This window comes from Cynocephalus volans, chromosome 10 (assembly GCF_027409185.1).
Source record: "Cynocephalus volans isolate mCynVol1 chromosome 10, mCynVol1.pri, whole genome shotgun sequence".
NCBI classification, from domain to species: Eukaryota; Metazoa; Chordata; class Mammalia; order Dermoptera; family Cynocephalidae; genus Cynocephalus; species Cynocephalus volans.
In genome coordinates, this window is record NC_084469.1 from 24,119,174 (window position 1) to 24,191,262 (window position 72,089).

The following is a 72,089-nucleotide window of genomic DNA, read 5'->3' on the forward strand; positions in this document are numbered from 1 at the left end:
GCTCCAGACCAGCTCCAACCCGGACAGGCCAGTGAACTCTGCTATCCTGTGGGCTGCTTCTCCAAAGAGGTCTGAACTCCTTCCATGTTTGTCCTTCCTTGGGTATTCTCCCTCAGCCCTAGGGTATCAGGTAAAGTTGCCTTATATCTTATAGTCAGTCTTTTAATGTATTCAGTAATGTTTTATGTTAAACTTCCCCAATGAACCTACAGTGTGGTTTATACCTCCTGATTGGACCCAGATTACTAAGGAGCTCAGGGAAGATGTCAAGATAGAAATTTGGGAGTTATCAGCCCATGGATAGGATGGGAACACTGGAGAGTGAGGGTACATAGAGAAAATAGTTTTTCAAACCACTAAAACACCCTTGAAAATGAACAATCTTTGAGATAGGAAGAGCACCAAGAAAGAATAGCGTCCCAGTTGGTTTAGAGCACAGTGTTGTAACACCAAGGTCAAGGGTTCGAATCCCTGCACCAGCCAGCTGCCAAAATTAAAAAAATAAATAAAAAGAATATCGTCCCAGAAGCCAAGCAAACAATAACTTCCAGGATTAGAGACGGAGAGATTATGTCAAGTGATGCTAATAGGTTGCATAAAATGTGGCTTGAGATTGACCACTGTATTTGACAACAGAGAAGTCACAACAGTTTCTTGAACTGTTGCAGTGGTTCAACAGTGTAGAGAGGAATGGAAGCCCATTTTCAAGAGAGAATAGGGGTGTGTGTGTATGTGTGTGTACGTGTACATGTACCCTTAGCTGTCAGGCTTTCTGTGCATGTACTAGAAAAGGAGAAATTATAATAAATTAGCTGACAGCCCCTATTCTCCCCAAAAATTAAAATTAAAAAGAGATAACATGTATATTTCATAATTTTTATTGTAAATTTTAAATGTTATATAGAATTTTTTCAGTTAAACTTGAAATTTTGAGGTCATTGTAGATTCACATGCAGTTACGAGAAATATTAGAGACCCTTCACCCAATTTCCTTCACCCAATTGTGCCTTCACCCAGTTTCCCCCAGCTCTGACAAAACTGGAATACAATATCGTAACCAGGACATTGACATCAGTACAGTTAAGATAGGGAACGTTTCCTTCACCACACAGACCCCTAACGTTGCTCCTTTTATAGCCATATTCATTTCCCTCCCATGCCCTTAACCACTGGCAACCACAATCTGTTCTCCATTTCTGTAGAGGGTGTGTCATTTCCAGAATGTTATATAATATAGTGGAAGCATACAGAATGTAGCCTTTGGGAACTTTTTTCATTCAGCATCATTCTCTAGAGGTTTATCCCGTGGCACGTATCAATAGTTTGTTCCTGCGGCCCCCACCCGCCCCGCCCCAGTGTTGCTTCTGAGGACAGTTTTTGTTGCTCTCTTTTGTGAGTACATGTTTAGAACTGCTATATCTTCTTAACAGATGAACCATTTTATCATAATGTCCTTCTGTGCTTCTGGTCATTTTCTTTGCTCCAAAGTCTGAATTATTTGATATTAATATAGCCTCTCTTGCTTTCCTTTGGTTAATGTTTCTAATATATATTTTTTTCATCCTTTTACTTTCAACTTATCTATATCATCATATTTGAAGTGATTTTCTTATAGACAGCATATAGCAGGGTTGTGTTTTTTATTTTCATTTGTTTATTTTTTAAATATCAATCTCTTTTAATTGGTCTATTTATATGTTAGGGCTTAAGCTTGCCATTTTACTTTTTGTTTTCTGTTTGTTCTCTCTGTTTTTTATTTCTCTGCTTTCTTTTTCCTGCATTCCTTTGGGTTGCTTAAGCTTTTTTTAGAATTCCATTTGATTTACCAATAGTGTTTTTGAGTTTATTTCTTTGTAGGTTCTTTAGTAGTTGCTATAGGGGTGTGTGTGTGTGTGTGTGTGTGTGTGTGCGTGCGTGTGTGTGTGTGTGTGTGCGCGCGCGCGTCTTAGTCTACTAGTGTTGTCATTTTGCCAGTTCAAGTGAAGTATAGAATCCTTACTTCTCTTTCCCTCCCCCATTTATAACATACTTTTCTTAAATATTTTTTCTACATACATTTAGAACCACACAATGTTATAATTTTCGCTTTGACCATAAAATATATTTTAGAAAACTCAAGAGGAGAGCCTATTGTATTTATCTATATTTTTGCTTATTGTGTTCTTTTTTCCTTCATAATGTTTTAACGTTCCTTCTTTTGTTTCCTTTCTGCTTAAAGAACTTACTTTAGCCATTCTTTTAGGATGAGTCTGCTGGTGATAAATTCTCTTCGTTTTCTTTCATCTGAGAATGTCTTGATTTCCCCTTCATTCCTGAAGGATATTTTTACTGAGTATAGTATGCTGAGTATTCTGGGTCAACGATTCTTTTCTTTCAGTACTTGAAACACCAAAGTCCAGGGTTCCCCGTATTGGCCGGCCACCAGAAAGAAAAGACAGATATTGTGCCTCTTTCTCTGGCTGCCATGGTTTCTGATGAGAAATCCATTATCACTCTAATTGTTTTTCCTTGTAGATAAGGTGTCATTTTTCTTTCATTTCTTTCAAGATTTTTCTTTAGTTTTCTGAAGTTTAATTATGATCTTCATGTGGATTTCTTTGGGGTTATCATTTTGGGTTCCTCAGCTTCTTGAATCTGTAGGTTTCTCTCTTATAAATTATGGGAAGTTCCCAGCCATTATTTCAAGTAATTTTTTCAGCCCTGCCCTCTTTTTTCTTCACCTTTGCAAATTTAAATCTTTTGTTATAGTCCCACAGGTTCCTGAGGCTTTTTTCATTTTTTTTAAGTCTTTTTTTCTCTGTTGATGAGATTGGGTAATTTCTATTGTTCTGTCTCCCACTTTACCAATTCTTTCTTCTGTCACTTCCATTGTATTGTTGAGTCCATCCACTGAGCTTTTTATTTTGCTGTTTATTTGATTATTGTATTTTCAGTTCTAAAATGTCCATTTGAGGGCTGGCAAGTTGGTTAGAGCGCAGCGTCATAACACCAAGGTCAAAGGTTCGGATCCCTGTACTGACCAGCTGCCAAAAAAGAAAAAAAAGAAAAAAAGAATAAAATGTCTCTTTGGCTCCCCCGGCCCCCAAGCCCTGGCAAGCCTGTAATTTTTGGCTCTTTATATCTTCTTTTTCTCTGCTGAGAATTTTTATTTCTTTGGTGAAGTTGTCCATTTTCTCATTTGTTTCTGTTGTGTTTGTCATTGCTCAGCATTTTTATAATGGCTGCTTTAAAATCTTTGTCAGATAATTCTGGGCCGGCCCATGGCTCACTCGGGAGAGTGCAGTGCTGATAACACCAAGGCCACGGGTTCGGATCCCATATAGGGATGTCCGGTTCGCTCACTGGCTGAGTGTGGTGCTGACAACACCAAGTCAAGGGTTAAGATCCCCTTACCGGTCATCTTTAAAAAAAAAAAAAAAAAAAGAGCTCCTCTCTTCTAGCCAATTGAAAACATACAGTAAATTATTGTTATAGATGCATAGCACTAGTGTAGACCACTAGAACTTATTGGACCTATCTAGCTGTGATTTTAAGTCTATTTACCAACCTCTCTCAATTCCCCTTCCTCTCCCCTTCCCAGACTCTAGTAACCACAATTCTATTCTCTACTTCTATAAACTCAACTTTTTTTCTCTTTAGTTCCCACAGATGAGTGAGAACACGCAGTATTTATCTTTCTGTGCCTGACATTTCATTTAACATAATGCCTTCCAGGCTCATCAGTACTGGCCTTCTCTTTCTGTCTCTTATAAGGACCCCTGTGTTGGATTTAGGACCCACCAAGATAATCTAGGATGATCTCATCTCAAGATCCTTAACTTATTTATATCTCAAAGGCCCTTTTTCTAAATAAGGTCACTATTACAGATTCTGGGACATGGATATATCATTTTGTTGGCTACGATTCAACCCAGTATAAGAGTTTGGCTGGAGTAGTGTTTGTTGGCTAAAGGTTTTCTGTCTTGCTAGGCTGCCCCGTTCCTGGTTCTTTGGCTAGAGAGAGCAGGCTTTATTTATTTGTTTGTTTATTTTTGTGGCTGGCTGGTATGGGGAATCGAACACTTGACCTTAGTGTTACAAGGCCCCTCTAACCAACTGAGCTAACTAGAAAGCTGGCTTTTGTTGGGGCTTTTTTTGTCCGTGCCTGTTGGCATTTCAGCCCCAAGTCTGAGATACACAATACAATAAGAAAATACCACTGTGTCAATCCTTAGGTTCTAGGCCCCTAAGCAGTTGGCCATCTTTCAGAGTTTTTTATGTTTGTTTTATACATATTTTCCACGGTTTTCAGTTGTACCTAGCAGAAGGAAAAGGGAAAACTATACTGGTCTAACTTCTCAGAAGCAGTTCTGAAGTTATATAATATATTTTAATATGAAAACTTAAAAAATAGAACAGTAAGTAGAGACAAAATGTAATACAACTTTTATAAGCGATTTCCCTGTAGAATGGAATAGAATAAGCATTTAAGGTCTTCTATTAAATATGGAGGAATTAGTTCAAAATCAAGAAGTGAGATTCCCTTACCAGACAACTGCCCCCCCACAAAAAAGCAAGATTTATTCACTTATTGACAGCAATGAACTATAGCAACAACTATTATTCACAGCAACACACTCATTTAGGTATGTCCTATAGGGGCTCAAAACTACCCACACGCATGCAAATCAGTTAGTGCCAGAATGTGTAGTTTGCTCAGCTCAAATCCAGTGTTGCAACATATGTTTCCCATAGTCTATGTCTTCTTCTTTCTTGAATTATTCCCTTGTTTTAGTGGGGGACTTGCTCTGCTTCATGGGAAAGGGTGCCCAGGAGGTAAATGTTTTGAGAAATAGAGATCTGCAAATGTCTTTATTCTATCTTGCAAACTCATGGATAGTGGCTGGTTAAAAATTCTCGGTTGGAGATTATTTCTCTTCAGAATTTGAATGCATTGCTCCATTGTTTTCTAGCTTCTAGAGCTGAGAAGTCTGATGTCTGTTCTTTTGTTTGTTGTATGTTTTTTCTCTTTGGAAGACTATGGAATCTTCTCTCTGTTCTCCGTCTTTCTAAGTTAGTATGATATCAGCTGCGCAACTCATTTAACTGCTGACCTGCTGGGTATTTTGAATTTGTGATACCTGTTTTAAACCCACTAGATTTATAAATGCCTTGAGGTTTTGTATCTTCTGTAGCAGTTGGTCTCAACCCTGGGTGCACAATAGAATCACCTGGAGAGCTTTTAAAGCTGGCAAAAAATCTGATTTAATTGATCTTAGTGCTTTTTGTTTTGTTTTGTTTCTTTTTTAAGAAACTAAATGATTCTTTTGTGAAGGCAGCCTTGGGAGTAACTGCTGCAAAGTAAATAAAAGTCAATCTCTAGTAATGTTTTTGTAAATCTAAATTTATTCTTTATTCGAAATTATCCTTATTGCTTTTTATGTACTGTCTGTCCTTTTCTAATACGAAAGTGACAGTAGATGGCAGTTTTCCTTGTTTTGTTTGTAAATCTTATGTGACAATAAAAAGTAAAAAATTAAAAATATGTACATTTCTGGTCTGTGAAATCCAAAAGTCGGGAACCTGTTTACTATCCTACACTTCCTGATGTATGGGCATCTGATAAATACTTTAATTGACTAGTAATTTTCTTTGTAAAAGATAAAAACCATATTCAGTAAAACTAATATCTCTAAGAAAAGATTTTATTCCATGAAATTTAATGTTGATTAAAACCAAATTGGTCTTTCTATGTTACTTCTAGGCATTAATAAGGCAAAGTTTGAAAAGTTGTGGTTTTGTAGAATTAGACCATTAATATAACCTCAAGAAAGTTTTCTATGTTTTTAAAATAGCTTATGGAAGAAGGAGAAAGCTTATGCTATTCAGCATGTGATTTTCTTCAGAAGTGGGAGTGGAGGATTGAAGTGGACAAAACCGTTTGGTTTAGGGAAGGGGATAGTGATGCTAACCAAGAGCCAGTGATTGTGCTGGGCTCCTTGTTGAGGGAGGTGTTTTAATTCCATTTTATAGTTGAGGAAACAGTCTAAGTAAGTTCCTGAGTCATGAAGCTGCAAACACAACAAAGTTGGGATTCAAATCCAAACCTAACAACTCCAAAGCCCATTATTCTTCCACCACACTACCCTACGTCCAGTACACCGTGGAACATGACATAAAAACACAAATGAAAGTGTCCCTCTTTAGAATTTGAGATTCACAAGGATGGGAACATTATCTGGCTTATTCATCTTTGTAGCCCATGTCCAGCTAATGCATAGGCCATACCACGTGCTCAGTGTTTATTGAGTAAATAAGGCTCTGTAAGCCTAATTACCAACATGACAACCATGGACTTACCCCTACAAGGCCTCACAGAAGAATCAGCTCCCCATATAGCAAAAGAAATAGGAATAATTTGGAACCCACTCAGAAGAAAATCTTAGTTGGATTAGAGAAGAAAGGATTGATCAGGCCTCTATTACATTCTGGGTATTCCACAGGTGACTCATAAATTTGTGTGAAAGTATAAAAAAAATTTTTATTCTAATACCTGTATAACTTCACCTTTTCTCTGGAGTAACAAGCAGTAACTCTACCAAAAAGGGATATATGTTTATTTAGGGACAGGAGAAGGAAGAGGTAAATGATTGCAATTTTGACCCGTAAGCCCCGGGAGAATCCTCGAAGCAGGACGCGAGTCTTACTCTGCTTGAGATAAGTGCCGGCACGCAGATACTCAACAGAGCAGTGGAAGAATGGCTGCTAGTGGCAGCATGCCATAAGAGCAGGTAGAAGCTATTTGGGTTCTACCCAAATAGAAAAAGGGTGGAGTAGTGACATGGACATGATTCCAGGAGTTGGGGCACCTGCAGGTGGCCCCCCCAGTGAAAGCTTTGCCATGTGGACAGGATGGCCGTCGCATAAAATACAGTAGCATAGGAGATACCAACCCTGTTCTCTAGAACCAGCTTTATAAACTGATTTATCTCAATAGACATTTAAGTAATAGTCTTACTTTTGTCTAAGAATTTACTTGAGTGAATTTTTATCCCTGTGTAAAAATCCACCTTATCCTTGTAGGACGTAGTATGTAGGAATGTAAGATGTTCTAGAGAATGGACTGTAGGCTACCTACTAAGAATAGGAGTGCACGGTGTGCACTTAAGTTCTGGTGTACCCTGGGAATCCACTTGGTTGAAGAGTCTGCATAATGAGACTAGAAAGACCTGAAGTTGAACCAGGGAGGTTTTCACCTTTTCCTCTGTCAGTAGAACCATTAATGATGTCTGCTTTGACAGTGTTTGGTATAATTAATAAAACCTCATGTATTTATTTCCACTTTCTAGGAGCAACATACTATTAGATTACTTTAGTAAACAGAATATAAGCTGAATGTTCTAGAAGCATTTTTGACAGTGAACTTCTCCATTTCACTTAAATAAACACAAATTTACTAAGCTCCTCCTTTGTTCCAAGCTGTGCTAGGCACTTATCCATTCTACCTGGTTCTGAGTGAGAAAGCATCCCTCTTCTCGAACTCCTCCTCTCAAGTTTTTAGATTTAATTTTTAAATATTAGAAATACAAAAAGCATAGTGAAAAGCCTCCTTCCGATCCATCCTTTTCTCCAACTGTCTTCCTTGAAAGCAGTTGTTTCTGTGTGTCCTCAGACATATTCCACAACCCAAATATGGGTATGCATTAAGTTTTCAATTTTTTACAAAAATGGTAGTACAGTATAAACTATTCTGTATCTCTTATATCTTGGCATTTGTTCCACATTGGTTCACAACCCCCCCCCCGTTTTTTTTTTTTTTGGTGGCTGAATATTCACTTATAGGGATATATGATAATTTAACCAGTACCCTGCTGATGACTTTTCTATTTTCAACAGTGGCAAGTTTGTCATTTTATACATGTTCCAGTTTACATGTAGGACAAATTCCTAAATTTGGAATTGTTAGGGCAAAGGTTATGTGCATTGTGATTTTAATAGAAAGCACCAGATCGATTTTTCTAGAGGTTGTACCTATTTATTTTCCTGCCAAAAATGTCCTAAGTGCCTGTTTCCCCATTTCTTGCCAATAGTGTTATTTGCAAACCTCTATTCTTCTCCAGCTGAATCCATCTGTTTTTTTTTTTCATTTTAAACTTTTTATTTTTATTTTTATTTATTTTTATTATTTTTATTTTTTTAAGTTTTATTTTGTCGATATACATTGTGGCTGATTATTTGAATCCATCTGTTTTTAATACACACTTTACTGCTGCTTCTGGTTAACTTGTATCTGTCTCTTCCTCAGTCTACAGTCATGCTCAACCTTCCCATCCACCCACCTCCACATTCCTCTCTCGCTTACCTTTCACATACTCTACATGATAAACTTGTCCAACTCATTTTCCATTTACCAAGCACTCAAACCTGTTTTCTATCACTTAATTCTCTTCTGTGCTTGATTTATTTATTTATTTTTTTGTCTTTTTCGTGACCGGCACTCAGCCAGTGAGCGCACCGGACATTCCTATATAGGATCCGAACCCGCGGCGGGAGCGTCGCCGCGCTCCCAGCGCTGCACTCTCCCGAGTGTGCCACGGGCTCGGCCCCTCTTCTGTGCTTTAGAGAACTCCTGCTTCCCCTTTGAAAATCTTTTGTCTTGGTCACTCTAATAGTTCATTTCATTCCTTTATACTGCAACATCAATAATTCTTGTTGGCACTTTGTGACAAGCAGTGTTCTAGTAGCTGGGATATTTAGCCTGGATTATAGCATCCTAGTGATTCTCACTAGGTGGAGCTTCTACCTCAAGTTTTTCTTATAGCCATGGCTCTCCTAAAACAAACTGAATTTTCTCATATCTCTGCAGTAAATCTCCACATACCTCCTACTGCCTACTCTTAGCATGGCATGTAAAGCCCTCAGTTCATATCACCAAATATCTGAGCAACTACTAAGACCATTAGGCAATACTAAGGTCAGTGAGACTGATTTAGCAGTCGAATGAAAAGGAAGCAAGGACTTAAACAAATGCACATAGAGGACTTTGGAAGCATAGAGGGGACACTCAGCTCAAAGAATACACAGCAACAAGCTATTACCAGAATGTAAAGCAAGAAGTGCTGAATTGTTACCTCTTCTGTCAACTTTCCTCCAACTCTTCTAAGTTAACTTCAACAACTACTGACCTCTTATAGGATGTAGGTATATAATTTTATTATAGAATATAATTTACTTTATCATTGTTCATTTGTATCCCACTCTACAAGCTTTTTGAAGGCCAAGATAAATTTTTTCACTAAAAGGAAAATGGAAAAAATCTACAACGAAAGATGGATAGCTGTTTAGTTAACTAACATTGACATTACTCCCAACTATACACTTAAAAATATTTATGTATCACCATAAACAACATAACATACTAGTTGTAGTTGATGAAAGCAGGATTTCACATTAATTTTTTCCTTAATTTCTTACTAGCTCTGACACATCCATCATTTGAGGGTGGTATTCTTTTTCTGGATCCTTAGTATGCTATCTAAGCCAAAATTTTAATGCACACATTAACAATGCATAACAAAAAACCAAAACAATACAGCTTTTATATTATTGAACTTTATGTACAAAATCATTTGATTTCAAATAAACATTTAATGTAAAAACAAACGTTCTTTTAAACTGAATTTTTTTTTACATCTACTGTACCATTCAAATGCTTTATAATTTTACATGATTTCTCCAAAATCTTTTATCAAGGGTACATATAGAAAAGCATTTTTTTATAAATAGAAACAAAGGGATTTTTTCAGCTTTTATTATAAGATGACATAAAAAGTTTACTCAACAGAAGTAATTTCATTACTATTTGGGGGAGGGAATCACCAACTTTTTGTGCAAACAATGCTAGCCTTCTTTTAAGCATTTAAGAGCATAACTGCTTAAGAAATGACATAAGCAATAATTCTACACCTACATCTCCCCTAAAATAATCTATTTTTTTACATATGTGCACAGCTTTAGCAAATTAAAGCCCGAGAGAAATGCTCGAGATCCACTATCCAGAGGCAAAATCAGATTTTACTGAAACTCATCATTTGGAGAGCTTACCAAATCAAGGAGTCTGTAATGAAAGCTGCAGTTTCCCTCTTTCCTATTTTTTTAAACACAAAAATCAATGACTAAGAACTTAATACTGGATGACAAATCACATCCACATTATTAGTTAAATAGCCTCACAGTTAAACACATCTTAAAGACCAATCAAATCAGTATTTACATTTTATAAATTTCTGAAGACACCATTAGAAAGCTTATATATCCCTTCATTAAACAAAATAGGGAACTGCATCTGATGGTGGTGGAATGAAATTAAAAAATTAAAAATACCTGTATTTACAGCAGCATTGATCCTTTATAAATAAAGAATATGAAAATGCAATCTTTAAGGATAATAAAAAATTGAGGTGATGTTACTCAACCACAGTGCTTGGAGTTGGAATAAAAACCTATTGGTACTTGTTAATGTGCCAGTAGTGAAACCACTTTCTGTTGGAAAAAATCCAACTGCAAATATGTGCACACAACACACATAACACAGGGCAAAATTGCTCAAAATGATTCAAGTCAGCTTATCCGTATTGGATATTCTAATCATGAATTACAAAGACTTCCTTGCAAAGAAAAAAAAAGGCATAACATTTTCTGGTTCATTCTTATAGAACACTTCCTCCCATGAAAGTGGCGTATTAAACCTCTCAAACTCATTCTTCTCTTGGTTTACAATCCTAATGAAAAGATGTGAACAGCTGAATTTTGTGTGATTATCTAATTGAAAGAAAAACCTAAGACAGCAAAATGTTCAAGTTTTAAAAAAATATACTGGGTGAGCAATGCACTAAAATTATCCACATGAAGACAAACAGTAATCTTATGAACCAACATGGCATTTCACTGTCAACAATGTGAAAAATGAACATCTCAAACAGGCATAAGATGAAGAAGTGCTATTTTAAAGTTGTAAAATGAACTTATGTAAGGTAAAATATCTTACATTGTAATTTCACATTCCAAATTGATAAATGATTTCAATATCAAGGATCAAGATTTGATTGCAAATAGTAATGCAACATAATTTCACAAAAATCTTCAATTTTTAAAAAAGGGAATCACATTCCAATTTTCCCTCCCCAGGAAAATGTCTCACAATTACAAAGTAGAAAAAGCCAGTCACAAATGCAAAAACATTGTAATTTAAATATATGAAATAATTTCTAATCAATTCAATATATTTCATAAGACAATTGTTGAAGTTAAAAATACTTTCTCTGAAGTATTGCTTTTCATGCTCAAACTAGATTTAATGACATCAATAAAACTGATACACATGTAACGCTGCATGATGAAGTGAAATAGAACCCTGATACAAATATCCTTGTTGAAATCATTTACTTCATCTAACAGTGCCTGTTTGGAACCTATGATTAAAAACAAAAACAAAAACAAAAAAATCCACAATTCTTCCTAGAGGATGAATTCCCTAGAATGCAATTTCAGTGTTTGTCCGTAACGTGGGGTTAGGTCTTTTCAGAGTTTTTGTTTTTTGCTCTGTTTTGCAACCCCTGAGACACCATCTGTTTCCAAAGCTTTCTCTTTTGAGTTAATTTCACTAAATCCATTTGCTGTCCCATTTTGTTCTTCAGTTATTTCTTCATTTGCAGGGGAAGCAGATTCTCCTTTTTCTAATTTTTGTTGCATTTCACGGAGCTTGGTAACAGCTTTATCTATTGACATTATGCTAATAAGATTAAAGTCATGCATGCTGACTAGATGAAGCATGAAGTTTCGACATAAATTCTTCTTAATTATTTTCTGTCCATAATTTTCTACAAACAGCATACAGGCATGATTCATTTGATTGTCAGCAATAAACCTATTTAATAAAAATAAAAAATTAATAGTGATACAAAGCATTTCTGTCCAGTGCAATAGTGATAACCATTATAGAACAGTTAAGATAATATCCAAGTTCAGAAAATGATGATTTAACAAGTAGTAAAGCTATAGTGAAACCGAGATTCAATCACCTGAATGAGCTTACCATTTTAGAAATTTAAAGAGATTTAATCTGACCAGATCTTAAACAGGTGCCATTAGAACAGATACCATTTCTGTTTTTCCTAATGAAATTACGTAGTCGTAAAAGTATAAAATATCTTCTTTTGCCAGCACCATTTCCATTAACTCTCTCTATACACACTAACAACTCCCCATTATTCTTTCCCTTGATCTTGACATACTTTCCTATTACAGAAGCACTGCTTCTCTACATTTCAGTTCATGGTAAACCTTTGAAAAAATTAAGGTGTCACAAAAAGTGATGGGAAGTGTGGCTGTCCTGGTGGTAAGTGAGTGGGGCACATGTGCTATTAAGAAAATTTGAAAGAATCAAATGAAACCAAATAGGAGAATATCTGATCAGTTACCCACTGAAACTGAGTCCAACACGGAATCTATAAGGTATGCCTCCAATTTTTAAAAATCAAATTAATTTACCCAACTACTTGCCACTTTATAATGTCACTATACAATGAACCCCAAGAGTTGCTACTCTAACAAAATTGGATCAAGGAATTGAAACAAAACTTAATAATTTGACTAAAATTATATTTTGAAACTGGAAAATTATATTTTGAAATCAGGATCACTGGAAAAACAGTCAACCTAACCCCTCCACATATATACTTTATTCATAACTGTTTTAATGACTAGAATAGGAGCAAAACTTTATCTGTAAACGACCAGAGAGTAAATACTTTAGTCTTTGCAAGCCATACGTGATCTTCATTTTTTTTTTTTTTTTGGCGGCTGGCTGGTACAACGATCTGAATCCTTGACCTTGGTGTTAAAACACCACACTTTAATCAACTGAGCAAACCAGCCACTCCATCTTTACTACAACCCATTAAAAATGTAAAGATGGCTGGCTGGTTAGCTCAGTTGGTTACAGCATGGTGCTGATAACACCAAGGTCAAGAGTTCAGATCCCTGTACTGAAAGACTACTCTTAGCTGAAAGGCAGTATAAAAACAGGCTATGGGCCATCCACCCAGATACCTGGACTAGAATTTATACACCAACTCCTCTTCATTCCCCAGGAGTAGAGAAACAAAAATGTCCCCTCCTATTATTTAACTTATCTATAACTGAAAAAAACCTTGAATGTTTGTGCTGTAGAAGAAAGCCTTAAATGAAGATTTGACTAAAAGGATGGTAGAGAAGAAAAATACATGTAATGACAGGAAAATAGCTCACACAGGGAAGGAGGCAGATGTGCAGGAAAAATAATAGTTGAGAACATACTTTTATCCACAAAAGTGTAAGAAATAAGAATTGTTCTATCTTGACTTCTATGAAATAGAAACAAATGAGAAATCAGAAAAGCCACATATTTTATTCTGAATAATTAAGCAATTTTAAAAAATTGTGATAATAATTCTCTGGTAAATAATTCTCAGGATTTTCCAGGCATGTAGTACATGGCATCTTATTTTTGTATTCCTTGGCAATAAAAGAAATAATAACTGGATCATTAAAAAAAAGATATTAATCTATTAATCTAATAAGCTTTTAGAAATTATTCTGCCTGTACATTAAGATACAATATGTAAAAGTTCAATTCAACTGGGGGTAACATTAAAGATAGTTTTTTGTGTAAAAACTGAAAGGAAGAAACCCAAGGCCCTTTAAAAACCTATTGTTAGATGCAGCTAGGAGCTGTCACTTTCCTTATATATTCTCTGAGCATCTCCATTTTTCTTTATGCAATTAAAATACTTTGGACTAGGATAAGATTTGAGACATGTACTTATATCTAAATTAATGGAATTTTAAATAAGATTTTAACATGGGTAGATTTAGAGAATGTGAAGAAGCAAAAAAGAGCATAAAGAATAACAGAATATTTAAATAAATTTAGAAGTACCCTACCCATGCTTCATGACATGGAGATTCCATAGTTTCATCACTTCTTTCTCTCCTTCATTAACGTCAGAAAATTCTTCGATTTGCTAAAAAAAAAAAAGAAAAAAGAAAAAATCTATTAAATACAGAATAAATATAATTGGTATTTCTAAGAAAAAAATTGTGAGAATGTCAAAAACAGAATGTTTTGGAATTAAAAATATTATAACATATTTATACAGCTAAGTGGCCACATTTCTTAAAATCAACTACTATCTAAGCAGTAATTTTAAAGGGGAAATCCTAAATTATACAATAGCTACCTATAAATATATAAATGAAAATATACATGCTGGGAACACCAGGTCAAGGGTTTGGTTCCCTTTACCAGCCGGCCACCAAAAAAAAAAAAAAAAGAAGAAGAAGAAAGAAAGAAAATAATACGTATTTCTTTTACTTGGTAACTTTTTAAATGACACAATTATAAAAACTGTGCATTGCTGGATTCCTTAATTTAGAAAAAATAAGCTTATTTACAGTAAATCAAAAGTCCAGTTTTTATTAAACAATAGTTTTTGAACATTCATTTAATAATAAAATTCTAAGATCATTGTCAATAATGATGATGATGATAATTACTGTAATCGTTTTTTCTCTTAGCCATTCGGGATCTTTTTCATCTTCACTGTCCACTTCCATTTCTTGTGGACGGAGAGGTAAGCATGTATCGCTATGGAAATACAGACGATTGTGGCCACTACTGTATGTTCGTTGTTGTTCTACTTCTCCATCTTCAGATTCAAGAAATTCAGACATGCTTGCTTTTGTTCGTTTTGGCCTAATAAAAAGAAATAAATGTTGATGTAATACGGCATCTACATGTACATCATCTAACTACATGACTATGAGCTGAGATCTGCAATAGTTTGTAATAATACCAATTTTTTACAAAACTAACCACAAAACAATATGTGAGACCCCCCCCCAATTATTTTCTTTCTATATATGATGTGAAGTAAACCTATTATATATCAATTTAAACACCAAAGTTTTAAAGATAAAACTGTCTTTCTGGGTGTGAAAAATAAACCTAGAAAAAAAGAGAAACACGGTTCAAAAGGAGAAAAAGGAAGAAAGTGTTAGGGCACATTAAGAAAGGAATATGCATATAAAATCCTATATGACAAAACTGTGTATTCTAACATATGTACTCGTGAATTCAAAAAGCAGAAAAACCACAACACTGGTTACACCCAACTATCCAAGAGTTCAGCTTTACAAAGATAAAAAATTCCCCTTTGTAACCTGAACCTCAGCAGTCAAATCTGCTGCTGTGAACACACCACTGTGCAGAAAGAGAACCAGTCTCAGGTAATATCTAAGAGGATAGTGTCATGTGGAATATTAAGTGACAGGGAGAGAGTTCTTTATATTTCAAACTACCCCAATAGAGTATATCCCTTTTCTGCAAGTTCCTGCCTGGGTATGCACTCAGAAACTTCCACTGGGAGAATTCTTTAATTCCACTAAGCACCGCAGCAGTAGTGACATTAACAGTTAAAACTCAGGGAAAAAGCTGTAAGGAGGAAGTGAAAAAACCCCTCTAGAAATAGGAGCTGGGGAGGGTTATAAAGCAATATACCACTCAGAGACTTACCTAATACTGAAATAATGATTTCAGTAACTTTGTGTGGTTCCTCTTTGTTTTTCTAACATCACCAATAAAAGAGAATAAACTTTTGTTGTGTGACCTTTTTACCTACCTGCACACAAGAATGTGTGTGATAGGTGTTCTCTTCACTGGTCCATTGCGACTAAAAGCAAATCCAGGTTGGCGATGAATATCCTGAGGATTTCCTGCATAGGAGCCATCATAACACTCATTGATAGAAACATCTATCCTAGCACCTTTTGGATGATACTGTAATAAAAATAGCAAGGTGTTTAGAAAAAGGAAATATTAATTATCCTACCCTAAAGTAACTATACCTCCAATTTAATTATTTGAAAAGTATTTGTGGGTTCTTAATGTTATGAAAACTAAAATAAGCCAGGCATACTAGCATGGTGAACAGGAAGTAGAAGATCTGGAGTCAAAAAGATGTATGCTGAAATCCTGACTGTGCCATTTACTGGCCTGGTGACTTTATACAAATTACTTTTTGCCTAAGCAAGAATAAGAAAACTACCACTTAATTCAAAGAGTTGGTGTGAGAATTATGTGTCAATATAGATATGCTATGCAAATGTTAATTATTCCAAATATATGTAAACTGACTCATTCACTATAATGCATACATATAAGCAATCCATCCAAAGCAAAAAGAAATTTTTTTTGCAGGTGGCTGGTACAGCCCAAATTTTGGTATTTTTACACGAAGTACAGTTTTTGAAAGTCAGGTTATCTTATATTTGATAAATAATATATTGGTAAAAAAAAAAAATGAAAATTTACTTACAACATAATTAAAAATAAATCTGCTATGGCAGAGTTTAAGATGCTTGAGCAAACTATAAAGTTTGCGGCAGTTCAGAGTGCACCAAGGGCAATGTAAGTCATCTCTTGCTTCAGTTTGTTGTCTTGTATTATTGTTATAAAGAAACTGAAAAAAACAAAAACAAAACCCGGCAAATCTCAAGCTTAAACATCTCAAGATATTTTGTCTCAATATCATCACTAAAAATATTTAAAACAATATCTCTGATTTGATTTTCATTTAAATATGTCAAAAGATTTCAGATATAACATAGAAAACAAATGCATTTCATGATTACTTGAAAAATTAGTGTCAGCTATGTTTACCTGATAAAATATTCTTAATTTTTGTCGGTTTTCATTTGAAGTGTCTTTTTCTTTTCTTGCTTGTAGATCTGTAGTCAATGATTCTTTAACAGCTGAAATATATACATTAATATTTAATGAGAATATTTGCTTCTAAAAAGTGAGATTACTCACCAAAATTATTAAACTTTAAAGGTTTCACAGAATTCTACTTGTAATATTTAACATAATTTCTGTTTTCACCTTCAACTGATGATCCTAGGAACAATCCACTTCATCAGCACCCCCAAATCAAATGTTAAGGTATTTACTGGAGGGACTTATATTTCTTTAAAAAAATACCTTCTGTGTCCTAAACCATTATAAAACTAACCCCAAGTAATTATATATGGTAACTATTCTGTTTTATGAACTTTAAGGTCAGAGTGTGGTTTTGATTGGTCTTTGTATTCCCAGTGCCCAACAATAAATAGGCATCCACTAAGTCCTGGTTTATCAGCAATTAAATAGAAAAGTGATTCTATTAAAATCACTCCAAATCCAAAAGATAATTACCATTATTGCTTTTGGTATATCCTTTCAGACTTAAATATTTATTTTTCCTGACATAACTAACCATCCCACATGTACAATTTTGTATAAAACATTTTTTCTTAGTTTCTTTGCAACTCTTTTATGTATTTCACTGGCTGCAGAGTATGTTGATAAGTACCCAGACCACTACTGACTTGGGAAATCTTTCTCCTGACACCAGCCATTTCTTTTATCTCCTTAATCTGACCACTACAGTGACCTGCACACAAGGAATGTACGTGAGCAGTCAATGTCAAAGACAACATCTTAAACCTTTTGCCTCCTTTAAGGTAAAAATACATAGATGTTCTCAAGTCAAGGACAGTTCCTATCAGGCAGATATAAAATGACAGAACACTGAAACTTGGGCCTTAACTCAGCAGAGAGGTTAGGGTATTCCATTTATAAGTGTTTTTCGTCTTAAAAATGTGCAGCCCCATACCAGCCAGCCACAAAAACCAAAACAAAAGAAACAAAACCCCAAAACAGAACAATTTACCACAAAATTTAATCAGTCCATGTTTTGATGATCTTTTTCCAGCTCTAAAATTGTAAAACACTCTGAAGTAATTAATTCAGTTTTACAACATATAAGAAATTTTACATAAATTATAAAACGTATAGTTCCAATTCCCTTTATACTTGCAATTCCAAAATCTGAAAACCAGTCATTTTCTCATTAGTTTGTAAAAGAAACTTACTTAGTGGAAAAACATCCTAACTTGACATGAAGCTATCTACAGACCGCACTTGGAAAGGTTATATAATATATGGCATATATACTATATACCATATCATGCTTCTAAAATATTAAAAGAAAAATTGAAATTCCCAGACATATCTGACACTAAGGTTCTAGATAAAGAATTGTCAACACAAAACTTTACATTTAATATAGAAGAACCCTAATTTATCATGGCTCATAATCTAATAAGCCAAATAATATTTTCCAAAGAATAATTACATGGAGGAAATACAAATGAATTAGTCTAAAACATAAGACCTAATGCTGCAAACCACTATTTTGATAGCAATGTTATCTTACCAATAGTTTGAGTAGGTTTAACTGAACCAGGTTTATTTTCTTGATGGAGACTCTCTGAATTCCTAGTGGCAAGAGGCTTGGCAATAGGAGCTGTAGATTTATCATTGGTCTCTCCTGTCCATCGAAGAGTGAACTGCAACGTAGGTCCCTGAGAAAATGTTTCAAATGGAGGCAGCCTCTAAAAAATAAAAAGCATGAAAAGTGAAAATTTATATAATGAATTTAAAGAAATTGTAGAAATATTAAAAATATTCATGATGATAAGTTAATATGGATTTATTTGACTTAAATCAATAAGTTTTCCTTGAAAACCCAGATACTAACAGAGATGGTCAGGAAAATAAGTAATTGTATAGAACAGTGGACAATGTAGAACTACAGAGCTCTTATCAGCAACAGTAGAATTGTTGCCCAGCAAAGCTAGGTTGTCAGATTTTTCAAAAGAAGTCAGAAATCCAAGTTTTCATGAGAAATCTTCCCATTTTTATGTTAATAACCAGTTCAAAATGTCTTTAAAACAAAACAGTGGTACCCAAAGCCTGTTAGCTTGTAACTTCTGCTCTTAGGTGACCACTTTCATTTTATAAACTGAGCAGCTTTAGGAATTAATAATTTTCCTTGACTTTCCCAGCCTCACTGACAATGACCATTCCTACCTCTTTTCTTTGGTTTTGGGACACTAACTATTCTGGCTCTCTTCCTTCAACTCAAATCACTTATAGGATGACTCTTCTTTTCGTCTCCTTAATTCCTAGCTTACCTGTAGCCATCTGCCCCAATCTGTCACCCATCCTCAAGGATTTACACATTAGACTTATGGTCCCAACTTGGTCCTCCATTCCTGTCTTTACACTTGAACTCTAAACCCTTATCTCCAATTGCCTCTTGTACACTGCCACTTGATGATCTCAATGTCATCTCGAACTAAAACGTTTCAAAACAAATCCATTATTTTTTCTTATAAAAGAAATGTTTCTTCTCAGTTAATAATTACTTTTGTTCCATGCATTATCATTCTACTGGTAGCCACACACTCTCCCTTCAATGATCACAACAAAAACCTAAGTATAGGTCCTTATTGCTTACTACTACAGTATCTCAGCTGCTCTCCCTGCTTCCAATTTTTACTTCCCAATCCAAATACAGACCAAATAATCTTCTGAAAAACTGCTTTCATGCTATTCTCTTTTACAGAAACCTTCAATGGGCTCTAATTTATTTTACTAAATAAAGCCTAAACTCCTATATCTTTATTATAAATAGTCCTCTTAAAACTATAATTTTAGACTAGAATGAGGGAAAGGTGTCATCATATAAATCAGTTTTGACAAAGTAAGTCCATTATCTAAATCTTATAAAAATACTTGTGACGCAAAAAGATACAGATACATTTTTGAAGATGTAAAAAATGTTAAAATATCCTAATTATCCATTAAACTGGCAGTAGTTTATTAAATTATGGAACATTTATTTAAAAGAATACAACAGTGCTTTTAAAAAGAAGTAAATCTGTATGCCCTAGCTTTAAAGGATGTCCATTTTACACCACTGCAAACAATTTGGGGGGGGAGGGGGGAACAACTCATATATATATATATAAATATATATATATAAAATCCTTATTTTCTTATGAATAAACTCAATACACTTTAAGAAATTCAAAACTAAAAGCTTGCTTATAAAAACAATAAATACCTGCAGAAAATTCAAACACTGTGGATAGTATAAAGAAATAATTATTTGAATCCTATCACCTGGAGGTAACCACTATTATTAATTTTAGAAAAAGTGGGATTATATATACTATCATGTATGCCAGTTAGCTCAGCTGGTTAAAGCGCTGTTATACCACCTTAAGGGTTTGGATACCCATACCATCGAGCTGCTAAAAAAATAAACAAACAGACAAACAAAAAAACCCACTATGCATACTATTATGTAAAAATTAAATATGGAAATCTTGTCACACTATCATCCTTTTAAATGGCTATTTTTTCAGATTTAAGTTGTTTCCAATTTTTCACTATTTAAAAAATGCTGAGAAGACCTGTTATCTACATCTTTTTCACAGTTAACCAGTTACTACATCTTGTGACAAAACAGTAGAACTGGAATTAATTGTTAAAGACTATATATATATAGGGCTGACCCTGTGGCTCACTCGGGAGAGTGCGACGCTGGGAGCGCAGCAGCGCTGGGAGCGCCAAGGCTGCGGGTTCGGATCCTATATAGGACTGGCCAGTGCGCTCACTGGCTGAGCGCAGTGCAGGTGACACCAAGCCAAGGGTTACAATCCCCTTACCGGTCCCCCCAAAAAAAAAAAAAAAAAAAAAAAGACTATATATATAATTTTAATTTTATACATATCCCTAGTCTGCCTTCCAGTAAGGTTGCGCCAACTTATTCTTACACCAAAGTATTATTTGAGAGTATGTGTTTTCATATTCTTAACAGTACTAGAAACTGTCAATATTTCTAACCTTTGTCAAGCTAGTAGTCAAAAGTACTTATCTCTGCTTTTGTATGCATGTCTTTAAATATTAATATGGTTGAGTATCTTTTTTAAAAGTTTACTGACCATCTATAATTTGTTCTTTTAAGAAATGCCTGATTGCCATTTACCCATTTTACTTTTTAGATTATCTTTTTCTTATTGATTTATAAAACTCATATACTGATTTATAAGATTCATAATATCAGCATTTTGTACGTCACAAATATTTTTCCCCAGTCTATTTTTTCTGTCGTTAACTTTACATTTTTGAAGTATAGAAATGATTCATTTTAATCAGACAGTTTTTACTGTATGCTTTTTGGCTTTTTTAAAAAATTTTTTAATTGTGATAAAATATACATAACATAAAATTTACCACCTTAACCATTTTTTCTTCTTTTGGCGGCTGGCTGGGAAGGAGATCCAAACCCTTGACCTCAGTGGGGGTCAACACTGCACTCTAACCAACTGAGCTAACCAGCCAGCCCTCTTTTTTGGCTTTGGTATCATACTTAGAAGGGTATTTCTCACCACAAGATTATATTCTCATTCACCTACATTTTTTTCTGAACTTATAGTGTTAAGTTTTGCATTTATGTTTATAAGCCTTCAGGAATCTATTACGTCTAAGTTTATTTCCAGATGGCTAGAGACCAATTCTGTCACAATTAATGAACAGTTTATCTTTCCCACACAGATCTATACCACCACCTTTATCATAAACTATATTCCAAATATACTTGAAACTATTTCAAGACTATGCTACCTACAGTGATCTGCTTGACTATTCCAATGCTTATAATATACAGTTTAAGTTCTTTTAACTTTATAGTATGTTCTACTATCTGGTAAGTAAATGTTCTCAGAATACTTTTCCAAAAATTTCTTTAATATTATTACATACTTATTCTTCAAGATTAACTTGAGACTAACTTTAAGGCCTAAAATATTCCTTCTGAGATTTTGCTTGTGAAGGTACACTGACCTAATGTATTTAGAAATAAATGACATCATTATATTTTGTTAAGTCTGCCTATCCAAGAAGTGTATGTATGCCTATTTATCCTTTAATATCTCTTCAAAGAGTTACTTTAAGTACGCTTCATCTAAGTTCTGCAGATTTCTTCAAAAATTAGTCATCATGTTACCTGCTGTTACTATGAATGGGATGTAAAATAGCAGTTAACATTTATTGAGCACTTATTATATGCCAGGCATGGTGCTAAACATATTTTATTAATTATCTCGTTTAATCCATCAATTCTATGCCTTGTTTTTAGATGAGAAAACTGGGACACAAATATGTAACTTGCCAAACGCCACGTGGCTAGGAGCACAGATTTGAATAAGGCAGTTTGGCTCTAAAAACAATGCCTTACATTAAATACTCTGACTAGATCATTTTACTTGTGTTTTTCAAAGTGTAAAAAATGAAGGACTCTTTACTTCCAACATGAATTTGCACTTGGGAAAGAAAACATCAATCATAAATGGGAGTTCATAACTATAATGTGCTCAACCTTCTAAGTAGTCCATACCTTCCCATCAAGAATAGTCTCCCATGTTGCTCTTTTCTTGCTTATTGGACATTCTTCCATTTCCTGCATGGCTACTTCATATTCCCCATCTAAAAGCTGTAAGCGCCTGTTAGACAAACACATACACTTTAAAGTAACCTCTGTATTAATGTAAGTACACAAATTCTACATCTTTAGATTTATACTAAAAAAGCATTTATTAAATTTATAAACTAGCTTATATACCCAACAAGATTTTAAAATATATCTACACTCCAGTCCTGACAAAAGCAATTTTAGTGATGTGCACTAATAACTATATAGCTAGAAAGTTATTTCTAGTTTACTAGAAATTACTGTAGCTACTCAGATATAACTTCAAACATTTAAAGTATAATATGCCTAAGGTCTCAAAACCTGGTAAATTTTAAACATGAAGTATAAAGCACATGTGCAGGCTCTATACTTTAAAAAATAGGATAACAACAGTGTTGAAATACTTGCCTTGGGGAATTATGCTTGCCACTAAGAATTATGCTTGTTATTTTTAACTTCTGTAAATGTTTCAACTAGAATCCTTTACTGTTATACCTGACCAGTAAACTAATTGATTATAATGACAAATCTGATAACTATAGGATCTTGGGGGCACCTGGCACATATTGGTGCTCAATAAATATTTTGTGGATAAATAAATGAAATACTGGCTGAATCAAAGAATCAATTAAATTATACTCATACATATTAGTTTTAATGTGTGTATACATACATATGTGTGTGTGTAAATGTTTTCCATACATTTAAAAACTGGTAACCACTACTACTCAACACCATTGTTTAACCATGCTCAATATTGTATTTAGCAAGAATCTGGCTTCTCTTCATCAGTCTTAGAGAAATTCTATTAGGTGATAATAGCTAACATTTATTGAGTGCTTACTATGTGCCAGGCACTATTCTAAAGACTTTACATGGTTCATTTAATCTTCTCAACAACTCTACGAACTAGGTGCTATTAGTCCATTTTCAGAAGAGAAAACTGAGGCACAGAGAGGGTAAGTAACTTGCCTTAAGATCAGCAGTAGTAGCCAGATCTAGTAAGTGAATCCAGGCAGTCTCTAAAGTCTGTTCTTTCTGATACCAAATAATTTTGAGACTTAAGAATATTTATCTTTTCTCTATGTTGTACTACTTCAATTTAGTCTACTTCAACAGTATATCCACAAAGCTATTCAACTTTCTATTTGAAAAAGCTAGTTTTATTTATATAAATAAATAATACGTTCATATGCTTCTAAATTAAAAAGGTGCTCCCCTCATGCTTTTATGTGGTTACATAATATTCCATTTTCTGGTTGTACATTTGATAGCTACAATCCAATGTACTCTCCTACCTGTAATGTATGATGAGGCCTTTTTTCCCTTCACAGCCTCATCAACAGTGCATTATCAAGATTTTTGATCTCTGTCAATCTGATAAGTGAAAAAATGACATCTCAGCATACTTTTAATTCAGATGTCTTATCTTTTTGTTTAAGAGCTATATGTATTTTCTTTCTTTTGTAAAGTTTTTATTGTATCCTTTGCCTGCTCTTCTACTGGGCTGTGGTCTTTTCTAATTAGCATGATCTTTTTATATTAGAGGAATGAGACATCTATCTATAATATGAGTTGAAAATAATTTTCCCTTGACTTGTCATTTTTATTTTGACTTTGGTTATAGTGGCTTTTTTGTTTTCTGAAGTTAAAAAATTTTTATTTTGCTTAATATTTCATACTTTTCCTATATGGCTTTTAATTTTGGTTATTTTTTCAGGAGACTTTAACCTTTCCAAAATTTTAAAATAATTTTCACACATCTAACTCTCAGATCTTGGCTTATAAATACTATTACTCTACTAAAAGGAATCAGGACTCCTTGAAGAAATGGCAATTCCAGAAGAGAGGTAGGCAAAGGAGAAAGTAAGCCTGGAATATCTTACTATTCCAGAAAATAAGTTAAAACTTAAAAAAAAAAAAAAAAAAAAAAAAAGTCAGAAGAACCAGGAGCCTGTTTGGAGGTACTCCTCCTAAGCAAAATTGAAACAAATTGAGCATTAAAATGAATGACAAAATAAAGTAAAAACAAATTGAGTAAAAATACTTTGTTAATCCATATTGATTAAAAAAATCAAAATTAAGGCAAGGAATTCTTTTCTTTACAGAAAAATGTCAACCAACAAATGTGGAAGAAATGGTAGAAAATTACCATTTGGCAACTGCCAAAGGAATAGTTTATTCAAGCAAGAATCATCAATGAGTGCTAAAACTATTGGGTGAAAGGCTATTGGAGGAAAAAGGATATTCACCCAGTTTCATGTATTATCACAGAGATTACATGTTGATTAATGAAATAGATAAAGTACTATTACAATGGAGAAATATGGTGAATACCACCAAGTGGCATAATCAAGTCACCAAACCTAGCATGACCTTATATCTGTGACGGGGTGTACAAATAACACATTATCAATTAGTATCCCTGCCAAAAATCTGAGTGTAATCGTGAGGAAATAATCACACAAGTCCAAATTGAGACACATTCTGAATAACTACAGGCCTGTACTTTAAAAAAAAAAAAAAAAAAAGTGGGCCAGGCTGTGGCTCACTTGGGAGAGCGCGGTGCTGACAATACCAAGTCAAGGGTTAAGATCTCCTTACCGGTCATCTTTAAAAAAAAAAAAGAAAAAAAAAAAAGTGTCACAAAAGGCAAACAAAAAAGTGAAGTGGTGCTGGAGAACCATTCCAAATTGAAGGAGACTGGACAGATATGGCAGCTAGCTACAGAACAGGGTAGGGGGTGGCAAACTATAAAAGACATTACTGGCATCAACTGGGGAGATAGCATTGTACTTGCTATAAGCTGATTTTCCTGAGTATGATAGCTGTATTGTGGTTATGCAGGGAAATGTCCTGGTTCTTAGGAAAGAAATGAAGCATTTGGGAATGAGGAATAAAGTAAATTTTCAAATGGTTCAGCACAAAAATAAAATAGTCAAGGGTACTTAAAAGTTTGTGGAAAAATATAATTAAAAAATAATAATACGAATCTTTCCATGAACTTTTTGAAAACCCCTCATACACTCACAAATAAAGCAAATGTGGCAAAATGTTAACTGATAAACCTAGGTGATGGATGTGTGGGTGTTAAATAACTATTATTCTTTCAACTTTTCTATGTTTGGAAATTTTCAAAATAAAAAGTTGTGGAAAAGTTCTCATTTCTTCTTGGTACTTTTTTCATTAGAATAGAAACAGTATTTCTTTCATACAAAGAAAATGTTAACATATATGTGAGGTAGAAAGAATAAAAAACACAATGTACCCCCATGCTGCCTAAAATAGAACATTTAACAGATCAGTGAAGCCCAGCCCTTCCTTATCCTAATCACTTCCCCCACAGGAATGGCCCAGTTACTTTTCTTGGCTCTTTCTCCTATACCTGGCTGATAGGGAACTGTTAAGTACCACCAATCAGCCAGGTGTAAGAAATGGCACGTTACAGGTCTCACCCTCTACTCCTATGAAAAAAGTGTTTGCTTCTAAGACCTTCTTTTACTGATGTTAAAAGTCTTCATTCCCAAACAGAAACTGCAGATGATTATAAACCCAAGTGTTCCTTGCCTCCCTGTGCCAAATGCACATAATACACAATAATGATTAAGCATAATTTTTTTCATTAACTTTAATAAACACATAACCCCAAGATCAGAACAGGGCCTACTTCATTCAGGTCTCTGCTCAAATATTACCTCCTCCCAGAGACTTTCTCTATAAAACAGTGACCATTTATTTTCTTTATTTTTCTAAATAGCACTCAGCCATATTAATACATATTTTTGGGGAGTGGTCTGTTTCTTCCACTAGAAGCTCCCTGAAAGCAAGGACATTGCTAGGCAGTGTCCACTGCCCAGAATGGTGTCTGGTAAAGAGTAGACACTCAGAAAATACTTGCTGAGTAATCTAAAGTGAGCCATTCAAGTAGTTCCTAATCTGTATTTATTGCTTTCTATGTGATAAAGAGAAAAATTCAGCATTTCTGAGTTTGTTTTTTCATTAATAAGAATAAAGAGAAACAAAGACAAAGAAATAATATTACCACTATATTCTGCTTCACAATGAAAACATTTCTAGAACATTATGGGAGCCTCACTTGTCCATCAACATTACCTGTTTTTATCAAATACTGTCATTTGCGCAACAAATGTCTTTTCCCCGTCTTCACGATTTCGTTTTCTTCTGGCTGGAAGTTCTTCATTGACATCTGAATTTAACAAACATTTCTCATAAATCAAATATTCAAACAAAAATGTGTTATTTATGATATACTGTCCCTAACATAAAACATGCTACATTTATCCTGAATGTTACAAATTAAAGTTGCAATATACTATGTATCACACCTTTTCCAATTTTGTGTGTTTTTTTTAAATATATATATATATATATTTTTTTTTTTGTCGTTTTTTCGTGACCAGCACTCAGCCAGTGAGTGCACTGGTCAGTCCTATATAGGATCCGAACCGGCGGCGGGAGCGTTGCTGCGCTCCCAGCGCCGCACTCTCCCGAGTGCGCCACGGGGTCGGCCCCCAATTTTGTGTTTTTGCCACATGTATACATCCTTACTTTCTGACATTCATTGACATTAATTAACCCCACATCTTTGCAAATGCTAATTTGTTTGGAATGATCTTCTTTGGTAGGCAAACTCCCACTCACTCATGGTTACTTTCCAAGAACTTTAGAGGATATTTCAAAATTCAAAGATTATTTCTTTCAAGGTACTTCTCCACTGAACTTCACATATAACTCTATTATACCACCCATCATTTTGCTGCAATTATTTATTTCCTGTATCTCCCTACACTAATTTGTGAGGCTTTGGAGGATAGGACTGGATGTTTTAATCATCCTTGTGTCCCAGCACCTATATGCTGGTTGAATGACTACTTCAAAGATAAAATCAGAATTGCTAGAAGAATAGAGCAATGTGTTGAAGGATACATGATAAGTGTAATAAAATGTTCCTTGTTGAATCTAAGTGGTGAGTAGACAGGAGCTCACCATAAAATTCACTGTTTTTTGTTTGAAAATTTTCACAAAACGTTGGGGTGGGGGTGGGAGATGAATTCCTTTTTTGCTACAGAATTAACTTAAAGTACCAGTCTTTCAAACCTTGGAAAGGCAAGGTTTAAAATAACTCAAAAAGAGTTATACACAATAATGTGAAGGTATTCCTATGAAGGAATACTGGTTATTATTTCCCTTGGCGACCTTAATCTCCAGCGATAAAATCTAGTAAAATTATTGAAATAAAAATTACCAATATTTTCATTGGTTTCTCCATTAATCATTCCATTAAACTCTCTTCTTCCCGGACGAGTCACTCTAAATAGCAATGAGTAAGACTTCACCATATGGCTGTTACTAGGTTCAAATTCATTACTGGAAACTGCAAGGGACGGGAAATTTCCAGGTTTTGTTTGATTGAGGTCAGGATTCAAAGGCACCTGCTTTTTACCTGTGGGAACTTGCCTTATTGGACAACTTACATCCTGCAAAGGTAAAGATTATTACATTATTTGTACATATGCAATGATAAGAATTACAATAAAACTTCTAATCACTACTATAGAAGACACTGTATAGGCCATGATTACCAAATGGCATGTTAAAATTCTAACCACAGTTCTGAAAACTGTGAAGCAAAGATGAAAATTTGTACCAACTATATTCCAAATTATTAAAGCAACCAAGGATTTCTGCAATATAATGAAAACAATGATACAGCAATATCCAATGTTTAGCTATGGTCATCTGAAATAGTTTTATATTAGAAATATGGAATTAAAACCATGATTAAAATGTTAAACTCAAGCAACTTCATCATTTCCCCTCAATTTTCTATTTTTATGTAACAATAATTGATGAGACCATTAGAAATGAAAAAAGATGACCACAATAACCCCATGGTTGACAACATTATGAAACAATAAATCCATATATTTAAATGTTATTTAATAAATGTGATATTGATCATCTTCTGAGTAATGCTTTATTATCACATAACTAGTTATGCTAAAAGAGCATAGTAGAAAAGTTGGAAGATACAGAAGACCTTTATGGCAAAAGAATACAGTACGTATCTTATGGTAGCTTCATTTATTTAGAAAAATGAAACACATGCTTATGGTCTAAAAATAATTCTACTCTACAAAAGAGAGTAAAATGAGAAATGTAAATCTTGCCCATTCCGCAGGTCGTACACTCCAGAGACGACTAAAACTAGCAGTTGGCTGTGTATAATCCTTCCAAGAAATTGTTTATATATGTTTTTTGTTTTTAAACACAAAAAGGATCATACTAATGTTCACATTTTTTTCTAAGTAATGTATCTTGAAGAATTTCATATCACTACTTATTATATGTGGGAGTTACATGGGAGTGAAGAGTGACATTTTCTAACTTTACATAAACTTTTTAATATAATGTTACACTGCTGCCTCTTATCGTCTAGTCCACACTCCCTACCACTGCGCTAGCAGTTTTCAAGCCCCCTTATCATCTTAACTATGATCTTGGAAGATCAGCAATCGAAACTGTGGCTATACGGGTCAGTTCCTACTCTCTAAAAAGACTCAAAGGCTTGAGGCTACTAAAAGCACATCTATCGGCTTTGGAGAGTTGCCCAGGAAATTTAACCATCACAAGACTTGTTCATATGGGAAAGTAAACTCATCTTATGAATAAAAATTGGAAGCAATGTATTAATAAATTAATGGCTGATAATGATGACAAGAGAATTTCTTTGCCTGAGAGCAGTGTTACAAGAGATAATCCTGTGGGAAAAACTCTTCATCTAAAATTTCAACGGGTACAAATAGCTAAGGAATAGGCTAAGAAACTGAAATGGTAGTTAAGCAACTAAATACAGCTTCTTCTTTCATTTTCAGATAAAGTTTTAGACAGACACTTAGACTGCAAAAAACAAAGATATGGGAGGTTGGCAAAAGAGGTTATCAGTTTTACAATTCATCCATCAACATATTTCTTAAGCTTTTAAAGCTTAAAATTTGGCTTTCAAATAAAATATATATGCATGAACATGTCCAATTAAAAAATTATTCCACTTAATCTACCAATATCATTTTATATATTACCTTTCTTTTTTTGTGGCAAACTTTCACAAGCAAGACTTCCAGGGTAACAGAATTTTGTTCATTTTCTGAGTTTTGTGATGGCTTATCTAAATAGAAAATCAATACCTTAAAATCTATTTTTAAGAAAAATATAAACAAAGTATTCACTTTCCAAAGAAGTCTAGGAATTTCAAATAAAGACTTCCTATAAAGAAGACTTTTCAAAAGTTTACTCATTCTTTTTCCCCCAAATCAGTTCCAAACTTGCAGCAAACTCTTTAAAAGCCTTTATGTATAGTCATTTAAGTAAAACTTTAGTAAGACAACTATAATTACCTTTCTATATACTGCGATTTTCTCTTCATTCAAATAAGATGACTCAATTATTTTAATTTATACTTAAAAAATATTTAGATTACTTCTGATTTCAAGATTTAACATTTATGATAATAAAAGAATATAACAAACTGCTGGTCAAAAGTAATTTTAACAAATACAGTTGAAGCTTCTTGGTAGAAAGCACAAATGAAATAGTTCAGGAGAGAGAACCACACAAAATAAGCATCTTTAAGTTTTCCCCCTTCTCCTGAAATCTATTAGAAAAATGAGTTAATTTAAAATACAATTAAATTGAATTAGTAACTATTACACGTTTCATTTTGAATGCACAGAGACATTAAACTAAAGTTCTTCTTTTTTTTTTTTGGTCTTTTTTGTGACCGGTACTCAGCCAGTGAGTGCACCAGCCATTCCTATATAGGATCCGAACCTGAGGCGGGAGCGTCACCGCGCTCCCAGCGCTGCACTCTCTCGAGTGCGCCACGGGCCTGGCCCTAAACTAAAGTTCTTGATTTGACCAAGAGAGAACAAATCAATTTGATCTATTTTTTTGACGCTTTCCCTGGAATTTCTTTAAAGCCTAAATGGGATAGCAAAAATTAATATATTATTTACTGGCTAGGAGAATCCCTTGGCTTACAAAGTTTAGGGATTTTAATTTCGAATACTAGAGTCTATATTCTCTATATCAATTAACTAACAAAGGCTTTGCAAATTAAGGTTCCAGAGTATTCCTCCATAATTTAACTTCCATTAAGGGCATTTTTTTTTTTTTTTGGTGGCTGCCGAGTACAGGGATCCGAATCAGTGACCTTACTGTTACTAGCACTACACTTTCCCAAGTGAACTAACTGGCCAGCCTATTTACTTGTCTTTAAAATCCCGAAGATGTTAATAGTTCAAAAATGAATACTTAATCATTAATTCATCATTAAACTTCAATAATATATAGAGCTATTTTAATAGATGAATCCATAGACATATACAAAAACAAAATAATTTTTGTCCTAAGGTTCTGGATGAGACTTTTTAAAAAATTTTTGGTGGCTGGTTGGTACAGGGATCTGAACCCTTGCCTTGGCTGGACAATACTTTTCCTACTTAAAAACATTCTTATGCGAGGTGTGTTCATAAACACATTTAAATCAGTCTGTTTGGAAGCTGTATCCAGGATAAAAACATTTTAATACAGCAAAAAATAATCCAATGTCTAAGATGCAATAACAAAAGTCCTCTTAGAACAATACTCACCATGAAAATAGTACCTTAATAATCTTTATGTATTTATTCTAAGCAGTCTTAAGTAGTAATTGCTACACAAAAGTCTTCAGTTAAAAACAAAAGAAAAAATAATCAGATTTTAGGGATCCTGACGTTGGTTTTCTATCCTAGATTTTAAAAACTATTTTTCTTAAAAAACAAAAAACAAAAAACTACGAATATATCTTGAATGGACAAGAGAGGGATATATCTGCTTTCTTCCCAACTTCCACTAATTTCAAAGTTATAAATGTAAATTATTTTCTGGAAATAGAATTATCAAGAGTTTACTTTCTCATTTACTTAAACAACATCAAGAAAAAATTTTAGAAAGTGATTTCAAGCAATTTTTGAACTCTATGTATTTTGTCATGTAGACAGAAAGTTTGATCAGATGATTTTCCAAAGATTTTTTCCAAATAATTTAGGAGAAAAAAAACATAGAAATGCTACTCAGCTTACTTCTATATTAAAACTTGACCATACCTAAGGCAAAAAGTGTAAGTTACATTAGTTGCGATTACAGATACAATCAGATTTCAAACTTCTTACATAAAATACCTGACCAGTTATCAAACTGTCCTAATATAACCATTTTATTATTAAACTTTCTTACTAAACAATACCAAGGATAAGCAACCTGGCATGTTTCTAATAAAGGTTTTATTCTGTTGCATGATACTTAAAGGATAGATACACAAATTAAAAACAGATAAGTTGACAGGCATTTTATCCATTTTTAAAACAACTGTTGACTGTTCCCATCATGCTTTCAGTTTTTACTAAGGTAACATAAAGTATATAATTTCCTCTGTATAATATCTATCTAACACAGTGACATATCCCATTGGTAGTAGCAGTTATTTTAGTTGTTTTACTTCTTTTTTTTTTTTTTAAACATGATACAATAACATCAACCCAAAATGTTTATGTGGAAAGAATTCTACTTAGGAGACTCAACACCTATTCCAATTCTAAAGCAATTTATTAAAATTTTCATCATCGGCCTTTATAATTTAAAGTTCAAAAAACATCAGAATCAACATCTATTCCATTAAATATAATTTTATAAATTTACATCCAAAAACCCCACTTTTTTTTTACATTCACAAAGGCATTTTGCTATTAAAATGCCAATATATTTACTCTTAAATACATACCATTTTTGTGGAAGAAACCAGTAAATGTAAGCTGTAAATGAGCTGACAAGCTAAACAAAACAAACAAAAAATTTTATCACTTTAATGCTCTGTAATAAAATAGCCTAGACTTTAAAATATAACATTGAAATCAAAGCTACTTTAGCTAATTTATAATATTTAATTTTCTCATTCTTAACTGCTATTCAGGGCCATGAATCCATGCTTCCTTTCTGTTAAGTATGAATCCAAAATAGTGTGTCTACATATTTAAACAAAACAACATTCCCAGCTATTGTAACTAAAAAAAACAACAAACAAAAAAACCCCATGACTCACAAAAATAAAAGCAAAAACACAAAAACCACCAGAGAGGAAAAAAAACAGATCACCTGAATGAGATCAGATAATTTACTGTGCTTTAGTGTCCTACCTATAACATGGTAGCAGGTTTCCCTTCCCACATCTCCAAAGGAAATTTTGATAAGGATAGCTGAATCCTTGCAAAAATATTTGCATATTTTAAAGCTATGGAAATTCAACCTTCTGAACAAATGATGCAGAACCATTATAGTATAATTCAATCAAGAGTAAAATACACATTACAAATCTGCTACAGATCTGTAATTTACTGGTTCAACATGTCATTTTCACTTCTAGTTTTAGAAGCTATGGAAAAGGAAATGGGAGATTAAATTAGTAATCCTTTAATTTTAAAAATATCTATTAACAATAGAAAAACTATTGGAATGGGATAGAATAAACAGAAACAACTGGCTTTTGTACTACCTTTATACTGCAAAAGAACAATCTATTTGTTGATTAGGAGCCATTCATAATTTTCCAGATTATAGTTTCTGTAGTGTGATATAGACAGACACCAGATTTTGCAGGGCTTATAGACAACAGATGGTGGGAAAGGGAAGCAGTACTGATCCCTCACTCAAGAAATTTACTAGGGGGAAGAAAAAAAAGTAAATCGTAGTTACTGGGCAATAAGGATTGGAAAAGGTGTTGTATTTTTTTAAAATGATGGTAACAATCTAAGCATTTTTATAATCAGAGTTACAGAAAGACATTGAGGTCAGAGAGCATTAAGGAGCAAATAATGAGTAGAAATGATGACATATTATAAAGAGGTTAGCCTTGTAAATATGACCAGGACTACTCTTTTTCGAAGATAGAGAAATAAAAGGCAAGTGAGTGAGATATTTCAATGAAGGTGTGGGGATACCTCTATCTTCTTAGTGAAGTAAGCCACAAAACTGCTAAAAAACTACAGGGTGGGAGTTTCTATGGGCATTTCCAGAGTACTAAGGAAAGTATGCTAGAATATCAGTAGAGGACAAAATGACTATGGAAAAGTAGAAGTATAAGAGTCCAAGCAAAGTTAGAAAGCACAAATATGAGGGGAAAAACTAAGAAAAACGGTAACTTAAACGTGAACAAAAATGGTATATAACAAGATCCTTTAAAACAGATAATTCTTATATTACATAAACATTTTTACATTATTCACTTTCTGACATGAATCAGATACTCTTAAAAACACATGGGGAGGAGAAGCATTGTTGATAAAGGGAGAGTTCTTTAACTTCGTTGTGGTGATCACCACTTGACTGTGACAAAATTCAGAATTATATACAAAAAGAACGAATGTGACTACACAGAAACCGTATCTCAGAGCAAGAAAAAAAGAAAAAGCTCATGGGGAGATCGACTGTAGAGGAACACAAAGGAATTATTTGAGGTGATGGATATGTTCTATACTTTGAATGTGGCAATGGTTATACAGTGTATACATTTTCAAAACTCAAACCATATACTTAAGATAGGTACATTTTATTGATGTTAATTATACTCAAGTTGATTTTTATTTTGTTATTATTAAGATTAGTCAAGCGCCGAGAAGGAGGGGAAGAGAACAAGCAGTTCAATCCGCAACTGAACAATCAATTGAGAGAACTCGCTATCTTCATACCAGCCTCAAGCTGATTTTTAAAAAGCATAGCCATCTACAAAATCTACGTGCATTTTACTAAAAAAATAGTTAGCATTTTCCTATAAAAAGTTCCATAAATATCACCTTACAAAGCAGAATTAGCTAAACTCCAAAACATAACTGAAACACACAGAAGAATATTAGTTGCTTCAATTAAACCTACTAGTTAATTTTATTAAAACACCATTTTTTATCTCTCATCTCTTTATGCAAATTTTTTAATGAGTCCCCAACTACCAAATATTTTATCTAACTGTCTATAATATGGCTCCCATTTCTTGTCAATTCCACTAAAGCCTTATATAGAAAAATAGAACAGAATGATAAAACAGAGACAGAAAATGCAAGTTTGAATTCTAGCTCCAGCTATTAGCTGTGACCTGAAATCCATAAAATGTGGACCTCATCTCTCTCAAGATTGTGAGGTTTGCATAAAATAAGTATCCAGCATAGTACTCTTCTTTTCTACAAAGACCTCAACCCTCACAGAATTTAATGATCACTTCTTTCCTTTATAAGCACTTGTATTTACCCCTTTTTTCCATTACTGTTTTCATATACATTCTATTTCAAAAATCTTTTTATTATATTGGTGTCTCTAGCACCTGGCAGTGTCTTACAGAAAGGCACTTAATAAATGCTTCTCATAAAGATAATGTCCTCCGAAAGCAACAAGCTTTTTAAGGTCAGGGATCATGGCCAATTACATTGTAGAACTAATAGTATTATTTACATTGTTTTTCTGGGAAATGTGATTCTAAGTTCTAACATGCAATGTCAGAAATATCTTGCATTTATCTACCCCAGAAAATATTTTAAATCAGTGTTATGCAAAATGTGGTCTGCAAACTAAGGCCATTAGAGAAACTTATCATTCCACAACAACATAAGAAATTGAGAATAAGACTTTAAAAACTTTTATAGAAATACAACATTGCCATAACCTCCAAGCATGTGATCAGTGTATTTTATAGAAGCATCAATTTACAAAAGACTTGAAATTAAAAACAAACAAGGAAGTCCTTCACCACAGATGGTTTGAGACACTGTTTTAAATGGCAGTTATATGTTACATGGAATAGCCTGCATATTCAGCCATCACTATAACACTTTCTTTGAGAAAAAGAATTCCACACTTCACTAACCAATTTTTTTTAAAAAGATGGGAATGTGGTCTGCTATGCATGATTCCCCCTCCCCCACTTAAAAGTAAACACCCTGATATGTACCTAGAATAAAGTGTAACAATGATCTTTTCTATAGGTGGTTTCTTCCAAGCAAAAAAGGAAAAAAAGGAAAAAGGAAGGGAAAGAAAACTTCCCTCTCTTATGACTACAGTGTCCACATCTTAATTAATGAGGTTGTACCAGAGGAAAAGAAAGAAAAGAAACAAGTAAGGTTGGTCAGGCCTGTTTGGTTTTAGGCTACAAAGGATCTAGTTTAGATGACCAGGACAAGACATATGGATTTGGTTCATCTGTGTAATATGTTTCCTGTCAGTATATTTTCAGGAAGTAACCAACACGGTAACAAGAAACGAGATGGAGAACTTGAAATTTTGGGATGCTAGATTCCAAGCACAAACATCCGACAGTTCTGAAGCAGTCTGGAGAATGAGGTTAAGTAAATTTGTAAGGGACTACTGTTTTGAAACAAGATTCATATAGAAACCTCAAATTTTAATAACAGCTAGATTCCACAGAGGGACCAAAGTTTTTATGCTGAAAGAGACCAAGATTGCCTCTAATTTATACATGTAATCTGATAGTGGCAGTCACAAGGCTTTCATTTCTAGGGTCATGGATATATTACCTCAAAACAGGACAAGTCTGTTAAGCTACTTGGCATCTACATTGTTAGATGTTAGCTACTCAGCTTTTCTTATATTTTATTCTATGATATATGAAACTGAGAAATTGATGACAACATCAAACTCGTTTTTTCTGGAATCCAGGATCTCAAAATACAGGGCTTTGGCACATGAGCATTTTACAGTGAACATTCTGTGGTGAGAAGACAAAGTTGAATGGGGTACAGTGTGTTTGTGTCTATTATACATAAAAGGATCATCTTCTAGAAGTACTGTAGAAAAAAGCATAAAAGGATTAAAACAAACCCAAAGATTATACAAAAAACATTAAAAAAAATTTGTTCTTAAACACCAGATTTTAAGAATCAGATATGCTCAATGGCAAGTGATGAGGCACTTCAGGAGCAAATATGTAAAAAGAAATTTATGGCCAAGGTTCTGAAAAAAGAACTAAAACAAGAGTGAAAAGATGACAATTTGAAAACAACTTTGAACCTTATAGTTAAGACAGGAATGTTTTAAAAGAGAGAAAAAGGAAGACGTAAGATCTTATTAATGGTGGGAAAGACATACAACCAACTTAGCAAGCAGCAGCTTAAAGACTTAAAAATGCAGCTAAATCTACAAAATGGAAGAACAGGGAAAACCCATTAATGCAATAATTCTATTTAAAATTATTTAATGATTTTCTTAGGATTAAGACCAACATCCTTAAACAGCCCACAAGACCCTGCATCATCTGGCCATGGCCATCTGCTCAAGCCTGCTCTCATACGACTCCCCCTGCTCTCTCCAGTGGGCTACCTTGGCCTCAAATGCTGTATGCATAATATTCTTTTTATCTAAACCACATATCTGCTTATCCTCCTTCTCCATTTTACTCCTACATTCATCTTTAAAATTTCTTCTTATTTCTACAGAGAAGGCTTCCCTGACCATCATTATGCCCATATCTAACATCTCAAATGAGAACTGGTTCTGCTGCTTTATACATTCATAGTTTCCCTATACTTTTCTTTCCTAGCTCTTATTTTATAATACTTATTATATGATATGTCTTTCCCCCATAAACACCTAAGCCCTATAAAGACAGTCTTCATCTGTTTTGCTCATCATTATACTTCCTAGGATTTAGTATAGTACCTAGATACAGCACACTAAGGAAATGGGAATCCCCCACATCCCCCTACAAACATAGATCCAGACTTTGCTGTTGTACAAAAAGATGCTTAGAAATGGACATGTTTGGAAAAGGAAGACTACTAATTCAAAAGCTTAGATTTTTAACAAAAACATAAAAAGCGATAAAAGACACTTTTTTGCCTTACCAACCAAGTAAAAACACAGGCTTGAAAATATTCCTAATAAAAGTTCTAGTTAAAAAAAAAAAGAAAGAAAGAAAAAAGAGTTTTGAGGGCATTTCTTCAACTACTAACAGTGGACCAGGAATGGAAGAAGAATAAGGAGAAAAGAAAGGAGACATTTGCTTTTCATTTTGCCCCAGGAAACACTTTTGGAAGCAACTACATCGTGGAAATATTTTCATTTTACTCTGTGGAGATGAACTTAGAAGTCAAGAGTTATGACTACAGGACTGGCTGGTTAGCTCAGTTGGTTAGAGTGCAGTGTTGTAACACCAGGTTCAAGGGTTCAGATCCCCATACCGGCCAGGTGCCAAAAAAAAGCAAACAACAAAAAAAGAATTATGACTACAGAAGTCCAAAACTAGTATGACTGACAGCATAAGAAACCTCTGGGATCCTGCTAGGATGGACAACTACAGGAAGGCAAGAGATTTATTCTAATAAGCCACAGTGTTTGGTCAAAATCCATAATAAATTCAAAACTGGAATATCAGAGACAAGGGCTGCAGAGGATACAAGGCATTACATCAGACATTCTAAAAAGAAAATAAAGATATTTTAAATATATATAACCACACCAAAAAACAAGGAGAGACATCAGAAAAAACTTGGGAACTAGTGATGTGACTTATGATGAGTTTCTAAAATTTGCTAATTGCTTTGGAGTTTTCAGAAGCCACTCTGCAAGAAAGGAAACGACCTGCATACATGGTAGACTTTATTATTGAGTTTTAAGGTTACAAATAAAAATTCTGGACTATTGTCAAGAATTGAATCATACCTCAGAGAAGTAAAAACCATGAAATGTCCCATGTTTTTCCTTTTTCTATCAGCTCCTTCTACTAACAAGTCACTACAAATGTCATAATTAGTTCAGGCATTTGACTGATAACTTTTGGGCTGCAGTACTATGTGCTTTCTGTGTTTCTTGATATTCCCCTTGAACTTTGGAGGAATGAAATGTATTGGACTTGGGAGTAAAGATATTACAACTGTGGAAGTGCTAAAAGAACATAAAGATCAAAGCCAGCTGCCAAAGGCGGGGGGGGGAGAATATAAATCTCATTGGAAGACCCCCAGTCTACAGCTGTTGAATAGCTCCAGGATCCAATCAAACTGAATGAGAGCCCTATGTCTGAGATGGTACAAAGTGATATTTTTGTATATGATTTAAAATTTTAACTTCTTTAATTTTAACTAATGTCATGGAACAACAAAGATTTGTTTTGTTCCCTTTTAAAAAAGAATTTGACAACAGATTTTACAAGCCACGTTTTACAGTACTGGCATTATACTGATGTCTAGGGTACTTTTTACAACTCTGTGATAAGTTTAGTAGAACAGGATTTTGCTAAAATTAAGACGAGAAATACACTGAAGTAACTTAATAAAATAGGGTCTTGAGGGTAAACTTAAAATGAAGCACTTTTCCTAATTTATACCAGGACCTCCGGGAGCATTATTAAAATCTTGGGGGTTTGAAATGTCCAATTTATGGGTCCCAGCCAGACTCTAATATTGAAAATGTTGTCTTCCGAAATTACAAGCGGGAATTTTATGTAATCCTCTGATGTTTCTATGAGTTGCTGTTGAACCCACTGAATCAAAAGGAACAAGATTATTACAGAAACAATTGTTCAGAGAGAACTGACCAATATATCTCCCTCACAACACCCACTCTTATGGAAGCTCTGTAATATTTATGAAAGCCAGTGTCACAATGAGACAGCAGTAGAGTTTAGCAGTGATGAACACAGAACCTTGATGGGTAAGATAAAGAAAAGGGTCAAGTTTTCTTCTTCTTGCTGGTTCATTCTTCCTTCTCATTTGAACCCAGAAAGGCCTAGAGGGCAAACTATTAAGGTGATCAGGAAAAAGAAGCAGGGAGGTCAGACCAGGCTCTGACTACAGTCTATACTTTAAGTAAAAAAGGCCCTGAAGATCCCATGAGCTCTGTCCAGGGTATCTGATCAGACAAAGATCTGGAATACAAATTCAAGCAACGAACAGAATGTGTGTGCACTGGGAATATTCTCAGTTCTGTGTCATAGGGTATGCCTTGGGCAGTAACAGACAGACTAGTTAAAGATTTAGGATCTCAGCTTCTAGCATGGACTATTACAAATTATTTACAAGTCAGGATTACCTACATATGGAAACATAAATTACACTTCAATCCCATGAGATTGCAAGATATAAAATTTAAAGTGATCTCACAATTCAAGTAACAAAATCACCTAATTCAAAAGCCAAATTTAAAATTTAAAATATAAGTGACTTTTAGTCTCTTATCAGTCACTAAAACAATGAGAAAACATAAAAGAAGCACCGCTAAGTGTATATCCTATCTAAACTGGTAAGATTAGATAAGTGTATATCCTATGTAAACTGGTAAGACTTAAAAATTCAAAAGAAAAGAAAAAAAAACACTTAAAATTTCTCCAACTCCATTTTTGAAAAAAATCTAGCATGTTTAGTTCTGCATTCTCCTTAAAAGTAGTCAATGAATAAACAAACATTACCCAAGTTCCTGTTTCTCTTTAGAATAATATCCAATTTTCTTTAGTTGACACATCAAAGAATAAATGAAAGCATACTGTCTAGAGTAGGCAGATTTTAGGCTAGTCAGAACATTTAGGGATTGTTCTGGGTATACATGTAAATACAATAAGTAGATTCTATCCAAAGGTCAAGTTTCTGAAATATCATAGGAGAAGCATATTTCAAATATAAAATAGTTATTAATATTTTGCATGTGAGATTTAATACTGGGAAGGAAAAGGTGGAAAAAAGAGAGCCACTCTCATATTTGAGGATGATTACGTAGAAGAGAATGTGATACTGTAAAGCACCTGCCATAGCACCTAGGACATAGTAAGTACACCTTAAATGTAAGTCTCCATCCCTCCCTAGATGAGACAGTAGGATTAAGATCAACTGCAGAAGTTACAGAGACTTTGATTCAAAATGCAAGAAACTAGTAATAGAGATAAACAATATGAATACAACTGCCTTACAAAACAGCAAGTTCCCGAACACTGGAGGTATCCAAGCTGAGCCTTAAGGATTCTCTGCCAGGGATGCTACAGGAGTTAATTCTTGACTTGTGTAGGACTTTGGACCAACTGACCTCTAAGGTTCCTTCTAACTCCTCATGATATTGAGGTGATCACAAAGGAAATGATCACTACAATTTTTCCTCTTTCCTCAAGGATATCACTTAATGTAAACTGATAGGTTATCTTACCTATGAGATTCTTGCTCTCCTTTCATTTTCTCTACTTTTGATAACATATCATCAACTTTAAATGTTTTCCTGGAAGAAACAGATAAACAAAATAATCACTTCTCAACTGGCAAAAACAAACAAATTATACTTTATTGTCACTATAATGGTCAAGATGGAAATCTAATTTTGATTTTTAGTATGATAAAATTATGGTTGGTTAGCCACTACATTACATTACAGCAGACAAGCCTTCTAGCCCCATCTCAAATGCTAACTTTTTCATGAAACCTTTTGTAATCATTCCCAAACCTGAGTGATTTCTCCTTACCTACAGCATTTGGTTTATATTTATTTTGACATTTAATCTCCTACATGTGTAACTTGTATAAATATTTTATTTCTCCTACTAGATTATAAACTCCTGAAGGGCAGTGATTGCTTTTCTTCAAGGAAAGCCATGTAGTATTTGGCATAGTGCCTTATACTTGGTAGGTATTCAAGCATCTGTTGAACTGAGCCAAACAAATGCAAATTATGTATATTTTGAAACATTCCTACTTCTATTAAGCAATCCAACAAATATAGCTAGCACCATCTCATAAAAACGGATATTCTATAAAATATATCTGAAGTTCGTAAGACATCCTCAGAGATAATATAGCCTAAATGTCACATAAAAAGATGGGTTGTCGACTTCATGAAAATTTTTTGAAGTCAGGGAACATACCCATCAAATCATAATAAAATTCATAGCTTTTAACTTGACACGTTTAAGAGAAAAAAGTAATTTTTCCATAATATAGAAACTTTAAGTATAATCTCCCAAAGCAATGAAAGAATGAATGGATTGTAAAACAGGCCTCATCTTAGTTCTTAAGGTGGTCTGTGATATGCCCTACAGATAGAGGCTAAAAATCTAAACCTACATATAACTAGTCAATCAGAAACAAATATTTTTCTTTATACTCATGTATTCTCTTCAAATAGGAATTGAAAGCTTAACGTTTTCCACATTAACTTAGTATTTTATAATGCTTGAATACAGATACTACAAATTACCAATATGCTTGTTCCTCAAAAACAGCTATTGTACTCTACTACTATAATAAAAATTATTAGTAGAGAAATGTTAATGCAAATATATTACAGTAAAATACTGATAGGAAGAGCAGAATTGATACTATCTATGTTTCAGGTGAATAAATAGCTTCCATTAACAAAAGATTCAAAAAAAAAAGAAAGTTTCTCTCTTTACCTTTAGAGTTACTAAAATCTATATTAAAGTTTCATCCAATAGAGCACAGTAAGAAGTGCAATGCATTTTCAATCTCCACAGATAAGAGAGAATAAAGAAGAAAAACGTAGGACTCTGCTAGGCTAGTTACAAAGAACTGTTCAGTATAAATACTGAAAGTTATTACTAAGGAGCGTTGTGAAGTTACCAGAAACTTGTTTATTTTTATGCAATGATTAAGAAGAAATTCTATCTGTAGAAAGAAAGGTATGACTGTAAGGCCCAAGGTTCATCTCTTCCAGCATTATGAAGTTGTATATAAAAGTGAACAGAGGAACTGAATATTAACAATCACGTGAAATAGGTAAGATCATAAAGGTAACCCAGTCTTCCTTAGAAAAAAAAAAAGACAAACCACATAAGCAACTACACAAAAGAAGCCCTCCTCCAACATCAAGTATTTCTGTTCTTTAGAAAAGGTAATGCTACTGTAGCTCAGATTTAACAAGGGAAATGGTTATCAAAAGGTCATCAAAAAGGAGAATATTTTAAAAATTCAAGACATTTCAGGAAATTTTCTTAGGAGGGTTCAGAAACAGCTTACATGAAACCTAATAAAATGGATTCAGTAAAAGATGCCCTTCTCTTCACCAGTATTTCTACTATGTCAGAATAGTGTTAGCCTATAGAATTTGCATACCTCCAAGAAGTGAGACTACAGTACAAGATGAGTTTAACAAATATATCAGAATTAATATTAAAACTGAGAGCATGACTTTAAAGGAAGTGACATGATTATTCCAACAATGGATATTACATTGTTGTTAATAGTAAGAAAGGCATTCAAAATCATTTTGAGAAAAGACCACAATCACTGGGTTAAATTTGCCACCTTCTAAAGTCACCAACTACTTTGAAGATGACAGCATTCATTTGAAGATATCAGTTGTGCTATATAATTTGTTAAAAATTAGTCTTAATGTCTTATATATAAAGTCAGGTATATAATAACAGAATTAAGCAGTTGCTATGCATTTTGTATAGAAATAAACTAAGTGGGATTTAAATGCTTTTTGGATGGTAAATTGCTTCAAAATTCCTCAAAGACAATATTTTTAAAACCTAATGGGCAATAATTAATTAAGAAAATCAGTTTCTACTACCAAGCTTTAAAAACTATCTCCACCCACTGTCAGACAACAGAAACATATCCCACAATCAGACATATAGTCTAATAAACAAACATGACAGGAAAATAATGAACTTAGATTTTAAATGTGTATTTTTTTGTTTGTTTATGGATTAACTTAAACCTATTTCTTTCTTTTTTTTTTTGGTGGTTGGTCTGTACAGGGATCTGAACCCCTGACCTTGATGTTATAAACTGTGCTCTAACCAACTGAGCTAACCGGCCAGCCCTTCAAACTTATTTTAAGATAAATCACTTTTAAAATTAAAATCATCAGAGCGTGTCTTTATAACACAAAGGTCAGGGGTTTGGATCCCCGTACAGGCTAGCCACCAAATAAATAAATAAAATTAAAATCGGGCAGTATCCTAGGTAACAACTTAACTGACCTTCCATATTAAAAAGACTGTAATGGGGGGAGGAGAGAATTTCATTTAATCAAATTTTCCTAGTTTTATAGAATAAATCAAGGGTCAGCAAACTGAGGATCATGGGCCAAATCTGGCCTACTGCCTATTTTTGTACAGCCCACAAGCTAAGAATGGTTTTTACAGACAAACATTAGCAGTTGATATGGCAGAGAATACTAATTCTGAACCCCAATTAAGCAAAATGTTATTACACCCGCCCCACAAAAATAAACGAATTCTACATTTCTCAATAGTAGGCTTGTTTTACAAGTATTATACTTCATATTGTTCTATTTTGATTTTCATCAATAAAAAATTTATGGACATTTTTCTTTCTTTTTATATTAATTATCTACATAATATCCTCAATTTTGTCTCCAGATAAAGTATTTATTATCTGGTCCTTTATAGAAAAGTTTGCTGAACCCTGGCATAGATCAAATAATGGAATAGATAGATAAAGAACTGACAAATCTAATTCTATTGCCTGTTTCCTCCTTCCTAGTTACTTGGGTCCTTAGCAATTTTCACCTACTAAATTCAAGTATCACATGCTCTCTCTCTCTCTAGACTCAGAAAGATTGCCAAAAGGCAAACAGTTTTAACATTTCTACCCTTCAAAATAAACCTATATGTATCTTACAAAATTCAACTATGTCTTGCTATAGAAACATGACACCTACTTAATAACCAATAGGACTCTCCTAAGGAGTTTAGTTTCAAAGTATATTGAGATAGGTTAATGGTTTCACTAAGACAAGACTACAACAACACCAAATGCTTAATGGAAGTTCTCTCCTTTAAATTTAAATCTGTTCACTTGATATGCTAAAAAAATATAATCTTGCACCTAGGACAAGAAACTTGCATTCCATAATTACATATGGTTAAGTGCCAGATATTACACAGCAAAAATAAGCTCTGTCCCATACCTCCTGACTCCACTTTAAGACCAGATGATTAAGACTTCTTGTTTTTTAAGAACATTCATCCTTTGACTTCAAAAGTCTTTCCCTTCAGTAAGACCACCACCAAAGACATAAATGAGACTTTCTGAACCTATCATTATAGAAGCTAATTCTTTATTGTTAGGTATATAAGAAATATTCAAAAATTAACTGTTAAAATTTTATGTATCAAATATAGTTACCCTGCGCCCTACACTAAGCATTTAAATCTTCAACTTCTACCAAACTTGAAAAAAACTAGTGCCACAAAGTAAAAACATGAGTCAGTAAAATCACTTCATTCACTTCACTACTAAATCATTTCTATTAGGAAAAAAACTAGTAATAAACTGGGATTTACAAAAATGATACTATTAAAAATCACTTTGTAACCAATTCAACCAGTCACTCTCACTTCAGTTTTCATATTTAATCTTTATCTGGAAATGGTACTTTAAAACAAAAATTTAACATGGTTTGATCAGCTTGAAATAAGATTAATAAAATGTACCTTTTGATGTTTGTTCTGGAGTTTCGATGAGACATGTAAGTAAGAGTCCTGTGCAAAAATATTGGCTATAAAAAAAGTTTTAAAAATATTAAAATTAAATACAGATGAAGTTATAAGAAAGAAATAATATTAATGAATTTCATTGACTACTTACCGCTATGAGATTTCGAGTTCGAAGAAATCTATAGATCTGTGTTGGTTCTAGGTAACAGGAAACAAAACCCAAACATCATCTAAATTTACTTGTTACTTAACGTGTCAGGAAAATATTAACAGAGCCCATGTTATAACCAATACAAACCAACTACCTGTTATGAAAATCATATACTAAATATTTACACCAAGAAAATTAGTATGTACAATAAGATCAAAAGACATTCAATCTATGGCATACATTGACAAAATTCATCTACCTTTAAACTTAAAGTACTGTACAATCTTGTTCTTACACCTTCCTACAGTAGCTATTGTTGCTGTGCAGAACTGAATAGTAGTAGTTATATTCATTTAATGTAGCTAATTTAAACTACTTATAACTCATCTCTTTCCAAAACATAGCTGAGATGTAGTTGGATCTGACATGCCAAACAAGCTACAAATTTCACTTAATTGGTCATTTAAAAAATTTGTACAGTAACCAGCCAAAGCAGAATAAAACTATTTCCCAGACATCCTAATACAGATATGATCAAACTCAGTCAATATTGAAAAAAGACAAACACAAGTTGCAGCTAAAATTCTCAATATTTCTAACTATATTTTAAATTTTTTCTATTTTGCTCAATGTATTACCTCAATATGTAAAACTACCTCACATCTTTTTTTTACCAGTGACAGATTCCCGAAGCAGTCTTTTTAATGGTTAGAATTAGATGAATTAAAAAAGTTAAAATTTGGGCCGAGCCCGTGGCGCACTCGGTAGGGTGCTGCGCTGGGAGCGCGGCGACGCTCCCGCCGCGGGTTCGGATCCTATATAGGAATGACCAGTGCACTCCCTGGCTGAGTGCCGGTCACAAATAAGACAAAAAAAAAAAAAAAAAAAGTTAAAATTTGTTACAAAGAACTTAAAGATGAAAAATATATACATATACCATCATACCACTTACATTAATGAAATATTAGTACACATTTCTTTATTTTTTAAAATTTTATTTTAGTTTTCGGTGGCTGGCAGGTATGGGGATCCAAACTTTTGACCCTGGTGTTATAACACCATGCTGTAACCAACTGAGTTAACCAGCGATCCCCTAATCATGTTTCTTTAAATAAAGCTGAATCAAAATAAACTAAATATGAATAACTATATTAATAATTACATTAAAGCACTTAAATATTCCTGAGATCAATATTAGAGAAGAATCAAATTGTTTTGTGACCAGATGTAGATCTTAATGACAGTTGACTTCCCCAAGGTGGACATATTTGAAAGCAGACAGTTAATTTAAATCTTTCCTGCAGGACTTGTCTTCTCATAACTTTTAGAAAGAACTTTAAAATTTCCACTTCATCTTCAGTTAGTTTAGTTTTAGTTTCAAATTAAACTAAAAGGAGATGAGATATTTTAGAAGGGGTACTAACAAGTATGTTTACTGTCGCCACTACTCTTCAGTTCTCCATCATATTTCCAATTTTAAAAAGCCTTTCCAGGTTTTTGAAAATATTTTAATCAAAAGAATAATACTAATCTCTCCAAAGCAGGTTCAATATTCGCTTCAATAAAAACTGAAATTCCATGTATTAAATTCCAATTAGAATTTCATGAAGCAGTAATGAGAGAGAATGAAGGAAGGATATTAAACAATGTAATGTCTTTTCAAGCACAGCTGATACCATGCCCTTAACATATGCCACGGTAAAATTGTAAATAAAGACATTAGGCGGTAGAGCCGAGTTAATTCAAGTTTCTGTAAGATATTTAGCTGTTAAAGATCAACTAAATCACAACAGCCACACAAAAGCAAAAAAGGAAAACAATCAGGATAAAACATTCATTAAAGAACAGTTAAGATAACTGATAGCCATAATTTAAAAAAAAAAATTCTATTGTCTCCAGACACCTTGCTCTCCTTTTCAAATTAAGTCATAGTTTCATCCTCCAAACAGACCTTAAAAACAGAAATTGATATAAGAAAATGCCCCGCAACTGAGACAAGGTCGTCTCCAGAAAAGTAAATGTCTGACTAGCACTACGTGTCTCAGTTTACGTACCCATAAAATGGGTGCACAGATTTGAAAGATTTAAAGCATCCAAAGGTGCCACGTTAACGTGCAGCACCAAGTTACACTACTGACAATTTCGTCGGTTTAACTACACTCATCCCCCTTAGTTTTGCCCTTCAAAGCCTACAACCGAAACCCTTGCACTCCTGGAGTACGAAAGGCATGAAAGAAAACAAGAACTAGTCTCGGGATCTGATTGCATCCTCAGTTCAACAGTAACCTCTCCATCTAAAAGAAGCCTGTGGGCCCCCAGTGCCGAACCTGTTGTGTAAATCTTCGGGGAGCCAAGAACCTGCCCTGGACGCCCTCTGCTACCTCCCCCAAAGGCCCTGGACTTCGGGTCCCCAGGAGTCGTAATCCCCGAACTGGGAACATCCCCTTCCATCTCCCCCTCCACTCCCAAACCAAGTGGACTCCGGGTAAGGACGGGGGCTCAGCAGAGTGTCCGGTGCCCCGAATGCTTCAAGAGTGGTATTGCTGCCCGCAAAGCCTCATACACACTCACTCTCAAAGGCCTGGAGGAAAAGCTCGTGGTCAGCCTGGACGTGCTCCATTTTCGGCTTCTTCACCGGTAACACCGCGGCCCCCGCTGCCGCCGCCGCCGCCGCCGCGGAGGAGGAGGAGGAGGAGGCCGAGTAACTGCCGCCGCCTCCAGAGCCCCCGCCGCCGGATTTGCCGCCCGAAGCCGTCGCCACCGCCACCACCGCCGAACCCCCGAAGCCGCCTCCCCCGGACCCCGCGCTGGGCCCCGAGCCGCCCCCTCCCCCACCGCCGTGCTTCTGAGGCGCCATCGCGGTTCCTGCCTCCTCCCCCCGCCAGCTACCCGCCGGGCGGCCCCGGAGAGTAAGCGCCTGCAATACCAACCGCTCGCCCCAGCAGGCTCCGGCGGGCCGAGGGGGGAAGGAGGAGAGAGGGGAGGAGAGGGGAAGGGAAGGGAGGAGGAGAGGAGGGAAGGAGGGAGGAAAAAAAAGTGTCTCCTCAGAGCCCCGCTCCGCTTCGGAGGCCGCTCACCCTACCCTGGCCTCGCTCCGCCCACGTCCTCCGCCCGGCGCTCTGATAGGCCGGCGGGAGCGCGCGCCGCCCGGCCGCCCAGCCCGTTGGCCCGCGGATTCCCCCGTCAGTCACGCGGAGGCGCTTCTCGCGGAGGCGCGGCTTGGTTGGCCCGTGCGCGCTGCCGATCGCGGGCCCGGCAGCCTCTTTGAACTGAATTCGCGGGAAAATTAGGGGTCGGAGCGGCCTTCCTGCTGGCCCCGGTGCATTGTGGGGAGAGAGGGACCCAGCGAGCGGCTTAGGGAGCCGTTTCTCGCCTTCTGAGCGTCGTCAGTCACCGCCCCCAGGGGGGTACAGGACCCCTGAAGAGAGGCGGGCCTCTGAGGATCTGGGGGCGAGGGGCCTGTTAAATGAAGTGAGATCCACTACAGTTCATCGAGTCTCTAACTTCCCGGGAAGGGGCCTACCTGGGGGTCGGCGTGCCCACGGTCGTGGTCGCTTCTCAGCTGAGAGATCCCGGGGCGCTGATCGCGTCCCCTGTCGCCTCTTTACCACGTGCCCCAAGCCACCCATGGCCGAATCCCACGCGGCACAGCAAAAGTGTTGCTACTGCTGCCGTGGGATGCGGCTGGACCCCACCAAAGGGAGCAACTTATATGGTTGCGGGGATGTCTTCTAGAAAGGAGGAAAACTATTTTCTGTAGGTGCTGAGAGACTTCAGGATCGTTACTGAGAGTGGTTTGGCTTCTCAACACGATGAAAGCAAAGCCTAGATATTGGGCTTTCCCCCCCAGACACCATGGGAGTGGTCAGAGGAATAAACTGGGTGATTTCTTAGAAGTACGTACAGTCTTCTTGAGAATCTATTCATTTTGCGCTCAAAAGCTTGAAAGGGAATCCGATATTTTGCGGGTCTTCAGATAAATGCATAGGCCCGATTCTGTCCTGGTACAAGTTGGTCTGGAGTTGAGCTAATAATACTCGAAGATTTGAACTTCAGGTTGGACGAGGTGTTCTCTAAAGATGTTCTTCCAATTCAAATACTGTGATCTTATGTTACATTAAAATGAAACATTATCTTCAGAAATGCCAACCTATAAGCCTATAGAACCATTTCATACTTTCAATAGCATTTTTCATAAGTCTACTTTGCGTTCTCTATAATTAACTGCAAAACACTGTTTCCAAAACAAATGTCTTTGGAATGTTATTCACGTTGTTTACAAAACTAGTTATCTTTGGAATGGTTATTTAAATATCTAAAGTACTGATTTTATCAAAGCATTTGCTCCTTAAGAAAGTGAGCTCTACAAATGATGCATTTAATATAAAATTTGGCATTTCAAGAACACATCTGAAATTAGGTATAACTGTTGCTGATTTTTAAGGATAGCCTATATTTTATATTCAGAAAAAAAGTTTAGAATGCTCTCTTGTTCATTATACTATTCACTGTACTTTCTCTCTTTTTTTTTTATTTCCCCCCACAAAAAGAGGTGGGTTTTTTTTGTTTTTTAGATTTCTGAAATAAGCCTTCTCTAATTAATGCCACCCAACAGAGGTTTGTGGGTTTTTAGATCTTTGTAAACTGCTCAAAAGTCTTCAGACTAACTGCTTAAACTGTAAAAGTCTTCAGCTGTACAGGATCAGAAAATGAGGTTTCATCAATTCAATCAGGGTCTGAGAATTAAATCACACTAAGCAAATCACAAAATATCAAATTATAAACCAGAACGCTAACTTATGAACACTAAATATAACTGCCCAAATGACCGGTCTTCATCATTTGTACAGGGTTCTCTTATTTTGGGGGGAAGAGGAAATGGAGGAACAGGTACAATGAGAGAAAACAAGTGATAGATTATAATAAATCTATTATGAACAGAGAAATGGAGCTAAGGGAGTTGGGATGTTCTTGGAGGTTATTTCCTCTCAGAACACCATGGTAGTGTTCTTGGGTTGGGCATGGGCATAGGCATGGATGTGCAGTAGCTAACTAATGCTTGTCATGAAAATCAAAGCCAACCATGCTATAAAAGAAGCATAGTAATAAATTCTCACGTTTGGATTCTCCTTTGTTTAGAATGTATGTAGAACATTGAAAATTTTTTATTACCTTGGATAAATTAGAATTAATTGAGTGATTATCTTAGTTACATTACAGTCTTCTTAATCAGATAGGCAAAACATTTACAGATCATCTCAGGGTTAGTCCCATGTGTGACTAGCTTATTTATTTCGTTGTTATTTCTAAATTTGGGGTGACAACTGTTTTTGAGATTTGTGATGCCAATTCACTATCAATTCCTCTACCTTACACTGAATTTGAATTAACTTCTAGGGGTTTTATTTGTTTTTGCCTTCATGTCATATGTGGAATTGAACTATAAATTCCTAAAAAGCAAAGCTGTTGTCTATTTCTTTTATATTTCCTAACACAGGACTAGATAGATATGTGTGTAAGAAAGGAAGAATAGTAATTGTTTTAACACCTTACAGTTACCTTACAGTTATTTTATGGATATTATCTCACTTTTTCATAATGGTCCTGTGAAGCTGGCATTATTTCCATTTTACAGCTGACAAAAAAGGCTGAGAGGTTAAGTGACTTGCTCATTTAGTGGCAGAGCTGTGACTTGAAACCAGGTTTTCTAACTCCAATTTCTATGCTTTTTTGTAATCAGAATAAAGTTATCCTTAATAAAGGACAATAATATGGCTGTTTTTAAGTTCATTTCTTTTAAAAACTAAGGGCCACCAAATTTCTCTTACCAAAAAAAAAAAGAGTCATTTTGTATTCCTTCCTGTTCACTCTCTCATTAGTGCCTGTCCTTTACCTTATAAAGACTTTGGTGCTGGGATTTTAAACATTATTTTAGAACCTCTTTGTAGTCTAGTGAAGTCTATGAATGCCTTTTTTATGCGTAAGTTTAAAATTGATCAGATTATAAAGGAAAACAATTACAATAAAATACTGATACCAAAATAGCAAAAACTAAAGTTGTGATGTAGTGCTATAAATGCTGCTTCATGAATGTATTAAATAAGATCTAGCAGTAAGTCAGTCTGATATGATAACTATCAAACTTTCAAAGTCGTGATGAGGATAAATAATACTATGGATACTTGCAAGAACTGTAATGTGATATAAAAATATCTGTGATTTCTCTTGTTAACAAAACCACAGGCACCACTAATGCTACTGTGATTTGTTGCCTGTATTAGTAGCTGAAGGAAATGCTAAATTTCAGTTAGACGTTGGTATAAATAAAGACGTAATTTTTTTTTTCTCATCCAAGTTCACAGACTCCCTGAATCCTATTCAAGTTAAGAACCTGTGTGTTAAAGCAGCAAGTCTTTTTCTTTCTACTCTGCTGTAAGCTCTTAAGGGTAGGGATGATAGATGATTTATTTTAGTAACTGAGGTGTCTATCACTATGCCTGGCATAGAATAGGAGCTCATCTGATGATTCTTGATGAATAAGAATGGACACCAGTTCACAAATATAAATTATGATAATATTGATTGAGTGCTTGCTATGTGCCAGACAATATTTTAAGTTTTTAACATTTTTAACTCACTCAATCCTCACACCAGCCCTCTGAGGTAGAGACTATTAAATGGTGGGACAAATTGTTTTTCCACATTCCATAGATGAGGGAAATAACATCAAGATTTGTTAAGTAACTTGCACAAGGTAAGTAGTGGAGCTAGGATTCTAACTCACAGAGCCTATCTCCAGAGCCCTTACTCTTAAACATCATGACAAAAAACTAGAGAGTTTTTGGGAGATTATACATATCATGTCAAGGCCAAGAAAGATCAGTAAATATTGCCTCCAATGTGCTTGAATGAATAATCATCAGTATGAATGCATTTGCCAAAAAATAATCAAAATATCGTCTCCTTTTTACTTGTACATTGTCTTTATATCCTCCATCCACCCTCGTCATCTTAAGATTAAGAGCTGGGAGTATTAAAACAAGCCAACAAATGCTATATCAGAAAAAAACATATTTGTCTTGCTTTGAGGAAACTAAATAGTTATATAAGTTCCGGGGAAAATATAATCAAGTTTGATTAAAAAAAAAAAGAAAGAATGTCCTCCAAGGTAAAAATATCAGTGACCTGCCTAATAAAAGGTAATGTGAAGGAACAGTTTTGATAGTCCTATTTGAAACTTAAAACCACAAGTTTACTCATTTTTATTTCCTTTGTCTAGGAAAAAAAAACATGAGAACCATGGCACATTCACTATACAGAGTTTTCATAATAAACCGCTGATTTGTGTGTGTGTTTATCAAGAGTTAACGAGATATAATAAGGATGGTAGTAAGCCATAGTTAGAACCCCTGGGACAAGAAGAAACTTGACACTAATAACCTGAGAGAGGAAAAGACACCTGAGCCAAATTGGAAATATCTAAACCTGAATTTTGGGAGGCCTATGTCTGGAAACGGCTGTTATGCCCATTTTTTAGATGATGAGACAAATTGTTTTAAGTTTAATTTTAAACAAAAGTGAAGTGAACTGATATATATTGATATGCTAAATAGTAATGTTAGTTATTATCCTCAACCCCTTTACACACATACATGAGTGTAAAATCTCAAAGATATTAAGTAACTCTCCCAGCATTCCACAGCTTACAAGGTGTAGAATTGGGACTTAAACCCAGTTACGGGGGACTCAAAACCCCATGTGTTTTCTAGCACAACGGAGGTATGGCGGCTGTCTTTCTGGAAGCCCCAGAGTTTCAGGAAGCCACCTCAGGGAGAAGGCGAGGCTGCAATATGGTAAGCTCTGCATCCCCCTTTGTCTTCGGTCAGAGCTGTTCTACTTGTATCTGTTATATAATTTGTTTCAAGACAATGTTTCTACTTTTTTAAAAAAGTTTTTTTGAAAACCACCACATTATACTATGCTGCCTTTCCAAGTCTGATAATGAGAAAGAATGAGCTAAATGACACCACTAAGTAGTGTATTCTGGGATATAGTCATCTCAAAATTTGACAGCATTAAAAACAAACCTATGCTAAGAGTGATGAAGATAACTTTGTTTCATGGGAGTGAAATATAAATGAAAATGACCATTCTGTATATATCTCATGTATGTCCTGCCCAGAGGAAATTTAGTCTTGCTGTTATTACCTCTAATCTTTGTGTGAACTTGTTTCCAAAATAAATGTTTCCTTCATTTTCTAAGGAAAAAAGCATTACTATGTTGCTGTCCTTCATAAATCATGTCAACATAGCTAGGTATTATAATCATTTCTATAATACTACTATGGTCTGGATTTCCATTTAAAGTTGATAAATTCACCTTCATTTCACAATTGCTAACTTACTACTGTTAATCAGAACAAATTAAGAGATACAGGCCATTATTTTTAGCAAGTTGTTATTATTACCAATATTGTTCTTCTTTTCCTGATGTGATTTTTTTTTGAAGGCTATATTTAGCAATTACTATTTAGAAATTAATTTGCTATATGGAAACAAATTTTATAGCTTGAGGAAACCTACTATCTAGCTTAAGTTTCTTTTTAGACACCCGAGGAAACTGAGTCCTGGAGTTTAAAGTAAAATATGTTGAGAGAGAATCTGTAGGGCTGAATGTATGGAAGAGCTGTCTCTTAGTTTACAAATTTAGTGTTCTTTAAAATGTTTCATGTACTTCAAACAAATAAAATCCTCATTCACCTTACTCTAATAGTGATTTTATTTCTGCTTGTGCATTACTCAGTAGAACTAGGTCTTAGGAAACATTGCCATTATTCCTGTTGAACTGCTTTTTTCCCCCTTCATACATGGTTTCCTATCTCTTAATTTTAATCTGTAGGAAGATTTTCCCTTTTACCTTGTAGCAATTTGAAATTTGCTGTGAATCCATTGAAAGGCATTGTCATTCCATACTCTCTGCAATTACTATCACTCTAATTTTTGGCATGAAAAATTCTAACAATAACTTATTCATGTGACTAGTTTGAGAAAGTTGCTATCTTCATGGTTGAGCTGATTAGGAGAGGTGTCCTGAAGAGACCAGGGAATGATTTATCAGCTGTTTTTGATAGGACAACACAGAACTTATATGTTGCCACTGGGATAGTTTGTACTCTTTGTGCCTGGAAAAATTCCTTGAGATTATAAAAGCTTCCAACAATAGAATTTAGAATTCTGTAACCATTTTCTATCATAGAGGCACTGTAGAAGGAGGGAATGATTGGAGGAGTAGGATTTCTTTACAAAAGGTAAATTAATTTTCTGTGCTTTTAGTAGTTCAGGATCAAATTAACACACATAGACCAAGGAATTTTAATCTGGTTGAAGAGAGTGTTCTTAATAGGAGAGAAATACTTCTAGTTCCATTTCTATTCTAAAATTCTATTTTTCCTCAAGTTCCACTTTGCAACAAACTTAAGTGAAAGAACATTGTGCTATGAATCAAAACTTGAATTGGTCATTACTTCACAATGTGATTTTGAGGAAGTTCTTTAACTTCTCTATGTCTCAATTTTCTTAACTATAAAATGAAGGTTTGATTCAGACCAGTGATTCTTGACCATAACAGAATCCCTGGAAGTTGAGGGTGGATCATGTTTGATTTGGAACATCATATTCAATATTATAATTTAAATTTTAGATAGCAAAAAAAGAGTTATCTGTAGTTTTTATGCTATAATCACTGTAAATAAAGTTCTTTACTGATGGATATATGAAGAGATAGACTGTCTTTCGTATATCAGTGTTCTTAAGGCACATCTCCCTAGAGAGACAGACAAGAATTTCAGGGATAAAGGAATAGAAATTTTTAAAAATAAAAATTAGACATGGACTGGCCAGCTAGATCCCTGTACTGGCCAGCCACCAAATAAATAAACATATAAAATTAGACATGGAGAAAAGAAAAGATCAACAAATACTAATTTAGGTTACTGTTAAAGTCGTCTTAGTTTTTTAATTCTAAGAAAATCACAGAAATCACCTTATGCTACACCAAAAATAAATCTATACTAATACTACTTTTCTATAAAATTATAAAGCTTGAGTTCCATTTTTGATTCCTGAATGATCCACAAACAAAGGCAAATGTTATCTTTCTTGCAATGGAGCAGAAAGGGGTTATAAATTCAGCTCAAAACACATCAAATGATGAAAAAGAGTGCCCAGTAAAAAGATAAACTGTATAATATTTAGGAAGGAAAATAAACTTTAAAAGTAAAGTTTATATTGCAGTAATCATGCAAGAATCTAAAAGTTTTCTTTCACAAGTTAAGAAAAAAAAAATCTGAAAAATTCTGAGAACAAAATGATCTGAGCAGTCTGAGTTGCCCACAGACAGGCATGTTAAAAAGTAAAGTTGTTGGGAACTTTTTTATGTTCTATAATTTACTCAACCAGTCTCCTATTAATTCTGTATTGCAGTGTAGAAAGGAAAAAAAGATCCTGTATAATTTCTGTTTTTGAGAATTTTTGTATTTTATTAGGGTCCTAAAACTGGTCAATTATTTTTAATGTTGCATGGATGTTTAAATAATATGTATATTTTCTATTGGGTACGAAGTTAACTGTTTACCTATCTATCCATCTATCATTCAGGATACCATATTATATTTACTTCTCATGTCTCCATCGCTTCTTCTACAACACTTTCTCAGACTTCCCTTGTTTTGGATAACCTTGACAGTTTTGAAGAGTACTGACCAGGTATTTTGTCGAATGTTCCTCAATTTGGGTTTGTCTGATGTTTTTCTAATGGTTAGAGTGTGGTTATGGGTTTTGGGAAGGAAGATCACAGAGGTGAAGTGCCATTATTATCACATCATATCTAAGGTACATGCTATGCTATCAACATGATTGTTACAAATGATGTTAACCTTAATCACCTGGCCAAGGTAACGTTTGTCAGCCTTCTCTACTGTAAAGCTACTTTTCCTCCCCTTTCCACACTGTACTCTTTGGAAGTAAGTCCTCAAGAGTAACCCACACTCAAGGGGTGGTGATTGTGGTTGTAGTGGTGAATTGAGCTCCACCTGCTTGGTGGGGCAGTATCTGTGTACATTATTTAAAATTATTCTGTACAGAAGATTTTTCTCTTCTTCATTTCTGTATTTATTCAATCATTTATTTATATCAGTATGGATTCATGGATATTTATTTTATACTTTGGGCTATTATCAAGTACGACATTATTTATTTTGTTGTTCAAATTGTTCCTGCTTTGGCCATTGGGAGATCTTTTAACTGGCTCATGTGTCCCTTTGACATGCCCCCATTACTGTGGTTTTTTGTTGTTTTTAGGACTTCCTTACTTTCTAGTACTATAGGATATGTTAGCCTCATCTTGTATATTCCCTACTCCAATCCTAGAGCAGCCATTTCTCCAAGGAGCCCTAGTTCCTTTTATTGCAGAATGGTATTAGAAACCAAGATGTAGGTGCTGGGTGTGCTCATGCTGGGATGTCATTGCTTCTAGGCCCTTTCGGTGGACAGAGCCAGGAAATATATATGTATGCTAGCTCATATATACACACAAACCTGTAATTACTTCTGTATCCATCCATATCTATCTATATTAATGTAAACATGAGTTCAGACTCATGTTTCTGATTCTAATTTATTGGCCCTTTGCTTTTTAATGAGAGTAGTCATATTCTTTTTCAATCTATCTCTTTCTTTCCTGAGCACTTATTCCAATGGGCCTCAGTTGATGCTGTTAATATAATTACTCATGTGTTTAACAAGTGTCACCACATTTTAGTGAAAAAGAACTAATTTCATTTTCCCAGGAAACTTGAAATGTTAGTGAGGAGAGAGATAACTATCAAATCCCTGAGGAAAAGGAAAGGTGGCATTGCTCATTGCCCTTCCCAGGAGACGCTGACGAGGGAAGGAGGCAATGGGGGTAGCAAATGAGTTCAAGGTCTGCTTCTCAGTTATGCCTCCTGTTTACGGGTAGAGCTCACTGTCTAGACTGGGGACTTACTCTTTACTTAAAGGTGAGTCTGCATCATAAGAGGTGTATTTCAGGTTTTTTACTTTAAGGATACTGAAAAATTGTAAAATAAATTTTATTTTTATGATTGCAATTATGTTGCTTATGCAATCAATTAAAGCAGAGCTTCTTTTTTACTCATTAGAAACTACTTTTCATTTTCTAGAAGTCTTTAAATTTTACTAAAGTGTCTGAGTAGAAGAAGGGAGAACAGAATATATTATGAACAAAGAGAATGAGTTCACTATAAAACTCCCAAATAGAATTCGGAAACTTGTTATATTCCAGGCCAAATGTTTTATGACACTGTAAATTCAAGTTTTTCAGAGAGAGAAATATGGCATATAACAAGTAGTTTGTAAAGCTATGGGTCTCAAAGACTTTTCTCAAGACATCTGCTTCAAAGAATACTATGATAGAGCTTTTTTCAAAGTTAAATATCCCTAATTTCTCAGATAAAGGCCCTTGAAAAGTCCGAGTGTTTCCTTCCTTATCTCTTTCTATTCCTGGCTATACTGCCTGCTCTCCAGTCATATCCATGGATATTTTCTACACTTTCTTAACAAGCCTGGAATGCCTTACCCTTATTCCCTTGTCAAAGTGCTATGTGTTCATCACTTTAACTCAGACATCATCTCTGACATGAAGATATCCCCCAATCTTCCTAGATAGAATGAATTACCCACAGTGTCTGTGCTTGTCTCCTCTATTAGATAATGAAGGTTGAAAATGTGTCTAATTCATCGGTGCATCTCTAGAGCCTATTGTAGAATGGCATTCAATAAATGTTTGTGGAACTGATTGACAAAGGAACGAACATGCTGACATAAAGTTGCTTCACATGCTGCTTGGTGGACTTTAAAGATTGCCTCTAGGTCAGTATTTAAAGTAGAGTAGAAGACACACTGAAGTGGGAGCCAAGACACCTAGGTTCTCTAATCCTAGCTTAGCCAAATGAAACATCACTTGAACAGCCTATTTTTTTATACAATTAGGAGGCTCTCCTAAATCAATTATTCTCAGTCTGGAATGGGATTATAACCTCAAGTATTCTGGGTCAGAAAAATCTTTGTGATCCTCTGATAAAATGCTTACTAATCCTATGGAATGCTATATACATGCTTTTATGGGAAGCTTATGGCTCAGTTACACATTTTAAGTATATTCTACCCATTGCCATATATTTTATTACTTCTATTTATGTTTCATATTATTTCCATGACATTTCTTATGTAGATACTTGCAAATACACTCCAGAAACATAGCAACACACACTTTAATATTTCTACCTTTCCCATACATCGGTAGCTTAAAGAAATCCTTTGTTAGTTTAGTCTAAAATGTTGGCACTTAACTAAATAAACCAGCAGTTTATTCTGAGGATTAAAAAAAAATTGACTAAGAGTCTTCAAAATGAACACTACACTTTATCTTTATGGTTTGTAATGAGAAAAGAATATACAGTAGTCCCCCCATCCGAGGCTTTTTACTTTCTGTGGTTTTAGTTACCCATGGTCCAAAAATATTCAATGAAAAATTCCGGAAATAAACAATGCATAAGTTTTACATTGGGCATCATTCTGAGTAGGAATGCAATCCTGCTTCCTCTGGCCCAGGATATGAATTGTTCCTTTGTCCAGTGTATCCACATTCTGTACGCCATCTACATCCTTCTGCTTCTGACATCCAATCATTGACTTTGTCATAACTCAATGATCACTCGAAGCAGGTGATTGTCCTTCTGATGTATCTTCAGAAGGCCAATAGTAGCCTATCATTAGGTCACAAGGTCACAATTCCTAAGCCGTTCACCTCACTTTTTCTCATCACGTTGGCATTTTACACTCTTACATCATCAAAAGAAGGGTGAGTACTGTGCAATAAGATAATTTGAGAGATAATTTGAGGGTATTGTTATAATTGCTCTATTTTATTATTAGTTATTGTTGTTAATCTCTTACTGTGCCTAATTTATAAATTAAACTTTGTCACAGGTATGCATGTTATTGGAAAAAACAGTACATATAGGGTGTGGTACTATTTGTGGTTTCAGGCATCCACTGGGTGTCCTGGAAATGTATCCTCCTTGGATAAGGTGGGACTACTGTAATGCTTAATAAAATAAAAAACCCAACCTACTGGTAGACCTAAATAACAAGGAAAGACATGCTCAGTTTTTCCTTGGCAGATTCCCCCAGGCTGAATTAGTTATTTGCTAGGCATTCCTATAGTACCTTGTGCATATCTTTTTTATGCGCTTATCACATTCAATAGCATGTATTTAAGTTTCAGTTTCTCATACTACACTGTGAGTGCCTCAAAGAAAGGAAATGAATATTATTCATCCTTGTATCCTCAGCATCTTGCTTAAGACCTTGCCCATATCAGATACTAATCAATATTTGTCTGACGAACAACTAAGGAAGGTTGGATGTGAATTGAGCCTTGACTGCTGAGGGTTTCAGTAGGCAGAGAAGGAATAAACAGCTTCACTTTGGAGAGTGACGTGATCAGAACTGCATTTGGAAGATTCCTCTGATTTAATTTTATTATATTAGAGACCATAATTATTTTAAAGCAATAGTTTGCAGGAGCTGGCTCATACCCAGTTGCAAGAACCAATTGTTGAATTTTCAGGAATTTTGTAAGCCAGTTGTTAAAACACTGTTATTAAAAATTAGATTACATAAAGTTACAATCATATCTATTATATTAAAAACAAAGGCAATAAATACTCAAAACTCACTACTTTCAAATTATTTTCCTCCATTTTATTGTTATATACACTCTTGAGATTATTTATGTCTACTGTATTTATATGGTGGAAATACTAATATGATATACTACTATGTATCTCTTCCCAAGTTTACATTCAGTGATGTTATGTTGGTAGCTTGAAATTAGCCATAATGGAAATATTTTCACTATGGAAGTGGACAAACAAATCAAGGCTTTTCTTTTGTCCCCTCCCTTTGGAGAGCTGGTTGTTAGACACTTACTAGCACACCTTTGTTTAGAAGCCAAAGTCAACATAAGGGCAATGAAAAATTTGGAAAGTAGAGTAGAGGAAATTTTCAGACAGTAGGAAAAAAAGAGAAATGAGAGGTGTGAGAAAAAAGATGAGAGGATTAGAATTATTTGGAGATTACAATATACAAATAACAGGAATATGAGAAAGAACAAAGACAATGGATCAGCGGAGTGGGGCTGGGTATGTGTTTGTGTGGAGGTGGAAGATCTAATGAGTAATGTAAAAGAAAAAAAAAAAAGTAATGCAAGAAATTTTCCAGAACCGAGGGTAAGAATTTCTAAATTGAAAGGGCCCTCCGATTGTCCAGCACAATCACTGAAATTATGCATGTCAATGCATATCATTATGTATTTTCAAAATATCAAAGATGGAAGTTCCTCAAAGCTTCCAGAAACAATAATAATAGATTCATACACAGAGGTTTATGGTTGTGTACAAAAGAATATCATTAGACTCCTTAGCAAAAGCATGGAAGCTAGAAGATAATTCACAGTTCTAAGAAAAAATTAACTCCAAGTCTAGAATTACATACCCAAATTATCATATTAATCAAGTGAGGAGATAAAGTAAAGATATTTTCAGACATGCAAGATCTCAAAAAAATTTCACCTTCTTTACACCCTTTTTCAGAAGGCTACTGGAGGATGTGCTCTACAAAATAAAGGGGAAAAACAAGCATGGAACCCGGGATACCCAGGACTCACACAAAGAAGTAAAGAAAATTCCCAGGATGATGATGAAGGGAAATCCTAGAACAATAGCTGTGCAGTTGGCCTAGTGAACAACAGTTAAGATTGGAATGGAAGGGATATTTCCAAGAAAAAACAAAATAGATTTATTATCTGAAGAATTTGAATGAATGGAAATTTACAGTTCTGGCAGAATACTTGAGGGAAAAAATTAATGATGGGTACATAGAAAGCGTAACAAAAAAGAGACAATGATTAACCCCAGGGAAAAGAAGTCTGATAAGAAAGGCAATATAATCACAGTACCGTATATTACACAGACCAACTGTGAGAAGTATTTTCAAACTCACCATAATATGAATTAAAAATCGTAACCCACAGTTATGATGACTGTTTGGGGAGGATGGGGGATGATGAGTGTGTGTGCGTGAAGGGGAGGGGACAGCGCTGGTGAGAAGTCAGTAAGAGGTCTTGGACCCCCTCAGTCTGATAAAGGGCATAAAAAGGGGGTCAGGAGCGAAGCGTGGAGGAGATGGCTGGAGCGGTTTCTCTGGAGCGAGGTTGCCATGTTGCGACTCCCCTCCCCTTCGGGAGAAGGGACAAGGGGTGCCACCCTCAACTCCGAGCCCCCAGGAGGGGCCTTGGAACCGTGTTGCGCCAGCTGGGAAACCCGAAGCCCTGGTTTCACGCCGAGAGAGCCAGGGCCGGCCGCGACCTGGGCCTGCCTCCCACAGGGAATCCGTGGCCGGGGGAGGCCGCCTCCTCGCCTGGGGACAGGACAACGCTGTCGAGTCGGGACGGAGCTGCAGGCGCCGAGCTGCCGCGGCGAGGGCAGCCAGCTCGGGAAGCCCAGAGCGCCGGGAGGGGCGCGGGGACCAGGCTGCCGGGGAGGCCGAGGCCCTCTCTGCGGGAGCGGCTGCCGCCCTGTCGAAGGCTCGCAGGAAACCTCCACAGGGCCACGGCTGCCCCAGGCACGGCAGCGCCCGCTTCCCTCCGCTGCGGGCCCGGGAGCCCCGACCGCTCAGCTGCACCAGGACGGGCCTGACGCTCCCGGCCCCGGCCCCTGCCCTCTCCTCACACCCTGGCCCTCGCTCCCCACCCGGCCCCGCCACCTCTCCACCCCCCGACCACGGCTCTGTCCCCAGCCCGACCCTCGCTCTCAGACCCCGACCCTGGCCCGCCGCCCACGAGGGGTCTGGGGCGAGGCCGGGAGCCGCGGGCGGCAGGCGGGACGCGGTGGCGGCGGTCACTCAGCCCTGGCCAGGCTAGTTACCGCTCACAGCTGCGTGTGGACCCGGAGTGGGCGAAGGCCTGTTCTGCACCTACAGGGAACCCGACAGAGTTTTCAACCTGGGCGGGGAGGGTGCCCCCGGGAATGAAATCCAAAGGGCCAGAGGGAGTTAACGGTAGAGGGGCGTTTGGGTTATATCACGGTTTAAGAATGTGCCACACACCGGTTATACGGGTTATTTAGAAATACGGCAGTAAACCCGCAGAGAGACCTGAAAAAGTTCCACATGGTTGCATAGGAAAGAGGGATGGGTGGGGTAGGGAAATGTTGTTTTTCTTTACAAGTCGTAGAGTACTACTTGGCTTTTAAAACTAGTAAATTAAAATTTAAAAAAAAAAGAAAAAGAAAAGAACCATTAGTGACCTTTAGTTACCCCAAAGCCTAGATTTCCCGGCAGGCTCCCCCACTTACTAGCTGTGCGATCCTGGTCAAGTCATTTCATCCTTTGGAGCCTTGGTTTGCTTATCTGTTAAGTGAGGCTAGTAACACCCACCCAAAGAGTTGCTCTGAGGATAAGTGACAAGGTAGGCAAAGTACCTTGTCAGGGACTGTGATGGGCACAAATCAGTTGTTCAATGAACCTTATGAATGAAGTTATTTTAAATGAATAAAGGGGTTTGGAGCCAAAAGCAGTGTCTTGCCCACAATACCTGTGTGCTGAGGGCTGGAGTGGGTGAGATCCAATTTGAATGTGGGTTTTTGAGCAGACCAAGGATGTAAAGGAGAGTGCAATAATAGAGCTGTTTGTGTGAACAAGTTGAGGCCTTTTTAAATGTTAATTTGTACCTGGACAGCTCCCAGATTGTGAAGGTTTGGGGTGAGATGGGGAGAAAAGGGGATGGAATTTGCGAAAGAGATAAGAATATGCTATATTTATTATGGGTATCTTATTAGCAAACAGATAAGTTAGAGAAAATTTTCACCTTCCAGAAAAAAACTATAGTATTTCACGTAATAAATGGATCACAATTCCCTTAAGGCAGAATCTTCCCTGGTGTTTAAAAACAACAACGTATGAAATAAAAGCTAAGCTATTTCAGGAACTTGTGGGGAAGTGTCAAGTTATCAGAAGTTATGGTAAAGCAAATTTTCATCCTAACATCTCAACTAACCCTAAAAATGATGGACCTGGGAATTAAACCAGAGTTTGATTCTGAAGCCTCTTCTGTCATTTTTCTTTTGTCTCTGTTAAAATGTTTTATTTAAGTAGAAATTACAAAAATAATATGCCTTTATTATATTACTCAACAATATAGCAAGGTATGAAGATCTATTCCGCTTCTCAGAGGTAACCAGTATGAATAGGTTGGTGGGCAATCCTTCTAGCTTTTTTTCCCCTCAAACGCACACACATAGACACATTTAAAATGGATCATACAATATACTGTTCTGCAACTTGCCTTTTCAAAATTTAGCAATGTATAATAGGCCTATTTCCATCTCATTATATATACACACTCCTCTCTCCCTTTAATAATCACCACTGTATGGATGTACTATAATTTATTTAACCACTTTCCTGATAGACAATTTAGGATCTTTCCATTTTTTCGCTATTACACACATTGCTTCAGCGACCAACCTTATATATGTTCGTCCACTTTTGTTAGCATTTCTGCAGGATGGATTTGTAGATGTCGGAACTGCTGAGCCTTAAGGCATACATGTTTAAAATGTTGGTAGATACTGCCAAACTGTCCTTAAAATAAAGCTGGTGGTCTTAACCCTTATGCGCAAACACCCCTCAAGCAAAGTAGTGAGTGCTTTTTAAAATAGCCAGCTTCCCTTGTGGTGGTAGCAGCTGTGTGAACCCATAGGAGTGGGCTACTAAAGCAGAAGGAAAAAGAGAAAGATTGTGACCAATTCTTTGAGGCAGAAACCCTTTTTCTTAGGTACTTTGTGTTTATCTAAGCCAATGGTATTCACTGAAACTTAGCAGGGGAACTTTGGGTTCCCCTCTCTTGTGGTTCTCTTGTGGTTCATAAATCCTCACTATTTAAAAGAATATGGTATTTGAATTTCTAACAGTATATTACTTTTGTAATGATATGAATAAATAAATGATTGCTAAAAGTGACTAAATAATAATCTGTTGCTGTAAATCCAAAGTTTTGAATTTGAGTAAAGCAAGGCACATTCACTCTGTAAGTGGATTCTAGCCTACTATAGGAGTGTGACCTTAAAGAGAAACCAAATGGCTCCAAAAAGAACGTTCCCCCCTTATGCTTCCTCATAAATGTCCAAAGCTCCAAGGGTCAATTGCCCTAGGCTTTGAAGGACATCATGAATGTATCATTTGGCAGAAAATATGAAAATGAAATACCCTCACTCTTTTACATGGCAGCAGCTAAATAATCAGGGTTTGTGGGTTGTAAAGAGCAGGGATACTCCCCTTAGGCACTTCAAGCTATTTGGCATCATTGGAAATTGACACAGAGAAAGAACAAGGAACATAGAGCTTCAAGAGAATTTGATTCAAAGCAACTCAAAATGGGACCTCAAGTACAAGAGTTTGTGAATCCTCACACCAGGGTGTCCTTATTAATGTAATTCAGTGACTCTCCATTTTCTCTTAGGTACTGTGTTCTTTTTCCCCTCCCTTTACTCAGTATATCTTTTTTACACCTCAGAGTTTCTACTTATAGTTTCTGTTTCCTTACAACTTTGCCTTGTAAAGCTCCTCATGCTCCTATCTCTAACTCACGGATTCTCTTTGGCTTTAAGTTCTATGTCCCCATCATGTAATTCTCTTTGTATTCCTTAATTCAGAGTCTAAAGAGAGGGAGTTATATTATTTTAGTTCACCTTTTCATGCCAGGGTACGTTATAGGTTTTTGGTCAGCCAATGGATTGGTTGTCCTTGAGTCAAGAACTTACTTGTGTGGTCTGATCAGTAGTGGCAAATTGCTCAGGGTCAAGTGGTAAGAAAAAAGTAGCCACGGGTGGATCAAGTTTCTTTTAGGAGGGGGTTTGGGTATATTAGACACTGTGAATGACTCTTACAACAGGTGGTATGTATAATGTAGAGTAATTTCTTTTCACAGAATGTTTGTTAAGTACTTATCCAATGTTTTCCAATGTTAGGTTCTGGAATTCAAAGATAAATAAAATACTAGTTCTCTCTCATGGAAGTTACAGTATCATGAAGGGTAGACCTATAGATTAAAGAAATAAGTTGCAATAGAAATTAAGTAGTACAATTCTATAAACATGTTTTCATATTTAACAAATATGTAATGAGCACTTACTATATGACTAGCACTGGAATTTGAGCAGCAATCAATTTCAGCTCCATGGAGTTTGTTTTAGTGTGAGGAGAGATAAATAATAAACACTATTATAGAATTTATTATAGAATGTTAGATAGTGATCAGTGATATGGAGGAAAAAAAGTAAGAATGTAAAATAAGGGTTATTGAGGGTAGTGGCTGCAATTTTAAATAGGAAAGGCCTCCCTGACAGAGTGACATTTGAGAAAGACCTAAAGGAGGTGAGGGAATGAGCCATGAATTTATCTGGGGAGGAGAATTCCAGGCAGAGAACAGCCAGTGAAAAGGCCCTGCCTTGCCAAAAGGCTAGTGCCCCACAAATACCAAAGAGACTAGTGTATCTGGAGTAAAGGGAACTAGGTATAAGAGTGGGAAATAAGGTCAGAGGGGGATGAAAGGGGCAGGGCACCAGATCATATGGAAACTTGAATGCAAATAAAAGAATTTTAGTTTTTGCTCTGAGCAAGTCAAGATACTCACTTTAAGCATGAGAGTGATATGGTCTGACAAGTAATTTAACAAAATAACTTGGTGGCTGTGTTAGGAGCCAGGGTGAAAGCAGGAAGACAAGTTGGAGACTATTTTCATAAGTCAGGTGAGCAATAATCATGGCTTGGACTAGGGTGAAGCAGTAGTGGTGAGAAGTGGTCATATTTTGGCTGTATTTTGTAGAGCACAGAGGGTTGCTGATGAATTAGACATAGAGTCAGGGATAACTCCAAGGCTTTTGGCCTGAGAAACTGAAAGAATGGACTTGCCATTAACTGAGGATGGGGAAGATTATGGCAAAAGCAGATTTGGGGGGAGGCCATCAAGAGCTTGGTTTTAGACATACTAATTTAGAAACGCCTGTAAGATCTCCAACTGGAGATGTTGAATAGGAAGTTGGATATACTGGCATGTGTCTGGAGTTCAGGGACAGTTATGGGTTGGTCCTATAAATAGATCAGTGCTGTCCAACATGGCAGCCACTAGCTACATGTGGCAACTTTAAATTAATTAAATGAGGGAGGGCCAGCCCGTGGTTCACTTGGGAGAGTCAGCCCGTGGTTCACTTGGGAGAGTGTGGTGCTAATAACACCAAGGCCAAGGGTTTGGATCCCTATATAGTTATGGCTGGTTAGCTCACTTGGAAGAGCCTGGTGCTGACAACACCAAGTCAAGGGTTAAGATCCTCTTACCAGTCATCTTTAAAAAAAAAAAAAAAATTAAATGAGGGGCTGGCTGGTTACCTTGGATGGGTAGACCGTGGTGTTATAATACCAAAGGTAAAGGGTTTGGACCCCCATACTGGCCAGCTGCAAAACAACAACAACACACACATAAATTAATTAAATGAAACTGAAAATGTGTGCTGTAGCCACATTTCAAGTACTCAGTAGTCACATATGGCTAGCGGCTACTGTATTGGACAGTGTAGATATAGAATATTTCCATCATCACAGAAAATTCTATTGAGTATCTCTGATATAGACAACGTTTGAAGTCATCGACCTGGATAAGATCACCTAGAGAATTAGTGAGAGGGGAAAAAAGGAGATTCAAAGACTGAGCCTTTTGTAAAAATGTATTTAAGTACACAAATTGGTGGGGATGATGGGATGGTGGGGTGTTAAGAGCAGCTTCCTTTTATATATTTATTTAGTTATATGAACTAAGCTTGCCAAGTGCATAAGGGGGCAAAAAACATTCCAGGCACAGGAAATAGTGTGTGTTAATAGAGGTATAAAATAGCATGGTATGGTTGGGAAGCTATACAAAAGCTGGTATTTCTGGAGCAAGGCCATATTATTTTAGTATAGTTAAAACACACACACACACACACACACACACACACACACACACACACACACACACACACACACACACACACACACACACAACTCCAAACCTCTTCTTTCCTCTTCTTTGCTTCAACAATTTGGGGCTGAGCATGTGGTGCCGAGGCTAATCATTCCAGGTCTAATTGGAAGGCAGAATGAGAAGGGGAAAAAGAATTTTCCTTGTCACTTATAAATTGTGAATGGGAACAGATGTAAGAATTAAGTTTAGAGGAATGGATACTACCTCCCATTAAGTTTCTTTCAATGATAAAAATCAAATGTGATATTCATTTTTAATATTTGGAGGTTTTGTTCAAAAAAATTCCTACTTAAGCTGGAACCGGATTTCTATCTGGTTTGGGGCAAAGTGAAAAAAAGGTGATGTAACTAATCAGCCATGGCTTTGATGAAACGTATTCACACACAAACAATCACAAGGACACATCTTGAAAGCCAATCATTTCAGAACATGTTTTTTCAAGATGTCGGTTTGTTTTATTAGTAGGTTGTTATACCCAAATGACCATATTTTTGGTTTTCTTTTTGTATTTTTTCTTTTCGAGTTTGCAAAAAGCAGTAACTTAAGCCACAGGGGGAAAAAAACCCCCCAAAAACACTAAACTCCTTTTCACCAAATTAAAAGAAATGCTTTTCATTTACATATGTTTTAAACTAAAATAACCTACAACAATTTAGAGACTTTATTAGAATTAAAAAAAACTTTTAAAGTAGAATCTATTGGAATCTCACGTTGTCATTCTATGCTCCTGCAGTTAAAGACCATGTCATTATTTTCATTATACTTACCTCCTAATTTTCAGGGCTTATTAGCCTGGCTGTAAAAACTTGCTCCAGTTGAAATTTGGCAAGTTGACAAGGCTGCGTGCCAGAAGTAATTTACTATCCAGTGTGGTTTGCAAAGTAAAAGAAGCTATAAATAATAGAAAAAGAAATGAAAAGTTACTGGTTCCAAATATTTTAATGTGTGTAATGTGTGTCACCTCAAACTTTTCAATGCAAGATAACATGAAAGGTTTGAAAAGTACAGATGCTTTGCATTCTCATAAAACTGAGGGCTCTCATGTTCTTAGGCATCAAAGACCAGTCTGTGTCTATCACTTCTGCTCTGACTTTGAAGTCTTCCAGGGCTCTCTGTATGGGAGAAGCAGGCAGGGGACTTTGACAAGGCAGGGGATGGGATTCCAGGTGTCTTGCCTCTCGTTTTCACTGAAATTAGGTACTTCCCTTTATTAAATAATAATAATGACGATGATGAAAAAAAGAGGAGCATTTCTTTCTCTGTTCTTTTTAACCTCTGAGCTGTCTGTACTTAATCTTCAGATGTGACAATGTGAATATTCCAAGGAAAAGTTCGAGTTTATTTTGACATTTCAGTTTAAGTACTTTGAAGTTAAGAATAGAGGTTTTTACCTGATTTGCAAACATCTGACTAGTGTTCATCTGCAACACTCCTTAAGACATTATTCCAGGCCCTAACTGAGACCCCCTCTTTGCTGTTTTTGAGACTTCAGTGAGTGCCTCAATGGAAGCCAATTGTTCTTCCAAGCCGTGGGATGATCAGGGTACCTCTTTCTGGGATCAATCTTATTTGGCAATCTGGAAAAAAAATCCTAATACAGTAATTTATATCAGAGAAAATACTAACATATTATGGGCTAGAATGCAAAGTTTGTGTGTACTCTTTTGGAGGGAGAGAGGACTTTGATCATTTGTGTTTCAATATTTCTGACCCTGCTGTATACATGAAAATAATAATTGAAGTTCCTGAAGAGAATGATATCCTCAGCGAGAGAGTCTGGTGATTGATTAATTTTTTCTTTTTAATTAAAGTATAATTTTCATAAAATGTACAAATATTAAGCGTACACTTCAGCATATGTACCCATATGACAACCACCGAGAACATTTCCAGCACCCAAAAGGCTCCTTTGTGCACCTCCTAGTCAGTACCTCCTTTCTAATTCAACATCTATGGTGAATTTTAAAGACAAAATAAAAGACCAAAGAAAAGTCAAGCTTTTTGAGGGGTGCCCTAGAGTTACAGACTCAATAGCACTTTTTCTCCCCCCCTAGGGTTCCTTAAAAGATGGGCTCAGCTAGGGATTCTGAGACTTAGTTGGCATTATGCAAACATACTTTCTTTTGCTGTCTTGGGCTTTCTCTAGTAGGTGTTTTTAACCTCTTCAAGAGATCCTTCTTCGGTTGATATTTCAAAATATTTATGTAATGTGATTAGGTGAATTAACACATAAAGGACTTAGAACATTGCACACAGTAGCTAGGCACATAGTAAGCCCTAGAAAGTGATAGCTATTATTATGAGATGCAGAAGTGAAAAGAAGGCTTTGCCATTTCCATTATAATAATTCTTAGAGCAAAATAAACATAAAAGCTAAATTTCAAAATAAGGTAGGAGGGTATTTATAATTAGGTTGATTTAAAACCAGTAGTTGGAGTTCTGGTCAAGATGGCAGAATAGACGTTCTCAGTGTCATACTCTCCCACAATTCAACCAATTTACCACTATAAAAATGTAACATCAGCCAAGCTGGGGCTGCTGGAGCTCAGGGGAAGAGGAGGAGAGACCTATGGAATTCATGAAGGTGGGAGAAACCACGATGAGGGAAACAAAACTGCTTGGAGCATTTTGTGCTGTGGCTGCTTTAAGCCTGGAGCAGATGAATGCATGGAGCAGGAGCCAGCAGAAGCCGCAGCCGTGCCCTTCAGATGGAGTTACTTGGAGGCAGCAGGGGAGAAGGGGCCTTGGTGGCCCCCAGGACAGCAAGACCACTAATAGGGTTTCCGTGGACCCACGCAGGAGCAAGGAGCCAGAACAACTGAAAAAAGGGAGCCACTCAGAGGCCAGTGAGTCATTGCAAGGGACCGGAGCAGGGCCCATCCCATGGGAAGTGTTTGGAGCTCAGACGGTGGGGGAGATGTGCCCACTGAGAGAACACAGGGACACAGCAAGGACAGCCGACCTTCAGGACAGCCAACCTTCAGGACAGCCCCCAGTCAGTACAGGATCACTCAGAGGAGACTTGTTGGGGATTCAGCATTGCATAGGGTGCAGTTTGATGAAAAAACTCAGGCCCAGATCAGAGTTTTTACACAACACAGATCCACCTGGTCTCTGGAGAGCCAGAAGTACCTATAAGGTCAACCATTAGACCCTGAGCTGCACAAAAATACTTCCTAGGGAAACAGCAGCAAAGCAGCAACTTAACCGCACAGCTCAAATACTGGTTCCCACTGCCAGTCCCCCCATTTTAGAAGTAAGCAAAGGACAAAAAATTAGGTCCAGCCCAGGCACACCACCAACACTTGGGCTCTGCCTGGTGACCAGAGGCATGAAGCCAGGAACTGGGCCCTCCTCCCAAAACCAGGCACACCATGCCAGCACCTCGGGGCCTGCCCAGTGACCCAGGGCATGGAGAAGGGGACTGGGCCCTCTTCCCACAACCAGGCACACAGCACCAGTACCTTGGGGCCCACCTGGGGAACAGAGGCATGGAAAAGAGGACCAGACACACCCCACAACCAGGCACACTGCCAGTGCCAAGGAGTATGCCAAAAATATCACCTCCATGTAGGTGGCCCACCACAGCCACCACAATTACTATGGCTGCTGCGAAAGCAACTAGACACCACAACCACCACACCAATGGTCCGCCAACCACTGGAGTGCATTGACACAAGGAGAGTCACTAGCAGAGATAAAGAAAAGAAGAGGATGTCTCTTTCCACAAAGCCCATTTCAGAGTGACAGAAGCAGCATCTGCTCTATGATACTATGTGGGGACCTGATCACACCTCTCAGCATTGGACAGATCATCAAGGCAACAAATCAACAGAGTAACCATTACTCTTACAGAAGGAGAGAAGAAATCTAGGGTGATTAAAGGGGGGAGGAAGGAAGGAGGGGGGATGGGGAGAGATAGGTGCATAAAGAATAATTATGATTTGTAACAATACATGCTGGTAATATTGATTTGATCAACATATCTCAGTGTTGAACCTCCAAAATATGTATAATCAATTTTGATTCAATAAATAAAACAAAATAAAATTGTAAAATAATAAAAATAAAAAATAAAAAAAATGTAACAGTAGTTAACTTGTCAAGGCCTCTATCAAATTTGCCTTGAAATGAAAGATTATAATTTGTCAGAGATTGTTGACTTCCTTGTACCTAAAGAAATATAGCAAGTGCCTTTTCCTGTTACCATGCATTTATCTATTGCTCCCCCCATCCCCGCCTTGCTGGCCAATACAGGGATCTGAACCCTTGACTTTGGTGTTATAGCACCAAGCTCTAACCAACGGAGCAAACTGGCCATGTTTATTGAGTGCTTATTATATCTTAGGTACTGCTCTAAGCTCCAGGGTGTATAGTGAACAACACAGGAAGAAATTCCCTGCCCATATGGAGCTTACTATCTATCTAGTGTCTTCTGCACTCTTACTATTAACACAGGTCCCATAGATTTTACTATTACAAAGAAATTCCATCTTCGCTTTACATCCATGATTTCCTCCCACTTCCTTCATGTTTTACAGCAGAAAGAATAAGGAAATGATGAAGTCTAAGCCAACTTTTGTCTCAATTCTGAGACCAGCAGGATAGTATGTGAAAAGAAAAAAAGAAAGGAAAGGCACAGAGGTGGAACATGGTTAATTGCTAAGCCTGTTCCCCATTCATAAATCACACTGAGAATCAAGGTGCTAATGGGAATGTTGAAAAAAACAGGTTTAGCAAGTACTCCTGCTTTGGCTTTTTATCATCTTCCAGAACTTAAAA

At 35.9% G+C, this 72,089-nt stretch overlaps 1 protein-coding gene across 1 annotated transcript; it reads right to left on the reverse strand.

Annotated features, from left to right (window-relative positions):
• Window positions 1–9,683: 9,683 nt before the first annotated feature.
• Window positions 9,684–48,194, reverse strand: SUZ12 (SUZ12 polycomb repressive complex 2 subunit). The gene is made up of 16 exons (XM_063110581.1): window positions 47,684–48,194; window positions 45,113–45,159; window positions 44,959–45,023; window positions 40,686–40,754; window positions 32,284–32,333; window positions 29,546–29,631; window positions 27,709–27,940; window positions 26,556–26,649; window positions 22,368–22,473; window positions 18,336–18,513; window positions 16,739–16,830; window positions 16,395–16,538; window positions 15,699–15,856; window positions 14,575–14,773; window positions 13,963–14,042; window positions 9,684–11,905 (listed from the first exon to the last, which is right to left on the reverse strand). Exons 1-16 carry the CDS (start codon window positions 47,967–47,969, stop codon window positions 11,560–11,562), a joined length of 2,232 nt encoding a protein of 743 aa, XP_062966651.1. The 5' UTR covers window positions 47,970–48,194; the 3' UTR covers window positions 9,684–11,559.
• Between the last annotated feature and the right edge of the window lie 23,895 nt (window positions 48,195–72,089).

What these genes read in the sequence shown, in the direction of transcription:
- SUZ12 (XM_063110581.1), bottom strand. Translation starts at nt 47,969, where the DNA reads ATGGCGCCTCAGAAGCACGGCGGTGGGGGAGGGGGCGGCTCGGGGCCC. An exon ending in ACACACATTCTTGTGTGCAG is followed by an intron (nt 14,774 to 15,698) that starts GTAGGTAAAAAG and finishes TCTTTTTATTAG; the next exon opens with GCCAAAACGAACAAAAGCAA. An exon ending in TAAGAGAAAAAACGATTACA is followed by an intron (nt 14,043 to 14,574) that starts GTAATTATCATC and finishes TTTTTTTTTTAG; the next exon opens with CAAATCGAAGAATTTTCTGA.